At 32.5% G+C, this 72,089-nt stretch overlaps 1 protein-coding gene and 1 long non-coding RNA gene across 3 annotated transcripts; one reads left to right on the forward strand and one right to left on the reverse strand.

The window, feature by feature from the left end:
- Positions 1 to 12,521: 12,521 nt before the first annotated feature.
- LOC143076096 (solute carrier family 13 member 2-like) lies at positions 12,522 to 43,896 on the reverse strand. 2 transcript variants are annotated; one of them, XM_076251733.1, is made up of 15 exons: positions 43,216 to 43,896; positions 37,745 to 37,894; positions 37,058 to 37,173; positions 36,334 to 36,479; positions 30,283 to 30,303; positions 29,056 to 29,200; positions 27,942 to 28,094; positions 27,153 to 27,287; positions 26,083 to 26,166; positions 25,153 to 25,263; positions 22,654 to 22,760; positions 21,563 to 21,675; positions 19,765 to 19,926; positions 17,417 to 17,554; positions 12,522 to 16,659 (listed from the first exon to the last, which is right to left on the reverse strand). In XM_076251733.1, the coding sequence occupies exons 1-15, from the start codon at positions 43,327 to 43,329 to the stop codon at positions 16,519 to 16,521; spliced, it is 1,836 nt and encodes a 611-aa protein (XP_076107848.1). In that variant the 5' UTR covers positions 43,330 to 43,896; the 3' UTR covers positions 12,522 to 16,518. The 2 variants fall into 2 exon arrangements, with proteins under 2 accessions (XP_076107848.1, XP_076107850.1); XM_076251735.1 differs by lacking the exon at positions 30,283 to 30,303 and having other exon boundaries at positions 43,216 to 43,894.
- Positions 43,897 to 50,343: 6,447 nt separating this feature from the next.
- On the forward strand, positions 50,344 to 52,760 carry LOC143076098 (uncharacterized). The gene is made up of 3 exons (XR_012978527.1): positions 50,344 to 51,169; positions 51,732 to 51,860; positions 52,352 to 52,760. It is a non-coding gene; the product is annotated as an uncharacterized LOC143076098 (long non-coding RNA).
- Positions 52,761 to 72,089: the final 19,329 nt, after the last annotated feature.

A 72,089-nucleotide genomic window follows, 5' to 3' on the forward strand; every position in this document is an offset into this window, starting at 1 on the left:
AAATATTGATTTATCTAGTTTTTAAGCTATAGTCTGTTTCATATTTGTATTGTGTTTTACCTTAGAAACAAGGGTGGGCTCGACTTTTGACTTACTGTGGAACGAATATGCCATTTTCGGAAGTTCTGTCGATTTGTTCGAAAAGAGCAAGTACATGTCTAGAGTTTGTGAATATAAATCGATTTTTAAACATAACAATCTCGACCCAAGTGCTGTTATCGAAATTACCAAATTCAGCGAAAATGTACGGAAATGATCCCCTTCGAATATTGAAGAGTTCACACGAATAACAAACTAAAAGAATAAGAATAAGCATGCCATTTTATAGTTAACAAACAGTTATCGATGTTAAAACACAAATATTTACACATATTCCATATTTTGAAATGCTATAGTCTGTTTCAAAAATGTACTTTTAGACGAAAATGGTTTCATTTAAAACTTTTGTTCAAAATCCACCGTAGTAGTTACATATTGGATTGGTTTTGGCGTCAATATATTCAGTACTTGATGATATATAAAGAATCATTGGAGAAAGTGGGCATTATCTTAAGGCCCTTTTTAGCAGTACCGCATTTACTCAAAAAAACAGATTTTTTTTCTTCACATTTTTTGACTGGGGTCACCTCCGATAAAAAATTGTGAAAATTCAGAGAGTAATGCCAGAACGTTTTGAAGATGATTTATTTGTGGAATATATATTAGTGCATCTAACGCACTATGAATTGCACGATACAAGAAAGTATTTAATACCGTATAGGTTACAATACACCATTAGATTTTATGGGCGCAGCCATTTTATGAGCATAACATGGTATTCAGAATTAAGAGTATGGCTAATCCTGATTGGTCGATATGTGCGCCCGTTCTTTTTTATTTTTAGAGACTTTGTGCAGTCTGCTTTATACAAAAGGCAAAATAAAAATTATTCCGTAGCCCTGAAGGCACTGAGATGACTTTTCAACGCTAGGACAAGACACGTATTTTTAAGGGCAAAATTGATAGGCATGGGAGATAAGTACAAAATACGCTAAGAAAAGCAACGCGAACCTATATTTTTGGGACCAAAAAATACTGTCCTAATAACTTTTCTTTGATTCTAGCAAGGTTTCATTAATAAAATCAACTTTCTAAAGTCTGTATCTCGAAAAAGGCTACCATTGTCGCCTATGGGGAAATTAATTGTTTATTTCAATCTATACAGCATCGACATTTCTTTATGATAGTGCTCAAAAAGTGTCAAAAACAGTCATTTTACTTGACATTTGATGTGAAACCGGGTTTTTTGGTGAAAAATTAAATATTGATTTATCTAGTTTTTAAGCTATAGTCTGTTTCATATTTGTATTGTGTTTTACCTTAGAAACAAGGGTGGGCTCGACTTTTGACTTACTGTGGAACGAATATGCCATTTTCGGAAGTTCTGTCGATTTGTTCGAAAAGAGCAAGTACATGTCTAGAGTTTGTGAATATAAATCGATTTTTAAACATAACAATCTCGACCCAAGTGCTGTTATCGAAATTACCAAATTCAGCGAAAATGTACGGAAATGATCCCCTTCGAATATTGAAGAGTTCACACGAATAACAAACTAAAAGAATAAGAATAAGCATGCCATTTTATAGTTAACAAACAGTTATCGATGTTAAAACACAAATATTTACACATATTCCATATTTTGAAATGCTATAGTCTGTTTCAAAAATGTACTTTTAGACGAAAATGGTTTCATTTAAAACTTTTGTTCAAAATCCACCGTAGTAGTTACATATTGGATTGGTTTTGGCGTCAATATATTCAGTACTTGATGATATATAAAGAATCATTGGAGAAAGTGGGCATTATCTTAAGGCCCTTTTTAGCAGTACCGCATTTACTCAAAAAAACAGATTTTTTTTCTTCACATTTTTTGACTGGGGTCACCTCCGATAAAAAATTGTGAAAATTCAGAGAGTAATGCCAGAACGTTTTGAAGATGATTTATTTGTGGAATATATATTAGTGCATCTAACGCACTATGAATTGCACGATACAAGAAAGTATTTAATACCGTATAGGTTACAATACACCATTAGATTTTATGGGCGCAGCCATTTTATGAGCATAACATGGTATTCAGAATTAAGAGTATGGCTAATCCTGATTGGTCGATATGTGCGCCCGTTCTTTTTTATTTTTAGAGACTTTGTGCAGTCTGCTTTATACAAAAGGCAAAATAAAAATTATTCCGTAGCCCTGAAGGCACTGAGATGACTTTTCAACGCTAGGACAAGACACGTATTTTTAAGGGCAAAATTGATAGGCATGGGAGATAAGTACAAAATACGCTAAGAAAAGCAACGCGAACCTATATTTTTGGGACCAAAAAATACTGTCCTAATAACTTTTCTTTGATTCTAGCAAGGTTTCATTAATAAAATCAACTTTCTAAAGTCTGTATCTCGAAAAAGGCTACCATTGTCGCCTATGGGGAAATTAATTGTTTATTTCAATCTATACAGCATCGACATTTCTTTATGATAGTGCTCAAAAAGTGTCAAAAACAGTCATTTTACTTGACATTTGATGTGAAACCGGGTTTTTTGGTGAAAAATTAAATATTGATTTATCTAGTTTTTAAGCTATAGTCTGTTTCATATTTGTATTGTGTTTTACCTTAGAAACAAGGGTGGGCTCGACTTTTGACTTACTGTGGAACGAATATGCCATTTTCGGAAGTTCTGTCGATTTGTTCGAAAAGAGCAAGTACATGTCTAGAGTTTGTGAATATAAATCGATTTTTAAACATAACAATCTCGACCCAAGTGCTGTTATCGAAATTACCAAATTCAGCGAAAATGTACGGAAATGATCCCCTTCGAATATTGAAGAGTTCACACGAATAACAAACTAAAAGAATAAGAATAAGCATGCCATTTTATAGTTAACAAACAGTTATCGATGTTAAAACACAAATATTTACACATATTCCATATTTTGAAATGCTATAGTCTGTTTCAAAAATGTACTTTTAGACGAAAATGGTTTCATTTAAAACTTTTGTTCAAAATCCACCGTAGTAGTTACATATTGGATTGGTTTTGGCGTCAATATATTCAGTACTTGATGATATATAAAGAATCATTGGAGAAAGTGGGCATTATCTTAAGGCCCTTTTTAGCAGTACCGCATTTACTCAAAAAAACAGATTTTTTTTCTTCACATTTTTTGACTGGGGTCACCTCCGATAAAAAATTGTGAAAATTCAGAGAGTAATGCCAGAACGTTTTGAAGATGATTTATTTGTGGAATATATATTAGTGCATCTAACGCACTATGAATTGCACGATACAAGAAAGTATTTAATACCGTATAGGTTACAATACACCATTAGATTTTATGGGCGCAGCCATTTTATGAGCATAACATGGTATTCAGAATTAAGAGTATGGCTAATCCTGATTGGTCGATATGTGCGCCCGTTCTTTTTTATTTTTAGAGACTTTGTGCAGTCTGCTTTATACAAAAGGCAAAATAAAAATTATTCCGTAGCCCTGAAGGCACTGAGATGACTTTTCAACGCTAGGACAAGACACGTATTTTTAAGGGCAAAATTGATAGGCATGGGAGATAAGTACAAAATACGCTAAGAAAAGCAACGCGAACCTATATTTTTGGGACCAAAAAATACTGTCCTAATAACTTTTCTTTGATTCTAGCAAGGTTTCATTAATAAAATCAACTTTCTAAAGTCTGTATCTCGAAAAAGGCTACCATTGTCGCCTATGGGGAAATTAATTGTTTATTTCAATCTATACAGCATCGACATTTCTTTATGATAGTGCTCAAAAAGTGTCAAAAACAGTCATTTTACTTGACATTTGATGTGAAACCGGGTTTTTTGGTGAAAAATTAAATATTGATTTATCTAGTTTTTAAGCTATAGTCTGTTTCATATTTGTATTGTGTTTTACCTTAGAAACAAGGGTGGGCTCGACTTTTGACTTACTGTGGAACGAATATGCCATTTTCGGAAGTTCTGTCGATTTGTTCGAAAAGAGCAAGTACATGTCTAGAGTTTGTGAATATAAATCGATTTTTAAACATAACAATCTCGACCCAAGTGCTGTTATCGAAATTACCAAATTCAGCGAAAATGTACGGAAATGATCCCCTTCGAATATTGAAGAGTTCACACGAATAACAAACTAAAAGAATAAGAATAAGCATGCCATTTTATAGTTAACAAACAGTTATCGATGTTAAAACACAAATATTTACACATATTCCATATTTTGAAATGCTATAGTCTGTTTCAAAAATGTACTTTTAGACGAAAATGGTTTCATTTAAAACTTTTGTTCAAAATCCACCGTAGTAGTTACATATTGGATTGGTTTTGGCGTCAATATATTCAGTACTTGATGATATATAAAGAATCATTGGAGAAAGTGGGCATTATCTTAAGGCCCTTTTTAGCAGTACCGCATTTACTCAAAAAAACAGATTTTTTTTCTTCACATTTTTTGACTGGGGTCACCTCCGATAAAAAATTGTGAAAATTCAGAGAGTAATGCCAGAACGTTTTGAAGATGATTTATTTGTGGAATATATATTAGTGCATCTAACGCACTATGAATTGCACGATACAAGAAAGTATTTAATACCGTATAGGTTACAATACACCATTAGATTTTATGGGCGCAGCCATTTTATGAGCATAACATGGTATTCAGAATTAAGAGTATGGCTAATCCTGATTGGTCGATATGTGCGCCCGTTCTTTTTTATTTTTAGAGACTTTGTGCAGTCTGCTTTATACAAAAGGCAAAATAAAAATTATTCCGTAGCCCTGAAGGCACTGAGATGACTTTTCAACGCTAGGACAAGACACGTATTTTTAAGGGCAAAATTGATAGGCATGGGAGATAAGTACAAAATACGCTAAGAAAAGCAACGCGAACCTATATTTTTGGGACCAAAAAATACTGTCCTAATAACTTTTCTTTGATTCTAGCAAGGTTTCATTAATAAAATCAACTTTCTAAAGTCTGTATCTCGAAAAAGGCTACCATTGTCGCCTATGGGGAAATTAATTGTTTATTTCAATCTATACAGCATCGACATTTCTTTATGATAGTGCTCAAAAAGTGTCAAAAACAGTCATTTTACTTGACATTTGATGTGAAACCGGGTTTTTTGGTGAAAAATTAAATATTGATTTATCTAGTTTTTAAGCTATAGTCTGTTTCATATTTGTATTGTGTTTTACCTTAGAAACAAGGGTGGGCTCGACTTTTGACTTACTGTGGAACGAATATGCCATTTTCGGAAGTTCTGTCGATTTGTTCGAAAAGAGCAAGTACATGTCTAGAGTTTGTGAATATAAATCGATTTTTAAACATAACAATCTCGACCCAAGTGCTGTTATCGAAATTACCAAATTCAGCGAAAATGTACGGAAATGATCCCCTTCGAATATTGAAGAGTTCACACGAATAACAAACTAAAAGAATAAGAATAAGCATGCCATTTTATAGTTAACAAACAGTTATCGATGTTAAAACACAAATATTTACACATATTCCATATTTTGAAATGCTATAGTCTGTTTCAAAAATGTACTTTTAGACGAAAATGGTTTCATTTAAAACTTTTGTTCAAAATCCACCGTAGTAGTTACATATTGGATTGGTTTTGGCGTCAATATATTCAGTACTTGATGATATATAAAGAATCATTGGAGAAAGTGGGCATTATCTTAAGGCCCTTTTTAGCAGTACCGCATTTACTCAAAAAAACAGATTTTTTTTCTTCACATTTTTTGACTGGGGTCACCTCCGATAAAAAATTGTGAAAATTCAGAGAGTAATGCCAGAACGTTTTGAAGATGATTTATTTGTGGAATATATATTAGTGCATCTAACGCACTATGAATTGCACGATACAAGAAAGTATTTAATACCGTATAGGTTACAATACACCATTAGATTTTATGGGCGCAGCCATTTTATGAGCATAACATGGTATTCAGAATTAAGAGTATGGCTAATCCTGATTGGTCGATATGTGCGCCCGTTCTTTTTTATTTTTAGAGACTTTGTGCAGTCTGCTTTATACAAAAGGCAAAATAAAAATTATTCCGTAGCCCTGAAGGCACTGAGATGACTTTTCAACGCTAGGACAAGACACGTATTTTTAAGGGCAAAATTGATAGGCATGGGAGATAAGTACAAAATACGCTAAGAAAAGCAACGCGAACCTATATTTTTGGGACCAAAAAATACTGTCCTAATAACTTTTCTTTGATTCTAGCAAGGTTTCATTAATAAAATCAACTTTCTAAAGTCTGTATCTCGAAAAAGGCTACCATTGTCGCCTATGGGGAAATTAATTGTTTATTTCAATCTATACAGCATCGACATTTCTTTATGATAGTGCTCAAAAAGTGTCAAAAACAGTCATTTTACTTGACATTTGATGTGAAACCGGGTTTTTTGGTGAAAAATTAAATATTGATTTATCTAGTTTTTAAGCTATAGTCTGTTTCATATTTGTATTGTGTTTTACCTTAGAAACAAGGGTGGGCTCGACTTTTGACTTACTGTGGAACGAATATGCCATTTTCGGAAGTTCTGTCGATTTGTTCGAAAAGAGCAAGTACATGTCTAGAGTTTGTGAATATAAATCGATTTTTAAACATAACAATCTCGACCCAAGTGCTGTTATCGAAATTACCAAATTCAGCGAAAATGTACGGAAATGATCCCCTTCGAATATTGAAGAGTTCACACGAATAACAAACTAAAAGAATAAGAATAAGCATGCCATTTTATAGTTAACAAACAGTTATCGATGTTAAAACACAAATATTTACACATATTCCATATTTTGAAATGCTATAGTCTGTTTCAAAAATGTACTTTTAGACGAAAATGGTTTCATTTAAAACTTTTGTTCAAAATCCACCGTAGTAGTTACATATTGGATTGGTTTTGGCGTCAATATATTCAGTACTTGATGATATATAAAGAATCATTGGAGAAAGTGGGCATTATCTTAAGGCCCTTTTTAGCAGTACCGCATTTACTCAAAAAAACAGATTTTTTTTCTTCACATTTTTTGACTGGGGTCACCTCCGATAAAAAATTGTGAAAATTCAGAGAGTAATGCCAGAACGTTTTGAAGATGATTTATTTGTGGAATATATATTAGTGCATCTAACGCACTATGAATTGCACGATACAAGAAAGTATTTAATACCGTATAGGTTACAATACACCATTAGATTTTATGGGCGCAGCCATTTTATGAGCATAACATGGTATTCAGAATTAAGAGTATGGCTAATCCTGATTGGTCGATATGTGCGCCCGTTCTTTTTTATTTTTAGAGACTTTGTGCAGTCTGCTTTATACAAAAGGCAAAATAAAAATTATTCCGTAGCCCTGAAGGCACTGAGATGACTTTTCAACGCTAGGACAAGACACGTATTTTTAAGGGCAAAATTGATAGGCATGGGAGATAAGTACAAAATACGCTAAGAAAAGCAACGCGAACCTATATTTTTGGGACCAAAAAATACTGTCCTAATAACTTTTCTTTGATTCTAGCAAGGTTTCATTAATAAAATCAACTTTCTAAAGTCTGTATCTCGAAAAAGGCTACCATTGTCGCCTATGGGGAAATTAATTGTTTATTTCAATCTATACAGCATCGACATTTCTTTATGATAGTGCTCAAAAAGTGTCAAAAACAGTCATTTTACTTGACATTTGATGTGAAACCGGGTTTTTTGGTGAAAAATTAAATATTGATTTATCTAGTTTTTAAGCTATAGTCTGTTTCATATTTGTATTGTGTTTTACCTTAGAAACAAGGGTGGGCTCGACTTTTGACTTACTGTGGAACGAATATGCCATTTTCGGAAGTTCTGTCGATTTGTTCGAAAAGAGCAAGTACATGTCTAGAGTTTGTGAATATAAATCGATTTTTAAACATAACAATCTCGACCCAAGTGCTGTTATCGAAATTACCAAATTCAGCGAAAATGTACGGAAATGATCCCCTTCGAATATTGAAGAGTTCACACGAATAACAAACTAAAAGAATAAGAATAAGCATGCCATTTTATAGTTAACAAACAGTTATCGATGTTAAAACACAAATATTTACACATATTCCATATTTTGAAATGCTATAGTCTGTTTCAAAAATGTACTTTTAGACGAAAATGGTTTCATTTAAAACTTTTGTTCAAAATCCACCGTAGTAGTTACATATTGGATTGGTTTTGGCGTCAATATATTCAGTACTTGATGATATATAAAGAATCATTGGAGAAAGTGGGCATTATCTTAAGGCCCTTTTTAGCAGTACCGCATTTACTCAAAAAAACAGATTTTTTTTCTTCACATTTTTTGACTGGGGTCACCTCCGATAAAAAATTGTGAAAATTCAGAGAGTAATGCCAGAACGTTTTGAAGATGATTTATTTGTGGAATATATATTAGTGCATCTAACGCACTATGAATTGCACGATACAAGAAAGTATTTAATACCGTATAGGTTACAATACACCATTAGATTTTATGGGCGCAGCCATTTTATGAGCATAACATGGTATTCAGAATTAAGAGTATGGCTAATCCTGATTGGTCGATATGTGCGCCCGTTCTTTTTTATTTTTAGAGACTTTGTGCAGTCTGCTTTATACAAAAGGCAAAATAAAAATTATTCCGTAGCCCTGAAGGCACTGAGATGACTTTTCAACGCTAGGACAAGACACGTATTTTTAAGGGCAAAATTGATAGGCATGGGAGATAAGTACAAAATACGCTAAGAAAAGCAACGCGAACCTATATTTTTGGGACCAAAAAATACTGTCCTAATAACTTTTCTTTGATTCTAGCAAGGTTTCATTAATAAAATCAACTTTCTAAAGTCTGTATCTCGAAAAAGGCTACCATTGTCGCCTATGGGGAAATTAATTGTTTATTTCAATCTATACAGCATCGACATTTCTTTATGATAGTGCTCAAAAAGTGTCAAAAACAGTCATTTTACTTGACATTTGATGTGAAACCGGGTTTTTTGGTGAAAAATTAAATATTGATTTATCTAGTTTTTAAGCTATAGTCTGTTTCATATTTGTATTGTGTTTTACCTTAGAAACAAGGGTGGGCTCGACTTTTGACTTACTGTGGAACGAATATGCCATTTTCGGAAGTTCTGTCGATTTGTTCGAAAAGAGCAAGTACATGTCTAGAGTTTGTGAATATAAATCGATTTTTAAACATAACAATCTCGACCCAAGTGCTGTTATCGAAATTACCAAATTCAGCGAAAATGTACGGAAATGATCCCCTTCGAATATTGAAGAGTTCACACGAATAACAAACTAAAAGAATAAGAATAAGCATGCCATTTTATAGTTAACAAACAGTTATCGATGTTAAAACACAAATATTTACACATATTCCATATTTTGAAATGCTATAGTCTGTTTCAAAAATGTACTTTTAGACGAAAATGGTTTCATTTAAAACTTTTGTTCAAAATCCACCGTAGTAGTTACATATTGGATTGGTTTTGGCGTCAATATATTCAGTACTTGATGATATATAAAGAATCATTGGAGAAAGTGGGCATTATCTTAAGGCCCTTTTTAGCAGTACCGCATTTACTCAAAAAAACAGATTTTTTTTCTTCACATTTTTTGACTGGGGTCACCTCCGATAAAAAATTGTGAAAATTCAGAGAGTAATGCCAGAACGTTTTGAAGATGATTTATTTGTGGAATATATATTAGTGCATCTAACGCACTATGAATTGCACGATACAAGAAAGTATTTAATACCGTATAGGTTACAATACACCATTAGATTTTATGGGCGCAGCCATTTTATGAGCATAACATGGTATTCAGAATTAAGAGTATGGCTAATCCTGATTGGTCGATATGTGCGCCCGTTCTTTTTTATTTTTAGAGACTTTGTGCAGTCTGCTTTATACAAAAGGCAAAATAAAAATTATTCCGTAGCCCTGAAGGCACTGAGATGACTTTTCAACGCTAGGACAAGACACGTATTTTTAAGGGCAAAATTGATAGGCATGGGAGATAAGTACAAAATACGCTAAGAAAAGCAACGCGAACCTATATTTTTGGGACCAAAAAATACTGTCCTAATAACTTTTCTTTGATTCTAGCAAGGTTTCATTAATAAAATCAACTTTCTAAAGTCTGTATCTCGAAAAAGGCTACCATTGTCGCCTATGGGGAAATTAATTGTTTATTTCAATCTTAACTGATGCTTCTCTAATTTATAGGTTCAAATTCGTGATTTTGTTAATTTCACCAAATATATCCTTAAGTAATCAGTAAAAACAAACTCATCATAGATACCAGGATTAAATTGTATATTTACTCCAGACGCGCGTTTCCTCTACAACAAGATCTCAAAAAGATCAGCTAATTAGAATTCAACATACATGTAAGAACAAATAGAAATGAAATGTCGCGAAAACTAGCTTTGTTCTGAAATTTGTTGATTTGGTTTGAAGAAAATATGAACAAATTCTAATTTGACGTATATCAATTACTTGGTATTTACCTAACCATGTAACAAAAAAAAAGTTATAGCAAGTCCACTTTAAGAAATTAAATGCCTATACTTGGCTCTCACACTTTGTAATGCATTTTTATGTAACTATCATACAAATTTAATTATTTTTAAATGCATTTATCAGGTTTTCATAACATATACTCTGATTGGCTAATCACAGACGTTGACATGTACATATTTTGTCAGTATCATATAATTTCAAGGCCATTTCTTTATTCAGCATTTTTTCAACTTTAAAAGTAGTCTTAATCCATAAATTTTCCTGATCAAATAAAATACGTTTATACAAATAAATTTAAAGCATCAATTTGTTTCTCCTGCATTCCTTTATTTTACAAATAAAAGGAATTTTTCGTCAACCAAATTAAATAAAAGAAAACTGTAAAAATCATAAAAAGAAAAATCACAAAAATTGTTAACTCCGACAAAAATTCAAAACGGAAAGTCCCTTATTAAATGTCAAAATCAAAAGGTAAAATAATAGATTAGCATATAATCCCCTGAGCACGCGTATCAGACATTTATAAAAACTTGGGAATGTTGATTCAAAAGTAAACTTTATGTAATTGCTTTTTTTTTATTGAAAGCAAACAACAGTTTAGTTCATTACATTTACCTTAGCTGTATTTGGCAACACTTATAGGAATTTTAGATCTCAGTGCTCTTCAACTTCGTACTTTATTTGGCTTTTTTAAAGTTTTTTTTGGATTCGAGCGTCACTGATGAGTCTTTTGTAGACGTAACGCGCGTCTGGCGTATTATATAAAATTTAGTCCTGGTATCTATGATGAGTTTATTTACATGGTATATTGACTTGCTTGATTTATATCCGAATTGACCTTGACAATCTAAAACTACTACACACCTTTTCGAGAAATCTGATTGATTTAATCGTATTGTTCGTCATAATCTCTTTTACTAACGTTATCAATGCTATTGTAATTATAGATTTCTGAGTGACATGGGACCTCCTTGTCGTGATGCATATATTAATAAGTACCAATTAATTATTTTTATTTAACTTGTAGACCTTATTATAGGAAATCGGAAAATTGACCCGAATCACACAGATATCAAATTAATGATTGTGAGACAGAAAAACAAAACTAGTAAATTTTAATGATATTACTACTATGCCATTGTTTTCTCCTCACGACACAAGAATATGAAACAATTTGTTTAGTTGGATTTTGAAGAATATGACTATGTTGAAGAAAATTCAGCGAAGTATTCTTCAAATGGTTGGCAATAAAACCAATAGTATTATCAGCGCATACTTGCCTTATCCTTCGAGGTCTTTCTCTATAAGGTTTTAATATAGATTGCGTTTTAATCACGCATCGTTGTCATATAAAGGAATTTGATGCGACTGTCATACAAGTGGGAGGTTTCGCTAGCTATAACACCAGGTTCAATCCACCAATTTTACATAAGAAAATGCATGTACCAAGTAAGGAATATGCCAGTTGTTATCCATTCATTTGATGTTTTCAGGCTTGCAAAGTCCAGAATGAATTGTATGCAACTGTCACAAATGACAGGTTTAACTAGTTAGTTTTCTACATATTATGTATTTATCGTGTAATATCTGTACCACGTCAGGAATATAACAGTTATGATCCATTCGTTTCATGTGTTTCAGTTTTTGATTTAGATTTATGGTAAAGGGCTTTCCGTTTTGAATTTTCCTTGAAGTTTGGTATTTTTTGCAATCCCTTTCCGGATTGTGACAATTTTAATGAGTGTGAATTCTTACACTGGGCGATATATACCCAGTAGACGCACATGGTCGCTCTTCAGAGTTCATGCTGTTTCTTCGGTTTTTTTTTTGTAGTGATTCTTTGATATTTATATTCTTAATCTAATGATTATATTTGTACATCTGTAAACTATTGTTGCCTTATCAAAAACAATCATTTTGAAAAAAACACATTTATTGATACACATACATAATACATTGAAAAATATATTGATAATCCATAATCTTCAATAGTTATCATTGACTTTGTTGACACAAACTGAGATCATTGGTTAAAAGATCAGAACAAACAAGAATGTGTCCATAGTACACGGATGCCCCACTCGCACTATCATTTTATATGTTCAGTGGGCCGTAAAATTGGGGTCAAAACTGTAATTTGGCATTTAAATTAGAAAGATCATATAATGGGGAACATGTGTACTAAGTTTCAAATTGATTGGACTTCAACTTCTTCAAAAACTACCTTGACCAAAAACTTTAACCTGAAGCGAACGGACGGACGGACGGACGGACGGACGAACGAACGGAGGCACAGACGAGAAAACATAATGCCCCTCTACTATCGTAGGTGGGGCATAATAAAAAGACAACAATGTGTGTTACATTATCGATTTAAAGTATACAATAGTTAAACAGATAGTCATTGATATAGAATTTTAGATGATTTGAATATAATTGATAACACATCCTATATGGACTGTTCGTCCTTCTCAAAATGCCCTGTATCCATAAAAAACATAAATTTAAAGTTTGCTCGAAAAATTTCAAATTAAATTGCACGTTTCATATTTCACAATATATTACAAAGTATGCAACAGTATACATTTAAAGTAAGGTGCAAAATTACAGAATTGTTCATGGAAAAGATTCTTAATCAACCTTAATAGAGGGGGGCAAGGGGTTTAACTGTTATGCTGTTATGGGGCATTTTAATTCTTTGTTATCTGTTATTCTGAAAATATATTTACTGTAAGATGTTATTGTCTTATTCTTTGTTAGCTGTTATAGGACTATTATCTATTTTGTTATATGTTATTGTGAGAATCTATTTGCTGTTAACTGTTATTGAAAATTGGAATGTTAGCATTTTGACAGCCAATCTTCCGTAGAAATTGAAGCTAACTGAAAATTGTGATTTGAATGGATAATAGTCTCATTGGCACGCTTACCACATCTTCTTACAATGTATATCTATTGGGGTCTTTTTACTGGTAATATCGGGTGGCCCTATGCAGAAGAATTTCAGTAACATACATCACATAAACATATAAAATCAATTGGACCCAGGACCATTCCAGTATATATTATTATTATCCTTTGTAATAAATTCCTTTGTCTGTGAACATGTAGCATTTTACTTATTATTAGTACAATAACTTATAGTATGGATTTTGTTATAAAAAAAAGTATTGGTACACCCTTTAGATTTTTTTATTCAATGACCACATAATAATCTTTATGTTGTACATACTATTACACCACTGTCCCTGATTAGGGGAGGATTGGACACCAACTAGCATGCTAAAGTTGACGCAGTCACATTCTGTATGTGCCTATTTTCAAGTCAGGAGCCTGGATTCAGTGGTTGCAGTTTGTTACTGTGTTATTAAATGTGTTTTAACTGCTTCACATGGCGAAAATTGAAGCTCAGAAACCATTGATTCAAATACAGATGTGTCTTCAGTTTAATTTTTCGACAAATACCCTTTTTAAAATCCTACAGCTTCTCCAATGCTGTACCCAAATTTTCCATATTCTATAATTTTACATAAGATACATGATTGGTGTTTCACTTGGTGTCATCCAAATTTTCACTAGGTCCAATTTCTATTATACTATCAGAATTGTCACTTGAGTCAATGTCTATTATCAGAATAACCATAACTGGCATACGTGTTTCAGTTACATGTCCTGTCTCCACTGATCTGGGTATTTTTGTATTTTATAAGTAAGTTTTATCATGAGGTCATTAAATAAAAAAAATACATTGTGCATCAATGTTTTTTTTATTACTTGTAAAGTATATATATTGCTTTTCAGAAAAAAAATCTAAAAATCAAATTGATAATAAAGTGTCACTGGCTGCACTATTTTCAAAAATTAAATAAAAAAACCTAAATCATTAAAAATTGATCTCTCAAATGCCCTAGATTAAAAATATCCCTATATCAAAAACAGAAACTAGTAATTTCGTTCAGAAAAATTCAACATCCATACTATAACTTATTGTACAAGTTACGGAAAAAAATCAACCAAGGCAGAACTGCCTCAACGGCCAAAACGTCTTGTTTACACAAATTACAATTTTTTAGGTCCATACCACAAGTTATATACTAAGATCTACGAGTCATCTACTGGATTGGTCATTGTTATCTGTTATTATCCCTTTTCAATTCCTTGTTATCTGTTTTTCACCAAATCAATTCACTGTTATGCTGTTATGGGGACCCCCTTGCCCCCCTCTTAATATGCTATGAAATCACAAAAACACGCTTGAATGAACAGAAACAAATTGTAAAAATATGTAGTTATACTGACCTAAATGTTCTCAAAACCATTACAATTTCAGTTAATTGAACAAAGTAGACCTTTTGTTATCTTTCTCATTAAAATTAAAAGATGGGAGGTTTTAGTGCTAAAAAAAATACATCGGTTTATGTTTCGGTGTCTCATCAGTTATAATTTGGTGTTTGTCCGTTATCGAATTTAATGCTGATATCAAATATTTGTAGTCTCTATTAATATTGACAAGTTGTCTAATGATAGAGGTTGACCAACGATAGGTCTATGTAATTTTTAAAATTGTATGTTGAGAGCTAGCATGTCTTTTTACAGTGTGAATTTAAGCTTTTTTATGTTATTTAAATAATAACAAGAATGTGTCCAAAAGTAAACGGGTGCACCACTAGCACTATCATTTTTCATGTTCAGCGTATCGTGAAATTTTGGTCAAAAAATCTAATTTGGCATTTGAATTAGAAAGATCATATCATAGGGAACATGTGTACTAAATTTCATATTGATTGGATTTCAACTTCATCAATATCTACCTTGACCAAAAACTTTAACCTGAAACTCGCAATATCATTTCTTTGTTCAGTGGACCATGAAAATGGCCTCAAAAATCTTATTTGGCATTCACATTAGAAAGATCAGTTCATAGTTAACATGTGTACTTAGTTTCAGGTTGATTGGATTTCAACTTCATCAAAAACTACCTTGACCAAAAACTTTAACCTGAAGCGGGACAGACGGACAAACAAACGGACGAACGACAGACGAACGGATGCATAAACCAGAAAACATAACAACCCCTCTACTATTGTAGGTGGGGCATAAAAATCAAAGATAACACTTGGTGATTAAAGAAACTAAACAATAAGTTATAAATTTAATTTGCAACAAAACAATTTCGTGCATTGTATAAAAATATCTAATATATTTATTCTTTCTTCGTAAGAGTAGAAAAGTCCACCGAGTCTCGCCCGTTTACATGTTTCTTAAGTTTTTGCATATAAAATTATTTTTGTATATGATGTAATAGTGTAGTTTATTGAACTAAACAGAAAAAAAAAGAAAAAGTACATGAATAACATAGTCAAAGGAGCATATTAAAATGTGGTCATGTTAACAGACCCGTTGTGTAATGGAATAAAATACATATTTATTATATTTTGATCCTACTTATACATATGATAGAAAATAAAACAGATCAAACTCCATATATAAAAGCAAAGAGTCCACATTCTTTCAGCAAAATTATGTGTTACAATAACCAAGAGCAACATGTCTTGTACATTGTTCAGTGGGAAGCTTCAGGGTTGCAAAATATATTTTTTACTATGATAATAGATCATATTTATTTTCACATGCGTAAATACAATCATTATTTTTGTCTCTGTATCGTACAAATATCGGGTAATCACTTACAGAATATGATTTATCATAATAAGCATATAGTAAACGTATACCCATTATTGCATCTGTCTAGTCTTGGTGTTATATTTGTAGATTTTCATCCAATGACCAATTTGATTTAATCACAATCGCAATTACGTCTTGGAAATACACGGTAAGCATTTTTGAGCAAAAAAGGATTTGCATATACTTTGTTTTCAAAGGTGTGATTGATCTTAATGTCTTTGTTGATTTCATAAACACGTAGAGTTCACGCCTGTGTTGTTAAAAATACTAGGGACCACGTCCAAGTTGAAGATAGGGATAGCCCACGTATTCACAGCAAGAGTTAGTGCCAATATGGCGACGATATTCATCACGATACCGGCTGATGCCTGAAAGAGAAAAGAAAGTCGAAATCATAGGTAGAAATGATTCAAGATTCTTACTTTTTTTGCTCGAATATAAATTATATTGTAAAACGCTGCTCGGTTGAACAAGATCAAACAATAGAAAAATTTCAATACTGAGGAGCCAGAATCGCTTACCTAACCGAAGAGACCGCTTAACTGCTTAAATCAAGGTGTTAACCGTCATGTTTCTAAGCCTTAAACCTTTTCGGTTCAGGGAAAAACGATGTTCGAAAAATCCACAATCATCCTCGAAAACTAAATCTGACAACCGCTTTTTCCGAAATAAGAATAGAATAAGAATCGTTTAAAAATGGGAAATAACGTACATATAATGAATTAATCAGTAGAACATACTATTCAGTTTTTTTTTATTCTGATTCGAGCGTCGTTGCGGTAATAAGTTTTATATTATTTTGTATGATTAGATAAATATAAAAAAAAAAGTACATTAGAGGCAACGAAACATAAAATTGAGAATGGAAATGGGGAATGTGTCAAAGCGACAACAACCCGACCATATAGCAGACAACAGCCGAGGGCCACCAATGAGTCTTCAATGTAGCGAGAAACTCACGCACCCGGAGGCGTCCTTCAGCTGACCCCTTAACAAATATGTATACTGGTTCAGTAATAATGGACGCCATACTCCTAATTATACACAAGAAATTAAAATTAAAAAGAGTTTATTTAATGACTTATCATCAAAATAAAAGTCAATGCTATGGTATTAAAGTCTTACCATATCAGGAATACGTAAAATTCCAGTCGAAAACACAATGGCATTTGGTGGTGTTGCCACTGGCAACATAAAGGCAAATGAACAGGCAATGGCTGATGAGATCATCAAATATAAAGGATTCTTGCCAAGCGTCAAGGCCTGTAGGAAAAGTGATTTAATCATTGAAATAATTCACTGACTAAAACAAATAACAAATGAAATTGATAGAACACATTTAGTCCTTATCGAAGTCAAAAAAAGGCACTTTTATATTATTATCGTTTAATCAAACGCTTTTAAATACGCAAATCATATCAGAGATCAAACTTGTATTAATGCTGTTACATCACTGTCTATGCTAAGGCGAGGGTTTAGAAATAATTCTATTTTTTATATATGTACCTGTCTCGTGTGAGGAAACTGTAATTCACTAGTTACCATATGTCGCTGTCTATCGTATTTGTCTTTAATTAATGTATTTGTATAAAAATCGGGCTCTTGGTTTTTCCGTTTGAAATGTGTCATTTTATTTTCCATGACGGGATGCTTTGTAGCTTACAAAAGCTGTTTGGTGACCTACAAAATGCTTAGATCTTCCTCTTTGGTCTCCAGCTAACAGTTGTCTCAATTGCAATCATACCATATCTCCTTTTTTCTTAATTAAATGTTAACAAAAGAGATTCTTTAAGGTAGCACAATACAAAGATTTTTCATCCTCAATCAGACATCTTTAAACTGATGTAATTCCACTCATCCTTCTTTAAATTTTATAAATGAGGTACCAAAAGAAAGAAGAATGATTTATCTTTCAAATTGTGATAATTTCATGATAATTATTACATAATTAATTGTTATGTAATTAGTTGCTATATTGTGATGTTCATACTTGAATGAATTTAGCTTCTTTGTTTTTCATAGCATCCCAAAATATTTTATAGATTCTTGCACAACACAGTTTGACCTCCAAAACTGTGTCTCAGTTTTTTCCTATTGTATTTCATTCTCTCATAAATCTTCAATGAAGTTTGCAAAATCAATTCATAAGAGATCACTAAATTCAATGTGGCATAAAATTTGTTCTATTGATGTTTTTGGAAATCTGAGACACAGTTTTGGAGGTCAAGCTGTGTTGTACAAGAATCTATAAAATATTTCGGGATGCTATGAAGAACAAAGAAGCTAAATTCATTCAAGTGTGGACATCACAATATAGCAACTAATTACATAATGATTGATTATGTAATAATTATGTTATAATGAAATTATCACAATTTGAAAGATTAATCTTTCTTCTTTCTTTTGGTACTTTATTTATAAAATATAAAGAAGGATGAAATGAATTACATCAGTTTAAAGTTGTCTGATTGGGAGTGAACAAATCTTTGTATTGTGATACCTTAAATCCAAATATGCATTCTTGTATGTAGGAAAGTGTTCTGTTTTCAGGGAATACAGGGAGATGCTTATGAAATAAAAATTTAAAAAAAAAATGTTTTCCAGAAGTATTCGCCGAAATATCCGAAAGTAATATGTTCAGATACAATATCTGAATCTAAATAAATTAATATTTCTATTAGCTTTCCAAATTTCGAAAGAGAAGAAAGCTTTCTGAAATTCTAGTTGGAGTAAGATTGGAACTTCGGAATAGGAAGTTTCTTTAACGCTGTTTGAATTATTTTAGACCGAGGCTAACAAAACCTTCGAAATGTATCTTGAAAAAATACAGTCGTCAAAGTGTTGTTCATCAATTCTTCGACAAGGGAAAACAGAGGCAATGAATATTGATTTTTGTTCATGCTTAATCGACTTAAATAGATGATATAAGATAATTGATAGTTATATTTATTATACTTCACGTTAAAATGCCATATTTTGATTGGCTAATACGAGGGTGTCATTTTACTCTATCACATAGCTGAGAGGGTGACAATTTTTTTGAATGTTACCCTCTCGTCTAAACCAATCAAAAATCGACAATTTAAAGGACAATGGATTGAATTTACATCAAGTAGATGAATACAAAGTCAATGCTTAAGTTTTACGTTCTGGATCAAATTTTATTATTTAACTGTCAAAATGAAAAAAAAAAATAAACCATCTTGTTGTTTATTTCTAACACTCGTAACGTTGTTATGTACGTGACGTCATAGAAAATCCTTTTGAAATAAAATCAATCTGTAAAAGACAAAAATGGTAGGACGTTCAGTATAATAAATTAAATAACACATAGCTGAGAGGGTGATAGAGCAGATTGGTACCCCTTGAAAAAGCATTGTCAACCTTGGCTTCGCCGCGGTTGACAATGTTTTCTCGGGGTACCAATCTGCTCTATCACCCTCTCAGCTATGTGTTATTTATATAATATTTACCAGTTCGGCCATGATTGGCATCAGTAAAGTAGCTGTTGCACTGTTGCTTGTAATTTCTGTAGCTCCCGCCACAATCAAGCATATGATAAGATTCATTACCCATATATCCATGTGGCTAAATACCTTCAGACTACAACCAACCATCTTTGAAAGACCTGAACTCTAAAAAAAAATGAAAATAACTCTCCACAAAGTGAATGCGTTCGTAGCGCTTTTCTATATTTACTGTCATCAGGCACGATTAAAACAAAATATCTGAAAGCATAAGAGAAGAAATGTTTTCAAGCTTCAAAACTATTTTTTAAGGCCAGTGGTGTATAAAAAAAGAAACTTGTTTGAATTTAAAATTAGTAATATCAAATCGTTTTGATATATTTTTTATATCGTGCAGTCATTTCGAGAAATAGCAGTATGATAAGCCCGTGAAATTTTAAATGTCTGTATATATATATATAGTAATGAATCATTTTTTTTATACAAATATGAACATGTTGAATGCAATGCAAAGATGTTTCTGTGTTTCTATTTTCTGGTATAAGAATTCCTATTCTTTTTGTATTTCTGAATGCATTAAATAAAAACTGGGAAATTATTTGTATATTTTGTACATAATCAATTAATTATGAGTTAAAATGACCATAAATTAGTCTTTGCCTTACTTACATATACACGTAATTCCACTTATAACCTTGTTTGCATAATTTTACTTTGTTCCTATAAAACACTTCGAAAGATGTTTAAAAAAAGAAAAACATTATGATCCAGGCTTCTTTGTCATGGTACGGGTTTATTAAACATAAAGCTCTGTAACTTAGGTGCTTATGAATTTTCAGGAATGACATGGATATATTTAAAAAACAAATACCAAGGATAATTGAAAACCTTCAATGGGAAAAAAAACACACCACGAGGTCAGACAAAATAAATAAAAAATCATACCCAACCGAAAAATTGAAACCTCCAAAATTAGAATTGGAGAAACAAGAACGACGTGAAAAGGTAGAGATGTTGTTATGGCTCAAAAAAGGGTACCATCAGCCCTGTTCAATAAGGGTAAAACTACGTATTTTTCCGCAATAGTTATTCACGCAAACACAAAAAACTGGGAATTGGGTTGAGGTTTCCTCTTCGAATGTAGTCATCAATTCTGCGTTGTCACGCATTATTATCAGTATTCATAAATAACTGCTTACAAAAGTTAATAGTTTGAAATTCTAATGATGGTTTACCCCCAAGAAAAGAGGCCTGTAAGCTGTATATAGCAAGGTGTTCAAATTTGTATTTGAGACTTTTATCGAAACCTGCATCACACGTACAAAATTACTAGCTTGGTATCTTAAATGAGTTTTGTTTTACAATAAAGGAACGTCTTCTCAGTGATTGGAGAGAAACAAATCAATATATCGGTCGACGAATTTATCATAATGTTGTAGATTCAAGAGATGGCTTCAACTTAATGATTTACTAAGAAATTCTTTTTCAAGGACATTCTGATAGGAAACGACCGTCTAAAATATCACATTTTGTACGAGATATATATATATATACTGCATCTGCAGGTCTACTTGAATTTTGCTCTATGCCTTTCTAACGAAAAACAAAAACACCGGGAAAACTGATTGGCAAATGTATTTGTGTTCAGTTTATAGGTATCAGACTTGATATGTTTCATTATAGTTATTTTGATCACTTGTGTTAAAATAAATAAAGGTAGGAATGATCCATTGAAAAATCGGTTAATATAGAAATAACTCTTTGTTATCCATTGTGATTTGTTTTTAACCTTAATATAACTTACAGAACTGGCGTCTGCTAAAGCAAAGCCTCCTCCAAGAAGAACAATCACACCCCAAGGTAACTTATGTACAGCTGTATCCCATGTCAGAATGGGTGTGTAGGATGGTTTTACATCTGCAATGCAGTAGGAGATGTATATGATAAACAAACTTGTACAAACTATGATATATATAAATATACAAATAAAAAATAGCAATTAAAATGTAAAAAATATATATAAAAAGACACAACATAACGTTTCTGTTTTACTTGAGCAATCTTCAAGGTGTAAAAGTAAATGAAGTATGCGTTTTGCAAAATATTTATTCCTTGGTGAATTACATGCAGTCTAAGACACACACTACCCAGTATATATCGAAAAACTGTGTAGCGAATTCATTTTACCGACGATCTTAACATGTGGAATCAACACTAGTGGCCTATCAAAGTGACTAAGTCGTCAATATAAAAATCTACTTTCATTAATCTATTCCAAAAAAAGAAAATGCCAACTACATCAAGTTGTTAGTTTTTTTAAATGTGTTTTCGGTATTTTTTATTTCAATCATTCGTCATCAATTTCTTCATCTAGTGTCCGAGCGTTACGTTTCCGAGTTGGTGTTGGTTTTATAAAGGGACGTTACACTACTTTTAACCGTGCATTAGAATAAACCACGCCTACTAACCCCATATCAAATATACACGGTTTGAACGCGTTCGCTTAAAGCAATGAAATCCCTAGAAATGGATAAGGGGTAAGCTTTATACTAGTATTAACATAGTTGGTTTTCAATGCTTCTGTCTTAATCGTTCGTTTATCATAAAAATACAGCTGGCATTAAATAGTGGATCAAATGTAAAACTTTATGTCTGTAATATTGTTGCTAAATTATATAAGTAAGTATAATAGTTGCTTTCTTCTGATCATTACTTGATTTCTCTGTATTGGCATGTAGAATAGAGTAACGCCAAAGATTGCGACACGTTTGTATCAATTAAAGACTGCGGAAAATTTGAACCTGCAATTGATTGATTTGAATCCCCGTGATGTTAGTATAGACATACCATGAACATTACAGATAATTTAAAACAAAATCAGAATTTATTATTTACCTTCAGATTTTATGAAACAGAATATATTAGGCACTGATTTTGGTAATACAAAAAGACATATAGCAATCAACATCGCTGCTGTGGAATCTCTAGCAAAGGGTTTACCACTGTTGAAAGAAATGTTAACATAAAATCATATAGATATATATATATAGCTGTTTTCACCATAACTTACTTCTCATAAAGGTAAAATTGGAATCCTCAATGGACGATAAGATACATACTTATATCAAAATATTACATTGGTAATTTCACCTGTGAAATGAACGTGGTTATTTCACTCCCATGACGTCATACAACAATAGTGTGTTGTTCGTTCAGTCGTTGAATATTTTTCTCTATTTGAATTCTTCGATTAGTTTTAAATATTCCATCACTAAGATAAATATCAGGTTCAAGGGACGATAATATACAGAAAGATATTTGTAATATCAATTATGTTATCATTTTTTAAATTTCCTGATACAAAACTTTTGAATTTTTCGAAAAAACTAAGGATTTTCTTGTCCCAGGAATAGATTACCTAAGCCGTATTTGGCACAACTTTTTGGAATTTTGGATCCTCTATGCTCTTCAACTTTGTATTGTTTGGCTTTATAACTATTTTGATATGAGCGTCACTGATGAGTCTTATGTAGACGAAACGCGCGTCTGGCGTACTAAATTATAATCCTGGTATTTCTGATAACTATTTAGTTTCCTTTATAATCATAGCAAGTACAAAGACACATTTGGAAGATTTTTCTACTGAGATGAACTGTTCATGTTTTACGGAATTCGTTCTATTCAAAAAGTCAATGTATTCATCTATTTTTATTCCTTGTCAAGTGGATTGTTTTACACCATTATGTGTACATTAGCCTTATCAAAGGTACTATGGGATACTTTGAATTTATGCATTTAGCAAATTTACCTTCGAGGAAGTGTCTCATGGACGCAAACAACCAACAATTTTAATAAGTTAATACAAAGTCTTTAACACAACAGACAGACGTCTTTTTTTATATTAGAAGCTCTGAATCATGATGAGTTTTAAAAAAATGTGAATCACACCCATTTCCAAAGATTAGACATCAAATGTTCAAACAAAATGCTTAATGCATGACAAAACAGGCACATGCGCATGTGGCTAGGTTGGGAGATCTTTGATATAGAAATATATAGCATGTTCGAATTCTCTGTTATGACGGGTTTCCTCATTAAGTGAAAAAGTCGATCGGTGGATATAATGTCATCGTCCAATTAATTGATATTTTTACGATACTGCAAAATAGTGATTATCTTTTAAAAAGTCAGATATCAAAATACTCTATTACTATAAGAATTCAAATTCAACCGGCAATATTATTTATAATGAATGGCAAAGTGTTGTTTTTTTAGATTCACAGCCGGTCAAAGAACAATTTGGACGATTTGTTTAAAGTACATAAAATCAATACCTAATAGCAGAAAAAACACTTCCTTGAAACTAAAATAACTGTGTTATAGATATAAAAACAACTCATATGAATGACTGATAGGAAAACAATTATCCTTAAAAAGACAATTTCTTATCAGCTTGGTAACTGCTAAAACCTCAACTTAACGTAATATATAAATAAAGAATATTATTTTCGTTCTCTACCGCTGCTGATGTATCGTTATTTTACGAGAATATCACCAGCCTAACAGTCAGTGCTTCGGAACAACTTATAATATACCTATCTAAAATTCACTGCTGATTAATGTAATATATAAACATGATAATATGAGATTTTAATTCATTTAGTTTAGTTTTGCTGTTTTTTATTTTCCTTTTTGTAATACATAATTTCAAATATTTAAGGCAAGAATGGCTACGTTATATGCTTTCCATGTTTTGGTTGTGAGCTTTCCTGATAAACGTTAAACTAAAAAAGCGCGTCTGTATCATTACAATTTAACTAGAGACTGAGTGCTTAGCTCCCTTGTGGATTATGAATATATTTAAAATTAGAAAATCGTCAGTGACTGTCTTTTGTTATATCTAATGTTGTTTTTCTTATATATTTAGACAATGTGCTGTTTTTGAAGGATATACTTTTAACGTTTCGGTTGATTGGTGTGTTATGTCGTATCGGTTGTTGTCCAAATTTGGTTTGTTATCCGGATTTTTTTTCTCAACAGATTTATGAGTTTTGAACACCGGTATATTACTGTTGCCTTTATTTGACATTGTTCCTATTTATTGCTTAAAGCCGTCGCTTCTTCTAAAGACATGGGACTTGGAACGCTACAGGCATGACAAGTGTTTAAACATATTTATTTTTTATTTTTAAAGTTTGGTTTCTGTTTTATTGACGAACACCATACATTTACATGTATTTCAAATATATTGTTTCTTATAAAGAAAGACAAGTAATTACTTAATGTGTTCATCCACGATTCATTGAGATTATATTAAGGGAGTAGTTGAAGAAAATATCAACATTTTTATTAATTATTTTCTCTCGAGTAGATAAATACATAGTGTTAGCTTACTCTTTATCGAGATGAAATAGGTATGCCCATCCTCCCATTCCTGGAATATCTCTGAATATCCACAACATAGCTAAGCATATAAAACAAATCAAAACAACAACTTCCCCAAACCTGAAAAAATGTTAAAATAAATGAAAACTGTTTATAAGGATATATACTAAAATTAGCTGACATTGTCCATGATTGAGGGCTATTAACAACTTAGTCTTGAATGTTAGAGAATGATGTAAGATAGACAATTCAGATATATTTAAATAAAACACACCATATCTTATTTGTAATTTTCAATATCTATATATTATAAATATGGTACTTTAGTTGTTACACATCATCTACATGTTTTAAAACCTTCAAATTTACACAAGAAAAAAACCTTCACCAAAGGTTTTAATATCCTCAGCTGTTCACATAATACAAGCTAAATCTGAATTTAGATAGTAAAAACGAACTTAGTTGATGTTTTATGCTTAGGTTAGGACATCTTTCATCAGCAAAAAACTGAGGTGAACGAAAAGGATATTTTCTTGTAACTGCAAAACTTTGCACACGTTTTCAAGGTTTTTGTAATCTTTTGGCATATTAATCAATACCTTCTGTTAAAAGGTACCCAGTAGCGTGTGTCAATTTGCGTTTTTACACGTTTTATCATTAACACATTATTACAACCACTGGGTCAATACCATAGCAGTCTTAGACAACCTTTTATCACTGAGATTTCACAAAAGCCCAGCTGTTAGCACTACTTTGCTGACATGAATATATTTTTTCTGTAAATCCTATTGAAATTTGTTTTTCTACCCTCAGTTATATGTGACCACTTTCACATTTATCACAGCCTTTTGTATTTATGGGTTTTAATGCTAGATGTTAGAACGTTATTGTTTGACCTATGTAGTCGTTTATCGTGAGGTCTCCGGAAATGAAACTTACGTCACTCTTCCAAGTTTCTTGCGTTCATGTTTGATAGCCGACTTTATTGCTGCTGTCCTCACTGCATCTGTTTTTCGTATACACCTGAATAATAAAAGAGCACTGCTGACTATGTTTCTAAATAATAAGACTGTTACGAGTGATGAGTCTCTTTTCTAATCTTCTTTCCTTATTAAATCATTGATATAGATAAGGACAATAATTTTCATTGTGTTTTATATTGAAAACGTAAGTAAGAATCAACATCTAAAGATGCAACGGATTTTCAACATAAGTAACAAAATGTATAGATTTTTATAGAAGGACACATCATGAAACGCAGTTGAAGATTTGTTTCTGATTAAAAACAGATATACCCTGTTCGACTGTGTTTAACTTAAATTGCATATGATTTAGAAAGGTAAAGGGGTTAATTTGTGCTCACGTAAAACTTATTTAAGGAAGCACAATACAAAGATTTTTCATCCCAAATCAGACATCTTTAAACTGATGAAATGAATTACATCAGTTTAAAGTTGTCTGATTGGGAGTGAACAAATCTTTGTATTGTGCTACCGTAAATCTTTCCAAAAGTGTTCATGGTTGTTGTTGACCTCCTTTATATATTGTATTATATTATTTGAAAGGTCGCAAATGTAACTAAGATAGATATATTTTAACCTGAACGCTAAGGAGGTAGAACATAGTCAAGGGAAATAAGTCTTTCATGTACAAACCACTGGTCCGTATTTTCAACCCTATTTATAGTATAGGTTTTAAGCCTCTAATAAACAGAGATTATTTTAATTGTGGTTCATCATTAGCCTGATAAAACGTGTCATTAAAAACTTCCTTTTGAATTTGTCGATCACCTCCCTTAACGATGTATACACCCATAAAAACGAAAATCTTAAATATCATACTAAATATATGCATTGTTCTGCAACCTACATGCCATGGGGTGTGTAAGTTCTCAAAATTCATGTAAAGCAACGTAAATATGGTTTCTTCATTGAGTTTAAACCTTGTAATGTCCATCCTATAACATGCTTCGCTTGTCTTGCAACTGTATACTACAACATTATACTCACAATGATCGCAGGAAAATTAACTGTAACCATATCCAGCTCAGCAGCAATATAACGATCGACAGCGGAAATGCAAATCCCATCCAATTTGCAAATGTAATACCAGAGTCTGACCCGGGTGATCTTTTATCAAATATTCTAAAATGAAAAGAATCAACGTGCCAGAATCGCTCGCCATAAAAATTTTATGTTAAAAAAAAACAAAAACAAAAAACAACCAAAAATAGAAGTTTAAAACACAATTTCACATACGTTTCAGAACTTCACCATACACATTATTGTCACTAAAGGTCATAATATTCGTATGATCAGGAAAAAAATGAACAGTGTGTAGCGGTCCTTCTTTTCGCCATTTTGCCGATTTTATTTTACATTGACTGAGTTGGTTCATAGAAATATATGAGCGTGTTACTTCTTAACCTGCCCGCTGTTGTGCTTTTAATGTACCGATATCAGGTACGTATTTGTATCCATTTTTGGGAAAGTTCGGACTACAAGTTCAAAAATAAAATCACAGCAGCACTCGTTCTTTTTAGTGCTTATCACACCTCTTTTCGTGCTTTTCTGCTCTGGCGTAATTCACATAAAATTTATCAGTTGGTAAATCCATAACAAAATTAAGGTTTATCGCGATCAATCGTAAAACTGTATTCATTTGAAGGCGTTTTCAAGCATTTTGTTTAGGTTTTAAGCATCCAATTAACGTGTTTCTTATCATCAATACTTTTGCCATCGATCATATTAAAGACTTTTGCATCATACAAAATGAAAATGCATAAACATTTAACTTACTCATTAGCTTGTCCCTGCAATATCAGGTTTGGTGGAGTACCAGTCAGTGTAGCAATGCCTCCTGCATTTGCACCATAAGCAACGCCAAGTGCCAGTCCTTTTCCAAACAGTCTCAGTTCACTATTTTCTGTACTTTTCTCGTCTTCTAACACACTAAAAATAGATTCCTTATAAAACCAAAGTGTTCAAAGTTGCTTGCTGTATATGTTGTCTATTTGTGATAGACAGGCAATTGCCAAGCGTTGCCACTGATGCATCTGTATTTATTTCATTGTTTTCATGTTGTATCATTGACGTATAGTCCATATTTCCTTTTATTTATAACATTCATTGTCATAGATTTTTTTTTATCATTTTAAGTTCTGCTGAAGCTCATTGCTGAATTCGTATTTATTAAGAAGTCTAATATTGATTGCTGGGATTGATCAAAACGGACTATTTGTCTTGAATATCTAACTCATGAGTCTTACAGTCCTGTTATAGGTTTCATATAATATCTTATGACTATAGTTGATCGTAAGTATACTAAACTGTTTATGACAACCAATCAACTTTATACGTAAAATTTGATGTAAAACTGAATACATATCTCTTTTTTTTTTTTTTTTAAATTGTTTGGCTGCTGTCTGTCATACATTTACATAAGCGGATCCGGGGAGCCTCGGGACCGGGCCGCCACTTTGATGGGGGAATTTGGTTGCTTTTATAGGGAATCACTGAATCATGACGGGATCGCCCCTATTTTAGGTCAGTTAGCCCCCACCTTATGAAAAGTTCTGAATCCGCCACTGAATTTCATAAGTGTCATCAATGCTGCGTACTATTTTTTCTTTGTATTACAATTAAAATACTTACGGTTGCTGTAAATCTATTTTATCATTTGATTCAAATTATATTGTGTCCCAACAGATCAGATAGAAATTTATGAATCTTTTACCAGATAAAAACCAAACTTATAATGGAAGACTGCAAAAGTATGTAAAGCTCATTTACCCATTGCTTTAATAAATAAAGGAAATTATTTTACTTTACCAATATTTTGTTTTCGTCATAGATACACATTGCCATAAAAGAAGTACTACTAATTTCATATTTGATTTTACATAATTATTACCATGCTGCAGAGTCGTTGCCGAGAGAAACTTGTGTGTCTGTTGGTACAGACATCATCGCGCCATTTTTGATTTTCCCCTCGATCGGATTCACCGATATCGAATCACTGGTTTGTATCGTTGGATTGTCTGACTCGTCTGAAACATCTATAAAAAGGATCAGAATCTGTCTGACAAATTTCACAATATATATTTAGTTTACTGCAGAAAAATTGACCAAATACAGTTTGACTAGTTTGCGTTCTAAAGATAATGAGTCATTTTATTTTCTATTGAGCAAAAACTTTAACAGTGTTTTATTTTATTCGCGAGTGACGGGAAATTTACGATTGACAAAATAAATTTTATAAAAAGAAAATAAATTTATAAGACAAGTTCTCGGAGCCCACATATACATGTGTATTCACATTAGAAGTTTGCTTGTAATGAGTGAAGGAAAATATATAGTGATATAAAAGTTAAAACAAACAGAAAGAATGGGTATAATTTGAACTTATCTACCAAACCATAAGTGTTCGAACCCACCAGATATAGGTACCCAAAAGCGTTGGAAAAAAAAACAAACAAATGCGAAGTCAGGTAAGGTATATTCTTCATTTTGCTGATAAGTGTTGTGATATTGATTTATAATAATGGAGCTAAATTATTCAATTGGCTTTCTCTCTTTTCAGTTTGTCAGAATTGGACCGGATGGTACCTGTTCAAAGAAGCATATGACAAGTTCAAAATGGTTCAAAATCACATTAATACTGCAACTATTCAATTGAAGCTTTTTACTGTACGGGGAAAAGATGCGTTCAGCTTTTTCCAGTTTTTTTTTTTGGTACGCAACAAAAACTAATGCAAAATGACAAGGTAAACAACGTAGGACATAAAAAAAACTCGACATCTAAGATCCAATAAAAACCAAAGTGTAAAAACGTAACCAAGAAGGTTTATTCAGTCTATCATGTTCCTATATTGATTAAGACAGTATATTCAGAAAAAAAGGTTAGCCAAAGCAAAACAAGGATCATGAACACGAAAACATAACAAATATTAGTATGTATTAGTTATACAGTTATATATACAGAAAAATGATATACTTTTTGTTCTAGGAGAAAGATGAAGAGGTTTTAAAATACAGTGTAGACATTTATATATATATATTAGAGAAATAAAAAAAGAAATAATAAAGTGGTTAAATAATAACAGATAAAAGTTTTAACACCCATCCACCATTTTCTTACCTTCCAGTAACAGTTTGTGTTCTAAAAATTGAAATGAGCACATCAGAACTTTATATGCACCTCAGATTTATTGTAAATCATAATGTATCAAACTAAAACATGCTGAGTCTTTGCGTGATTTGCAGAACTATTTTTTTAATTCTAGTAACATTTTGTATGATAATTTTGTATACGATAAGTGTTTTTCCGGTTTTAGATAGAACTTGTTATTTGTATGATCCATTTGGAGACTGTATTTAATGAATGGCTATTATCTATTTTGATGTTATTGAACCATAAAACTAATTTTTGACTCTTCACATTGAACAGGTCGAGAACTCTAGATTTTCTGACGTCAGAATATATTTGCATAGAAATTTCCAAAACACATTCCAATATGGCCTTGAAAAACTGACCAATCGACTCAATGAACAACAATGCATTGTGGGCTACTACGAGTAAACTACTACTTAAAACACGTGGAATTAGTGGGAAAACAGTCAATTAATATATTGTCTGGGACTCTCATTACCAAAGTTTTTATTCTGCAAATATATTTAATGTAAAAAATATAACGTAATCTTCAATTTGCATGCTCAGATTAAAAAAAATATTGTTTATTGGCTTCACGATTCGACTTTCTTTTTCGCCTTGCAAAAGAAGTTGAACCGGTTTTGTGCATTGTTATAAATTGAACCTGCATTAATTTCACGACATGACACAGTGAAATATCCAATGAAGTGACCACTGTCCAGTAAGAAAATCATTTGAGCACTTTTAAACCTGTATAATGTCATTGCAAAATCATTTCTGCCTAGAAAAATACGAAACTTTCATTGAAACACTTCTTTCTGTACTGAATGTGTATTTTTTTTTATCAGGACCTGAACTAATAGTAAGAACATCATAATATTCAGTGTGCTAAAAAGAAGTGTTATGAAAGCGGCAGGGGCGGGTCCAGCCATTTTAAAAAGGGGGGTCCTAACCCTGGACAAAATGGGAGGGGTTCCAACTACATGTCCCCATCCAAATGCAATAATCGTCCAAAAACAGGGGGTCCATCCCCCGGAAACCCCCCCCCCCCCCCCCCCTGGATCCGCCACTGAGCGGGTACGGTATATAGATCAATACATTTTTTTATAGTTTAAATTCATCCATCGATAATATCCGTTTGTTGCTAATTTTATCACAAAATATACCTCAGAGGTTTTTTTATCGTTCGGCTGCTGTCCTGTTGACATAGGTATAATGGGCGTATGACATTTGCGCCGATTTTGAAAATATTCATTCTTTCATTTGCGCCGATTTCATTTTTTCATTTGCGCCGATTTTATATTTGCTCCTAATTAGATTTACAGGTAAGTTAATAATTGTACATGTACTGTACTATACCATTGGTAAAATCTGGTTATAAATTTTGTTCATTTATGTGTTAATTTTGATTCATATTGTTCTGGAACTTTGTTGTAACATGATGGACATATTGCGAGCCGGGGAGTCAATTCTTTAATCATCGAGGGCCATACATATCAGAAGGCGAAACATAAAAAACATATCTTACTAATGTACCATAAAATCATGTTAAACCAGAGTCACCACGGATTCTATTGTCAAAACACAGAACGAGCATAACCGTGTGGCAGATGTCCGAAAGACAGAGGCTAAAGAACTACGGGTACGGTCAAGGAAAAAGTCTGGTAGGCCTCATTCCACTTCCCCGTGGTGAGCAGGGGACAACAGTTATATACATGTTATGATTGATAATTCATTAAATTTGTACAAGTGGCTAACGGAAGAGGTCTATAATTACAAATGAAAAATAACATGACTTGGATGGAGAGTTCTCTCATTGGCACTCATACCACATCTTCTTATACATATTCACCTGTAATTTACCTGTAAAAATCGGCGAAAATGAAAAAAAAAATCGGCGCAAATGAAATGCAGATCGGCGCAAATGCAAAACGCCGAGGTAAAATATCTCCAATATTAAAAGTCTCTGGATCATAGTGGGTGCCATATTACCTATTATTTTTCTTCTTCTAAAACGTGCTTTGTATATAGAAATAAGAAGATGAGGTATGAGTGCCAAATGAGACATCTTTCCAACAAAGACATAATTTAGTAAAGTAAGCAGTCATAGGTCCAATGCTGAAAAGTAAGCTATTAATGACCCAAAAATTACTTGTGTAAAACAATTCAAACAAAAACAAAAACAAAAAACAAAAAACAAAAACAAAAAAAAACGGCCCAATTAAATATATAAAAGGACAAGAAATCTATCCCATAAAAAAAATATATTGTATAGGAGCCTGTATTTCAGTGGTTGTCGTTTGTTTATGTGTTACATATTTGTTTTTCCTTTTTTTTTTTTTTTTATATATAATTAAGGCCGTTAGTTTTCTCGTTTGAATTGTTTTACATTGTCATATCGGGGACTTTTATAGCTGACTATGCGGTATGGGCTTTGCTCATTGTTGAAGGCCGTACGGTGATCTATAAATGTTAATTTCTGTGTTATTTTGGTCTCTTGTGGACAGCTGTCTCATTGACAATCATACCACATCTTCTTTTTTATTATAGATCCAACGCTGCAATTTTCACAAAACATATCAAATTTTCCACCTTGTCGCACATACATATTGATAAAATCATTACAGCTTATTTCTTATGCACGTGGAGCAAAACTTTGGTTAGCTTGCTTGCTTGTTTGTATATTGTACAAAATATAAAATATACAAGTTAAACTATGCCTATATATATATATATATATTGTTTAAAGATGTCAATCTTATTTTCAAAGCTTGTATAAACAACTACAAGTACACACCCGTGATATCGCGGGTCCGTGACTGAATTAAAGTATATATATTTAAGCCTTGTTTTAGTAATTGATATTGTCATCTGATAAAGTTATGTCGATTATAAGATACACAGTTTTCTCTGCTTTCAAATCTTTGTTTGAACCCGTCGACCCGGAACTTATCAATTATTGGTAACATTAATTATTTGGAAAACAGAAGGTCCTCGCTATCCAGGAATGGAGTATTTTTTAATCAACAACATTGTCCTATATTAGTTATCTTAGAAAGTATTGCTGATTGCTGAATAAAACTACAATAGGGAACAGTTTGACAATGATTGAATTTAGTAGTGTCAGCCCTTTGATTATGACCCGTGTATAAATCAAAATCCTAAATACACCGTTTGGTGGTGCGCCTGTCAAATGCGGAACGTACAGATAAGTTTATAGGTAACAGGTGAATATACTATTGGTATCGGTATCGGATTTGACCCGGAACTTGTCAATTATTGGCAATATTAATTATGTGGAAAACAAAAGGGTCTGGAGTGGTGTAATTTTTAATCTACACCATTGTCCTATATTAGCTATATATAGAGTTGAATTCTTTGATTTTTCGTTTTAACCGATGACGGCTGACAAATTGGACCTCGTAATTTTAGTATTATAGATACAAACAAAGCAAGCAAGCCAACCAAAGTTTTACTTTGCAGGTTTAAGAAATCAGCTGTAATGATTTTATTCAGTTTGGCAAATGTCCGAGCCCGTTAAAAAACGAACAAACTGAAACTACAGTTGCTGACTTCACTACCTTAAAAACAAGAATGTGTCCATAGTACACGGATGCCCCACACGCACTATCATTTTACATGTTCACTGGACCGTGAAATTGGGGTCAATACTTTAATTTGGCATTAAAATTAGAAAGATCATATCATAGTTAACATGTGTACTAAGTTTCAAGTTGATTGGACTTCAACTTCATCAAAAACTACCTTGACCAAAAACTTTAACCTGAGCTTCACACTATCTTCTTCTTTGTTCAGTGGACCATGAAATTGGGGTCAATACTTTAATTTGACATTAAAATTAGAAAGATCATATCATAGGGAACATGTGTACTAAGTTTCAAATTGATTGGACTTCAACTTCATCAAAAACTATCTCGACCAAAAACTTTAACCTGAAACGGGACGAACGAACGGACGAACGGAGGCACAGACCAGAAAACATAATGCCCCTCTACTATCGTAGGTGGGGCATAAAAAGGGAACAGTTTGGAAGTTTAATATACTGAAATATGACCAACAAAAATACTTATAAATTTTGTTAACACTGCCATGCATGTAAATATTTCTTCGCCTTTTTTACGAACACAAAATTCAAGGATCCCACATTTGCCTTTAATTATCTATACGAACATTGCTGTACTCTTGAATATCAGCACCGGCTGTTATCGACGGCTTACTTTACACCAGTAAGTTGGTCTCATGTGTAATTGTGTTTTTTCGCTGTTGTTTCGTTGCTTCTGGTGGACAAATACATGAAATCTCTGTGCAATCATCAAACATGTTAATGGCTATATATCGGGTAATTCAAACCCTTTTTTCTTCACATAGAAACAACTCTTCGTTAATCTGAGCATGGAAGTAATACTTTATATCACGAACTATAAATGAGGATACACAAAATGAAAAACTAAGCGAAATTGTGAATCCCGCATTGCACGAAAAAATGTGTTGTACATGTATTTCAGTAAATAACACGTGTTCTTGGTTGATTGTAAACACGTAGTAGTCCATCATGCATTGTGACTCATTTGGTGGATTGGTCAAAAACCTAGGTAAAACTAAATTGCGTAACATGTAAATAAACAATTACATGTGCGAGAAAATAAGTATGCTAATTTATGCATTTCCATATAAGGTAGTGGTCCCGACCTGTTGAATAACCGCGAAGCGGATTATATAAAATGTGAAGAGTCAAAAATTAGTTTTATGGTTCAATAAAATCAAAATAAATTATTGCCATTCATTATAAATAAATTTGTATCAAAAATAAGGCTCAAGGAACATTTTATATTATTTATATTAACAATAACAACGTACACACATGTTGGCGTATGAATACACAACGTCAAAGTGGGCGTGTCGCCATCAAAATTGACAACATTGAAAATAAAACTAATAATTTTAACCAATCAGAAGACAGTAAATACACCAAATTTATTTATTGTAACTTATCAAAGATGTCAAATCAAGTCTGCTCTTTGGTTGATTTTTTCGTTGTTGTTTTTTATAATTTTTTGAAAAATGTATTTGAAAGGCAAATAATATACAACACATCCAAAGCCATGTCATGATAATAGTGGATATGTGAGAAAGCATAAAGTTTCAGCTCGAAAATGCAAAAATTAATTTTAACCAACGTATTTTTTAAATCCTAATATGATATAAAGGTTATAAATAGACCATAGTAGTGCATTGACTTGATATATCAACGATATAAGGATGAGGCTTAGGAACGGGGAAAGCGAGGCTATGCCGAGCATTTTCGCCGTTTCGTGCCGAATCCTTATATCGTTGATATGTCAAGTCAATGCACTAGTATTGTCTTTATAATGCAATCTAAAAAAAAAACATTTTCGATTGTTGTTTAATGTGTTAATTTTATTATTTGATTTAAATATTGGGAAACGCCCCCTTTAATAAAAGGCCTCAAATCATGCAGGTGGAGAAACATACAACACAATGAAATGTACATTTCCTAATGAAACCCTGAATCGATGGTGAAGGAACTGTTTGAGATGAACTAAAATATCAACAATAAGCATAAAACATAATGATTTAAGTGAAATATTTTTTTTCCTAAAAATTGTAAAAGAAATGAGTTTGAGTGGTTGTATACATTGGAAACAAGAACAGGTTGAATAGGTCGTATGAATAATTAATTACAATTTCGGCAATTTCTATTTAAATATTTTTGAGGAAAAGTGATATCAGGTCAGTGACTGTGTATGACATAGAAATATACAGTCAACGCATTTGACAGCTCAAATAGAACGAGTGCAGTATATATCTTTATTTTTACACCTAAACTTTATCTACTTATTATTATCTATAATGTGCTAACAAATACAAGACACCCGATTTCGACGCAGATAGCTGCAGTACAATGCGCTTCATCCTGCAAACGCAAACCGTCTCGTTAGTTTTCATAATCAAACTTTAAGAATGATTGTGTATTAAGGCGCATGACTACGTGCATACCTTTTGCTCCTTCTAGCCTTATTCTGTTAGCCTCTCTAATCTGAGTCATAACTGCCTGGATGATCGGAATCATCATAGATGTCGCTGCTGTATTACTGATCCACATCGACAGAAACCATGTTGGTAACATAAGTCCTAACATTAACCTTACACCAAAATAAAAGATAAAAGTCAATAAAACACAGGTTAATAATCAAGCATAGCTAAACACCTCGAGGTTCGCATATTGAACGAATTGCTGCATGACTGTAATGCACAATGATGAAAGGGATAAATGTAATTTTTTTCAAAGTAAACATTTTCTAGAAACCTTTTTAAATTCACTGATAAGATTTAGTACAGAACTATATTACCAATTCCTGTATAGGGTATCATTAAACATGAAGGAAGTGAGCTTGAGCTTAAATTAATTGGAAGTGACCAAATACAACCAATACTCTAAGAAAAAAATCCACAAATTATACAGCATCTCTCATACAGTTAAATCTAGAGCTCAGTATGTCTGATTTTTATTTTTACAATCCCCCTCGTTTTGTACATTTTTACAAAGTATCTTGTATTTCATTCAATGTTTTCTACTTACCCAAAAACCATCATACCATGTATGCCACATTACTAATTCGTCAACTGCTTATTTTTGACATTAAAGAGGACTATAAAGAATGCTTTCTTTTTAGTCGTATGAAAATCGTATGTTGTAAAAACAAGAAATATGGTTACTTACATATTTGGATTCGATCCCAATACAGATATTATACCCATGGCTATCCTCGTGTGTAATCCTACTTCCTCTACAGCAACAGCAACTACTAGACCACCTAAGAACAATACGGTCGTGTCCTAAAACATTGAAATTTCTTATTTATTTTATGTTTTTATGCTTCTTTTTTTTCAAATTTCAAGTTGCCAATCATATTTGTTATTGACAAGTAAAACCGTAACTTCCACCACAAAAAGTAAAAACAGTTTTTTTAATGGGTTAAATAATGATAAAGGCAAGATATGCTCATATGATTTTTGCAAAGTTCAACTCCTTTCAAGATTACCTAAATAGGTTTTCTTGTGTTTTTTTTTTGTTTTTTTGTTTTTTTGTAAGTACCTTGTGGCATTTCAGTGGCACTCGTAGTATATATAAATCTCTGGATTCATTACAGTGGTGTTGAGGTACCATGTTAAGATAAAATTGTTTCAATACGGAAGAGTGTTTCGAATGCACCAAATATATTCAGTTATTTTCATATTGATTAACCTGTGTAATAGCTGTTTTATTCGTGGTAGTTATTCAGTAAAAATACTAAAAAATACACATGTATGTATATTATTAAAATTATTTGCATTACATTATTCTTTGCGATATTGGAAAATAAAACTAACCAATTTGTAAAATAAAGTATAAATAGTTTCAACTTACATTAATATATTTTGAACATATAGCTCTTGCTGTGGATACACCCAACAAAGGAAAGATAACCGTTGGAAGCAACGCCGTTACCGGTATTGGAAAGGCCTCTGTTAGCCATAGGATTGCCATAACTATCAAACCGTAGGTACATTTTGTCTCCTGTTTAAAAGATTAAAAGAATCACATTAAAGTGTAGAAAGAGAAAAGATTTTTTTTAATAGCTTTCTCAATCCTCAATCTTAGATATGATTTCGGCTCTTGGAATCATTTAACAATGACTATTTGTTTTTTTGTTACATTTTTTTAACAAGATGTATCTTACTTGAGGCTCACGTCCATTAAATTTAAAGCTCATTATATTTCAATTCATTGGTCTTTTGATTGAGGACTTCAATCGTCGTTTTTTGTTTTATTTATAGGGTGATAGGTAGCTGTTTCGTCGATGTCAACCAGACGTCTCTTTTTATTTATAGGTGCAATATGTACATGTATATATGTTCTAGAAACTTTTTCACTTTTTTTTTCTTTGTTGTACTTGTTTATTCATAGACAGGGTTAAGAACTATGTTCATCTTCGCAATTTATTTGTAAAATTCAGAAACACTATGGTACTTCTATAATACAAAGATTTTACAAAGTCATCTTTTATATCATTTATCGACAAATAACAATCTATATTGGAGAAAGTATACATTTATTCTGCTGGTTTCTGTTCTATAAACCGTTCGCAGCATAGTGATAATACAACCTAAAAAAGTTTTCTTTTCAAAATACCTTTTCCAGCTAGCCTAGAGGCATTAGTTTTGAGACTTGTTCTAGCGATGATGTTTGCAAGATAGAGGAATTTTTTAAAAAGTTACGAATCAAGCAAGTATCTATTTCTGATAACTCGATGCGACAAATGTGCATGTTTGTGAAAATTGCATGAATTCTGTGTTGACGCTTAATTAATGTAGAACAAAAGATAAAGATTAGTGATTTAGATGTATGATAAGATACATTGACCTAAGCACCATTTGTAACTGTTGTTTTTTGCGGTTCTTATTATATCAACGTAATTAATTACATGCTTATACTTGAGAAGTCGTTGATCAGAACCTCAGTTGCGCACATAATTGTCGCTGTTATATCGTAAACAGTATAAGTCAACGATACAAAGTTCTTGTTATTCTTTTGCATTAACACAGGTTCAAATTTTATAAAATGCGCAAAAAAAGCACAAAACATTTTTAACCCCGCCACATTTTTGCGCCTTTCCCGTTTCCGTTTTCAAAATGAATTCAAATGAAATAGCAATCAGTTAACTATTCAGGTTTTTATATATGACTATTGGAGTAATCTCATGTATCTGTAGCTAGTTCTGAAGGATCTCCCCTTGATGACCTTTGCATTGTTGTGATGTAAAAGTCCCTCACTGCTGTGCACTGGTCATGAGGAGAACTACTACAGAATGAGATACTATATTCCTGGCTCTATTTTTACTTTTTGTTTCCGTATTAATAAACTTTATATCATATTCTTTTAATATTAAATCGACCTCATTGCACTCAATGCCTCTTACCTTAATTATATCCTACATTGCTCATATTATCAATTTATTATTTGTGTATTACTTATAATATTGTGTATTTCACTAATGTTTATATAATCATTGTATGATGTTTTTGTATCTTACCCGACAAGGGCCCATGATTGGTTTAATAAAATAATGTCTAATTTCTAATGTCTATATGCATTTTCTACTGCGTGCTTTCTTCTTAATTTTTTAGTGAACTGTTATAAATCTCTCAAAGTGAAATAAGCACTTAACAACACCATTTGGCTAGCAAATAAAAACATTCTCAACATTATAAAATCCCGTGACTTCTCAAAAATTTGATTTGCGCATTCATACTGAAAAGTTACGGTAATACTATATGGTATTAAAAAACAACAAAAGACAGACAAAAAAAGAACGAACAAACTACAGTCATCAAAACATTATACACAAACTTAAGATAAGACAACATGATCAAATCTTCGAAAAACTGGGTATGATCTCAACTGCTCCGGAACTGATCAGATTTCTGCTCCACTAGTTGCGTTGTTGTGTTGAGTCTTTTGAATTTCATTCGTTTAAGGTCAAATTAAAGTAAAGGTCATCTCACACTCGCAGATCTTTTTGAAATTGTGCATTTCTTCGGCTGTTGTCTGCTCTATGGTCGGGTTGTTGTCGCTTTGACACATTCCCCATTTCCATTCTAAATTTTATTTAACTTTTTTCGGAAATATAATAGAATGTTTTTTTTTAAGACAGATGCGCATTCGTATAGAATGCACGGTAAAATCGGTGTAATTTGTTCCTGCATTTATCTTCAAATTGTGATATCCATAAATTTGCAGTAGAAAAAAGTTCAAAAGGTGCTGCTGTATATATTTTCGCTAGATTAATACATGTATCAAATAATTACGGAGTCATCGACTTCGTTTTTGATGCAATTAACCCCAAGACGTTTTGTTGACACGACATCAAAAAAAAAAAAAAGGCGCAATTCAACGTCATTCTTGGACAATCGCTTGACGGAGTTATTCACAAATGAAGAGCATACTGTACCAAACAGGTGCAAGTAAATCGGCGAAGGTTATAAACCTGACATGCATCGCTGACATACAATTACATGTAGATGCATATAAAAGATGACACAAATATATCATACATAACAATAACGCAGAAAAGATCTTGACATTAATTGTAATGAAGCTGGTGATAAGACAACTATCTGCGTTATCCTTGTGTAAGGGGTTAAAAATCTAAGGGTTATACGTAATCTCCAAAGAGGGTAGCATTGGGTACTTTTAATGCATTTTTATTGCACGTGTATTTTGGGCACGGACGCAGTTATTCACCATCCATCATGTGCAAATTTATAATATTGTTGAATCCGATTTAATTGTTCATACAATGTTAAATCGCTTTTATTTGTTATTCCTTCATACATTAAGTTTAAGTATAGACAGCAGAGGAAAAAGAAAATTGCGCCAAAAGGACAAGTTCATAAGCCTACAAAAAAAACCTTTTTGTCAACAAATTATTCGTTTGAAGTAAGATGAATCGCAAAGATAACAATAAAAAAACTACAGTCAATCATTATGTATAATTATACTATGTATATAGCAATTTAAGAGACAATGATCCGAAACTATTAGATTGAAGTCATTGCCATTTACAGCATAGGTGTTCTATTTTTAGATAGTGTCCTTGAAATGTGTTTGCACCTTCATATCTACCCTTTTACAGTAATGGTTAGGCATATACTTTAAATCTTTTGTGAGGAAGTTTGATCTGAAATTTCAGAAAAACTGGCAAACTTGTTTGAGGTGGGATGTAGAGAAACTGGGTTGTTTTAGTTTTTTAACATATGTATTTATAGTGGATTGGGAAACAAGTTTTGCAACTTATATTAATCCCTTTCCAGTTTGCGGGTGAGAGTGCTGCCTTGTAGCGGCATTATCCTGCTCTTTTTCGAAATCTACAAAGGTGTCTTTAACGTGCAAGATATATGGCTCTCTCTTAACACGCGTCAGCCTTTTATCGTCCCCTTCCGACGGACTATCATCGTTTCCTCAAGACCATACTCGCAAATGGTATCAAGGGAGAGCCGAAAATTCAGTCTTGAAATTTTCAACCCGGAACGGTAATCGAAACAGGAACAGTATATTAAGGTTCAAACAAATACTATCTTGTTTCTGTATTTTATTGAAAATGTTCGTATTTATATAAAGTTCGAAAACAAGTATAATCTTGACACACCCGTCAACGGGGCATATAGAAGATGAATGCATGGTTGATGTCCCAAATATATTTGAAATGTTATGATTTTTTCAAGAAAGTGTGTACACTTGATTGATTGTTGTGTGTTTGACTTTTTATACGTTGTTACTTGGATGGAGAGGTGTCTCATTGGCACTCATTACACATCTTCTTATTTATGTTAACATCAAGTTGCGAGTTTTTAAAGCATGAGTTGTAGATCGTCGTCTTTTAAATACGTTCGAGTCTTTTTGGAAAACGAAATTTGAATTTGTGTAGCTCAATATAATACATGTTGTTTTATACTGTGTAGTATTTCGTGGACTGCTGTTCGTCTGTTCGTCCATTTTCTACATTAGAGAAAGCCTGTACCAAGTCAGGAATATGACAGTTGTTATCCATTCGTTTGATGTGTTTGGACTTTTGATTTTGCCTTTTGATTTTGTTTTGAATTTTCCTCGGAGTTCAGTATTTTTGTGTTTTTACTTTTTTCTTGGGGCTTCGATTTTGTCAGACTTCGGATTGTCCGTCCTTTGTTTTATATAAGTTTAATATCAAACAAGATATCGACAGTTACCTCGCTTACTACATTGACATGATTGATAAACATTGATTCTACCAGAATACCCTCTTGATTACGGTGTTTGCTCACACGAGATAGTTAGAGTTTGCAAACAAATCTATGAAGAAAGGGACACTATCATACACACTAGAGAAAAGAATGTGTAATGACCTCGTGTGCATCTAAATTTGGCACGGCTGTGTATAAATAAAAGGCTTATAAAATACTTTATAAATCACGTAAATACTGATGTCCATTAAATGGATCTTTGGCTATGTTTAAGAAATGTAAATGGCATTACTTGTGTTATATAAATATCTCATATCATAAGATCATTGTTTCATAAAGAACAAATGTTACAGGCCATTCAATCATTATGTTTGGCAACACATGCTGTATGACCTTCTACGTTTACATACAATCAATTGTATACAAAGTTTCTAGTATAAACAAACAATATTTATGTTTTGTTATTGATTGGTGGCAAATTTGCATCCAGAGACAAAGATTTCATAAAAAGTTAGGATTGCATATAAGAAAAAGATACCGTAACGTGTCCATAATATCTATAGTTAATTTATGTTTAAAATTCCCTCTTTTATCATGAAAAAAACCTGAGAGTGACTGTCTTTTCAACAATAAGTCCGAGTAAACAAATAAAATACAGGGGCTGAAAGAAGTAAACAAACAGTTCATCAAAAAAAAATTACTAAACTGGACGTTACCGTGTAAACAAACTCGAACAACCCGACTGCAAATGTGTACGGTCTCTGATATTCAATCCTTTCACGACAGTTTTTGATTATAACAACTAATTGAATTGAAGATAAATGAAAATTTAAATTTACGGATACTGCGAAATGAAAAAATTTTCCAATGATGATAAAACATTATCTTTTATATTTACCAAATAACTTTGCTGGACACGAAATATATAAGTTACAACACTAAACAGTACAAAGTATACATGGTATACTGATAACTAATCTCACATTTTGTTTAACATGTTTAAGTTCATATCCGTTTTAAAATATGAATGTACAGACAACACATACAAAATTAACTGCAGTGAGCGCTTAAACAAACTGACAAGGGTATCAAAGCATATACAACAATGAAAATACTTACCTTGCTGTCTCCGATTGCTAGATTGATAGGTGCAACGAATGCAATAAAAACGATGATAATATTCCTTACTGCCCATAAATTTCGCAAGAACCACGCAACTTTTTCTCGTATCATTTTTAACAAAACACGTGTATTGAATTAAATTAACTGGAACAACTGAGGTCAAAAGTTCAGCTCTTTGTGCTTATCAATATCGCATGTTGATAGTGTATTGACATTTGTATTTTAAATCATGACAAATCGGATAAGCTGTTGTTGATTTTTATTACATAATTATTGCCGAACAAGCACCGTTAGCATGGTTAGTTAGCTCATTTTTACAGCCCTGCAAATACAGGACGTACACTGTCTGTTGCTGTCTCGTCCGCGGACAGATTGTTGTGTGTCTGCTCTCCACGAAAGATAACTAAAGATCCGAATAGCTTTCAAATTCCAAAATTAAACATAAAAAAGAATCTACCACTGTTACATTGACTTTTAAAGCTTAAATTAAAAGTTAATTCACTGAAGGACTTCTAGCTTCTAGCCAATGAATCTTAATATGCGATCATCGTGTAGCCGTTTTAAAAGCGAAGTAAATGTCGTAAGTACTGTCACAATCTGACCAAAAACTGTAGTGTTACAACTGTACTTGCATACATAACATGATAAGAGTTCTACAAATGCTAAAAAAATATCCACTTAATCAAAAGTCCATTTATCTCAGTAGGTGCTAAATAAATGTAAGTAACTTGGGATTACTGTGTTAAATACTCTATGATGTTTTTTTATACACCCATAATATTATGCATTACAGGAGCCACGTGGTATAGCTTTTTTATGCAGCGTGTGAATAACCGTCCACCGTACATGTTTATGCAAAGTCACAGTTTCATATGACCTTTGACATACATTGTATGTTGAAAACTAAAAAGTACACATATCTTTAAGTATTGATTGATGTATGTATTTCGTGTATTTTTTATTATTTTTTAATTTAATGAACACATAAAATTAATATTCTTTTATTGAAACTTGGAACTTTTCAGAATTTTTATCAACCTAACATGCCTAATAAACGTATGGGGTTATAATGTTTTCACCACTTTTCTGTGCCTTAGCTGGTAATGATGAAACTAACTTATTCCATAAACTTATCGAAATATCAATTCTTAATAAAATCATCGAATTAGTATGCATACCCTTATTTTCAGTAATGAGGCAAATAAAAACAACAAAAAACGACAGAATTCTGAGAAAATCTGGAAGGGAAGGCAGATCCTGTCATGTTTCTTATGCAAGTACATTGTTTTTTGTTTGTTTGTTATTTTGTATTTGTTAGTTAGGTTTTTTTGTTTTTTGTTGTTTTGTAATTTGTTTTTAATTTTTTTTTTTTTTTTTTTGGGGGGGGGGGGGGTATTTCGGAATAATAGAAAGACATGTAAATATAAAATATGTTGCTATTGTAAAAACTATGGTAGGAAAAAAACGATTTCACAAAATTGGCTTCGGACAAACAGTTCAAAAAGTATTTTAGATGTTACTTTCATTAAAACTGATTGTCATGAAATATTTCAACTGTTAAAAGTTCCATTTTTTGCATAGGTATTCGTGAAAATTTATGGTAGCAAATTTGGCAATATTCTATTAAGTTTATGCAATTGGAGTATAAAAAGATGTGTGTCGTCGTTTTAACTAAATAATGATTGATTTCCGTTCTTCCTCCAACACAAGAATATGTAAAAAAAATAGTTATAACCGTTTATATTCATGATTACCAAATATTGCATGCAACTTTGACCGAGCGTGCAAGGACTGTATAGCAGGTCAATGTCGTTAAAAACTGCCATCAGTTTCAACTTTGCATAGAGCTGATTTAGCAACTGAAACACTAAGCGGTATCAGTCAGGATTCTACTTCGTCAAAATTATCTCCCCATTACGCCAGTTATTTTTTACAATCGTAGAAACGAAAGCCATTGTAAGGATGACGCGCTGTCAATATTGCTCTTAAAAACGATAAATTTATCCGCATAGCATCATTATTTTATTTAAATTTAAAGTTTCCGTTATATCGTGTGATAACTTTTTTTTCTGTACATATTTGATTAACTATTTTTTACTAAGGTTTTGAAAAACTAATATCCTGATATAAACAAAAGAAACAACAAAAACAAATATGATATACAGCAACAAATGACAACCACTGTCTTTGCCGAGAAAGGAAGAAAGACCATTCACAATTTGTCTTACATTTGTTTTTCTCTTTTTTAATTAAATAAAAAAATAAACCTTTCAAATATGCATGTAGAGTTCATAAGATACAAACATTCCCTGTGGACACCCCCCCCCCTCTTTTATTTGTACTCTCTATTTTCAACCCTCGAATTAAGCTTAGGAATCTAATTTAAATTAAAACCTTGCTTTCTAACCAATTTATACATTTACCGGACCGGCAACTTTCTTTATTTAATACGAGAATCTACAGTGCCGTTATACTAATGCATGTTGTTTGCTTGGAGTCCCCGCCCGAAAAGAAAGAATTAGCCCAACTCCAAGATACTATATTCCTGCATCACGTGATTTTTACCACGTGGAGCTTACATTTGAATAAATACCGAATATGGAAAGTGAAACTACAATTCAAAACATAAAGTCCGAAGCACAAATAAGAAAAAGAAAGGGGTTTTTTTTGGCAAAAGGTGCTGGTAAATTCTCTCTGTGTTCAAAATATACATGAAATATTTGCCGCTGCCCCTTTTCTGTTCTGTGAATTCTAACCCTGAGTTTTCTATCTGTTACTCCCATGCCAAGAAATCATCGCTAAAAATTCCGGTCGACCTCCTACGGCAGTGATTAGTAGCTAAAGATTTGATTTCATTCAAGAAATTAATTTATGACCTTCATGTACGTGTCGCATAGAACACGGCCATATACCGAATGGTCAATATTAATCATCCATGTAATTTGCTCCGTGGGGTGTTTGCAGAATTTCAACGGAGGCAATTTCTTGGCATGGTATATATCTGAAATCGTATTCGTTTTCAAGTTTCTCTGTCCATGCATGCTTTAAATTTGTTCCGTCTCTCCATTTCTTATTTTGTTTACAAGTGGATATCAGTAATCTTACTTTTACTAACACAAGTCAAGCTGTTAGTATCCTTGACATAAGTACCTTTAATCACGTGACATAATTTATTGAGATAAGTACCACTTATAAAGACAACGGGTTCTTGCCAGTTCATTGAAGATCAATGACCTTCGTGATACAGGTGTACATGGCCTCGGTTAAAGTAGGGTAACTGCAAATAGTGTTTTTTATTTGCACAAGCTATGCACTTTTTTTGTGAAAGATAAGATTGATATTGTGATGAAATAAACAAAACAAAATAAAAATCACAGAACAAAAGATTTGTTTCTTTGACCTGCATTCAATTACGTAGGAATTCAACAATGCTACAGTTATATTTTGGTAAAATATCAGACAGCTAAACTGTTCGCAAATTTTGAAGGAATGGGTCAAAATTGAAAGTCCCAATTTTAACAAAGTTTTGCACTTGGTATTACTAAAAATGCATACATCGCACACAATTGACGAAGTAGTAAATTTGATGGCACAATTGTTTGAAAAGAATTGACAGTATTTACGGCTTTTTTTTTTTGAAAAAATTTCATTTTAAAATTTCTTCTTATATCAATTCAACATCCTTTAGATAAAGAGTTATATAATTTCATATTCCTTTGAACTTTTTCTACAAAGATATAAGACCTCAAAGTTTGACCCCTATTAATTTCAATGGAAGTAATTCTAATTTTTAATCAAGTAGTGTACGTTAAATATAAATTAAAAAAAAAACTTATTCAATTCTAACCGTTGTACACAGCCCTTCAGTGCCTAAGAGGAAATGTATCAAGTATTATTTTGCGCACGATTTTAAATCTTGTGAATACAACTTTAAATTTTGTGCCAACAAATCTTAATCTTGTGCCCACATGATTTAAAGTTGCGCGCACAAGATTAAAAGTTGCAGGCTGGCTCAAATATTATGCATTTCATCATTGGCACTATAGCTGCTCCGAACCATTGTGTTTGACACGAGAGTATAAAATTTGAAATTCCTATGTCATTCTATTTGTAATAATTAATCAAATAGCTCTTGCTTCATATTAGATAGAGGGGAAAATGCCAAATATAGAATGGTATTTAGGGTTATGCTCTTATAATATACTAGATTCCCAATTTCCATTCTCTATTTTTAGTAAGTACCTTTTAACGATATGTAATTTTCAGTCCTCTCAGTTGTATATTTCTACGATGAAACCCTTTACAGCATTAGAAAACAAAGAAGAATAGCTCAAAGTAAATTTCAAAACGGAAAGTTCTTCGTCGAATAGCAATAATAAAATTTAAAGCTTAAACACAACAAGAAAATGGAAAACAACTGTAATATTGCCGACTTTTAAAATACAGTTAATTTCTTAATTTCTTAAATGAAAATGGTTGATTAAACCCGGTTTTATAGGTAGCCAATCCTCTCACTTATATGCTAACAAGGTATAATTTAGTGCCATTTATATTGGATTTATACATATATACTATAATACTAGTATAATAGTCCCAGGCTTTACTTGTTAATTAAAAATAACAAAAAATAAAAATAAACAAGAATGTCTCCATAGTACACGAATGCCCCACTCGCACTATCATTTTCTATGTTCAGTGGACAGTGAAATTGGGGTCAAAACTTTAATTTGGTATTAAAATTAGAAAGATCATATCATAGGGAACATGTGTACTAAGTTTCAAGTTGATGTAACTTTAACTTCATCAAAAACTACCTTGACCAAAAACTTTAACCTGAACTTCGCACTATCATTTTCTATGTTCATTGGACCATGAAATTGGGGCCAAAACTATAATTTGGCATTAAAATTAGAAAGATCATATCATGGGGAACAAGTGTACTAAGTTTCAAGTTGATTGGACTTCAACTTCTTCAAAAACTACCTTGACCAAAAACTTTAACCTGAAGCGGACGGACGAACGGAGGCACAGACGGACGGACGGACGGACGAACGGAGGCACAGACCAGAAAACATAATGCCCCTCTACTATCGTAGGTGGGGCATAAAAAAAAGATTAGAGGACGTCCACCGATTTGTTTTACAGGTTTACATGTAGGAATAGGTTAACAGTGACCATTAGAGCGGTGATCGGAAAGTTGTCGCATTGGCAAATGTACCACATCATCTTATTTTAATATAAAACTTGGAATATTACCGGTATAATAACTGCTTATATAGTTATCTATGCAGAGATTTTCAAAATACTTTACTGTAAAGCTGAAATGAAGTTATGTAGATAATACTCATTTTGAAGTGTGGTCGTGTCATATTTAATAGTAAGTTTTGTTAATTTGTCTAGAATAAGCAGTCCAATGCTTTGCTTTCAGAAACTGTTTGTTTTTTCTGTCGTTGGATTATTGTCTTATTGTTCCCTTTTTCATTGCATTGTCATTTTTTTTTGTTAGTTTGTGCACATTTACACTGATATCTCGTTCCCTATTATAACTGTTTGATACGACTTAACCTGGAATACCGATATACTGACATGCACTTGTTTTATGACAATATGCAACTATATGTCCTGACCTGAATGTCTTGCATATAAATACAAAGACAACCTCTTTGATAATATAATCAGAACTATGCCACAGCTTGTGTCAATCTGACAGCTTTGGCATGACCGAATAAATGTTGCATACCAATTGGATGTTGAAAGCGTATACAAGTGAAAATTAGCGCTAACATTGCTTCTCTTTTTACATGTTCTATATGCTTAATTCAATAAAACCGACTTTTGCAGTGATAATAAACACATGATACTGTAAATTGTTGGTGATTGTGTTTGGTCGTGTCTTCTCTTTCTATTTATATACACCAGTTGACATGGATATGCAAGACATATATGCCGGTGGACATTTATCAAACAAAATTAAATTTATATAACAATATATATTTATTGTGAGTTTATTGTGATATATTTTGATTGACAGCTGTTTGCTGGACGTCCAACGGCAAATATTTCAAACATTGAAAAGTTGTATAGGTAGGTTCTGCAAATAAATACGACAGCCATTAAGTTTTAAAAGTGGACTGTCTCTGGAAATTATACACACCGCATTGCACACCGACCGGTTCTGAGCCTAATTTTTTTATGCCAGTAGGGAGAAGTTCCGTTAGCCACATCCGTATACCTAAGTCAACCTTTGGCTGCATCGATATCAATGATACAACTTGGCAGACAAGCAGACTTTCTTTCATTCCTGGATCAAACATTGATTGTTCATAGAAATATGATCATATAAACCAGTCCCAGCAATATAGAGCTTGTACAGGAGATCACTCAGTATGATTTCAATAACAAACAACAAGACTAAGTCAGGAATCTGATATACAGTAGTTGTCGTTTATTTATGTAATTTATACGTGTTTCTCGTTTCTCGGTTTTTATATAGATTAGACCGATGGTTTTCCCGTTTGAATGGTTTTACACTAGTAATTGTGGGGCCTTTTACACTTGTTGTTCGGTGTGAGCCATGGCTCCGTGTTGAAGGCCGTAAATTGACCTATAATGGTTTACGTTTTTTAAATTGTTATTTGGATGGAGAGTTGTCTCATTGGCACTCACACCACATCTTCCTATATCTATTTACTATAATTATACATTGCATCTTAGTCTAAGAAGGAAAAACGTAAACGCATATATCAAGACATTTATGGAAAAGATTACTACTTGTTCAACAGAACAACACTTCCATTTTGATTTATTTTCTTCTTAATGAAAAGTTTTAAAAAGGAAAACCAACAGATCTGTCAGTACAAAAGTTATGTTACAACTTTCAGAACAAAGTCAATGATAATCTTATTTTATAATTATGCACACACAAACACAAAAACAAATGAATTTAAATTCACACACTCACACAAGTTTTAAGAATAGAGAATAAGTGGTCTCAATCTTACGAAGTATATTTATCACAGTGACTGTTATGCAGGCGAATACAACATATACAAAAATTAGATCAAGTGTCGTATACATATAGGGAGTGTGAATAGTTCAGTTTGGCATAACTGGAACATGTCACGAAAGATTAAAAACTAGACCAATCAAAAGAAGTTGTGCTTCTTGTGAATTTGCTGCAGTTTCCTTGTTTGATAAGGATTGATTCTATAAGTTATACCACAAGTGAAACTTAATTTTATACGGGCATTGATTTTTTTTTTTTGTACAAACATTTAATCTATACGTTATGGCCTCAAAAAGTGTTATAGCATTGCTCATTCTAGCATGTTTTTCATTTTTAAATGGAGATTTGTCAACGCATTCAATCAAGTTAAAGCGTTCGGATGATTTTTCGATAACGGATATTATTTCCGAAGAAAATAAAACAAGGATTCATCTGGAAAGATATTTACTAAATCTTGAAAAGGAATTTGCCGTCTTGAAAAACGAAATACAGATTACAAAGAGTATGGATATCAAACGCGACCAAGAGATGCAGAACCTAAGAAGTGAATCCGCCGTTTTTAAACAGATTTTGATGACACTTAAAGAAGAAATTTATGATATTCGCGGAGAAAATAGACAGCTTCGATCTGACCTTGGTGCATGCAAAAATGCAACTCAAAAAGTAAACGACGACTTGATCGTTTTAAAACATTCAGACAGTATGATGAACTTAGTCACCGTCGAAATCTTCAGAACGAGGTTACCGTAGTAGCCTCAAAAATTGTACCTTTAGTAGAACATATCAAAACAAGTAGGATTTATGTGACGAATTTACAGGATCAGATAAAAACGGCGTTTACACGTATAAATGAGCTGAATACGAGTTGCAATGATGACCATCAAGTATTTCAAAACTCAACGTACCATGAGTTTGAAGATCAGATTAAAAAATTAAACCTTACAGGTATGTATTGTTTGAATAAACTTTACTCACAGTGGTCGTTTAGTTTTCATGGCAACTATTCGTTCTTTGAAAATATTGAAAAAAAATCTACCAGGTTGTACTACTGTAATTTGTTTTGTGTATTAAGTTTTAATTTGTAAAATATTAACAAGAAAAACATAAAATGTCGATGTCAGTGAAAACATGTCAGATAGTTAGTTAATATGCAGTTTAAAATTCTGCAATCAGAGGCGGATTTAGGGGGGGCCAGGGGGCCCGGGCCCCCCCTTTTTGGGAAAAAAAATTGGTTGCTTATATAGGGAATCACTGAAGCGTGACTAAAGCGGGCCCCCTCTTAGGTCAGTCAGTGGGCCCCACTTATGAAAATTTCTGGATCCGCCACTGGCAATTCCTCTGTCAAAATTGGCTTGTTATGAGTTTTAATTAAATTCTTTGAGAATTTTGTTATATATTATAGTCTGAATGTCCGTCAAATTATTCCGTCCATTCAAATAAATCCATTTTTTTATCCATGTATGTAAAATCTATTAAATAAACTGTTTAAGTACCTATTTATTTTTAGTCCAAGGCAACAGTAACATCATAAAATCTACAATACCAGGTATTGAATCAAGACTAGAGAACCTCACCAAACTCCAAAACGAGACTACAGATCATATTGAAAACGAGATTGCAGAGTTAAATCATACAGGTTTGTTGTGATCATAATTGCAGAAAAGCTTGGCCCTGTATCCGGGCAAATAAAAGCGAGAAAAAAAACGTATACGGGTACGTTTCTCGACTTTGTTTGGCTATAAAGCCTTTGCTCGGTAGAAAACCAAAAACAAAGGAAATAATAATATGTTACTCTATTTTGACTCGCTCGTTTTGAAAATTAAAGTATCGTATAGTTAAAGTAATGTAAATTGTACCCAATGAAAACAAAATAAAAAGCATTTAGAAAATTTAAAAGATGATAATAAATAAAAGCACATTAAAATCAAAATCTAATTGCTTAATCACCCAATGTAGCAACACTGAATTAATACATCACTTTAATCTGGTCAGTTTCTATTTCTTTTAATGTGTTTTTACAATATATGATTATAATATATTATAAATAGGCAAACAATATAACATATAATTTTGTAAACATTTTCTAGAAACCAGACCAATCAAAAGTAAATATGTGTATTTTTTCAGTTGCATTAAGCTCGTGTGCAGCTAATGGTAGTTACTCACAAGGAGACGTAATTCACTTCCCACATACTATTAGTTCAGCAGGAATTTCCAGCTTGAGTACGTTCTCAAGTAGTGGAGTTTACACCTGTGAGTTTCCGGGATTATATTTTGTTTCCGTCTACATTATGTCTTATTCCCAGTTTGCATCATTCTACATTCTTAAAAATGAAAATCAACTCACGCATGTCTACATAAAAGGAAGTGACACATTTGGCGCCAGAAGTCATTACGCAACCGGAACTTCTGTACTAGCTGCACATCTGGAGGCCGGAGATACTATCGTCATCAAGGCTGCAAATCAGATGTACGTGTACGGAAATCCTCATTCCTGTGTCACAGTTTTCAAATTGAAATAAAATGTTACTTCTTATGTGTTTTATTTTAAATTTGCCAGTCAAGGGCAAAAAACTGAACATTTGGTCGTTGCATGCTCCATTTTACTGAAGCACTGACTGTTTCCTTGGCTAAAGTTTGAAAGTTGCTGTGATGTGATATTTTTGTCATATTAATTTATAGACAATTGCTTACTCACAATGTTAAGACAACCGTTTTCTAGGCTTAATTTTTAGACTTGAGTGACGAGTCAAATGCTTGATATCTTGAAAGAAAATGTGGAAAAAAGAAAAAAATATAGCTTGGCTTTTGAGTTTTCTTAACTCTATAGATTACGTTTAAACAAATGCCTTATCATATATTCTATTTTTTTTTTTTTTTTTTTAGTTTGGGTACGGGAAAACTTTGCGTAAATATAATAGTGTTGGTCATTTATGTTTCTTGGCATAGTTTGAATAAACCACAAGACTTTACAATTATAGCTGGCACGTTTTGTATTGCCGATGCAAGAAACCAAACAAGATCATATATTGGTATTTTGATTTTGTATTTCTTCTTGCGTTTCATTCGTATTTACTGAAAAAAAAGGAGACGGACGATAATAGACTAACACTCAAAACTCATTTAATACAAAATTGACAACGCCATGACAAAAACAAAAAACGACGAAATAACAAATAGGTTCTGATAACAGTTTTTAGAAACTGTAATGTTTCTGAGTTATCATTGATGTTCATGATCATAATAATAAATTAACTGTTAACAAAACTTTGAATTCTTAAAATACTAAGGCTTTTCTAACTTAGGAATAAATTACCTAAACCGTATTTGGTAAAAAAAAATTTGGAATTTTTCGTCCTCAATGCTCTTCAACTTTGAACTTTATTTGACCTTTTAAATTTTTGTTGATTCGAGCGTCCCTGATGAATCTTTTGTAGACGAAACGCGTGTCTGGTTTATATATCAAATTTTAATCCTGGTATCTATGATGTGTTTATTTCCTTCTAATTTACCCCTTTTCCACTGCCATATCAATATTAATCTTTTCTGGTCATGAATAATAGTAAATATGTTCTTCAACATATATTAGAGGAGTTACGGAGGACAGAAATGTCGAAATACACGTGATCATTAGGAAATAGCTCATTTTGAAGAAAGGAATGAGGTAAAAGGTATATCTATAATTATAAGGCGCTAAAGGGTCGCAGCAGTCCACATCATTATTCAAAATTGGCTATTTCATTATTCATCACTTAACGTTGAATAATGAACTATTATACACCTATTGACTGGGTGTGAGGGTAATAGCAAGTTTGTTGTCCCTGAGATACCAACTATTGCTCGAGGCGAAGCCGAGGGCAATAGTTGGTATGCGAAGGGACAACAAACTTGTCTTTGAAACTATTAACTGGCAAATTGTCTTTAGAATGAAATAGCACAACTATTTCATTTATTTTATATAGGAAAAAAACTCTTGGAGTATAATAATTCATTATAATTCATTAATATTCATCACTTAACGTTACGTAGTGAATGGTGAACTATTTCATTATTCATTATTGATAAACGGTCACAAGATGCATATTTTGACAACTAAAGTCCCTTGTAAGACCAAATTACACAGGAATAAACAGCTATAGACATCTTGTGACATTCAACAATGAGCCAAACACATACCACATTGTCAGTCCCCGAAATGACACGTGCAAAACAATCGAAACGAGAAAAATAACGGCCCGAGTTATGTACAAATTCATGAACGAAAAGCAAATATTGTGCACAGCAACAAACGACCACCACTGAATTACAGTTTCCTGACTTGGGACAGGCACATACAGAATGTGGCGGGGTTAAATTGATTTGGTTGTGCACTAACCCTCCCCTAACCTGGGACATGTACAGTGGCGTTACAATACAACATAATAACAAATTATAAACATCATTTGTAAAGGCTTAACTCCTTAGATCCATACAAAGCAGAAATACATCTTACAAAACCACAGTGAACGTGACATGGTACCTATATACACAAACAACAAAAAGACAATATTTTCAGATCTGATAGTACTCGTAGTTACTGGTAGCTAGTTCAAAGACAATATAACAACTAAAACGATATAACAACAAAAATATCATTCACCTAAGACTAACACTGCTCAAATAGTTTCAAGTTTGCTTGAATATATATGGATCGTACGAAAAGACTAATAATTAAGAAATAATTGATGCAAGCTATACTTTACTGTAGTTTGAACATGGGTAGGCATTATATTCGTGATTATTTTTGCCCGAGCGATAGTGAGGGCTAAAATAACACGAATATAATGCTTGCCCATGTTAAAAATACAATAAAGTATAGCTTGCATCAATTATTTCGATTCTGATTAGGACAATTAAGGTAATTTCTATATCCGATGTGGATAAGGGTAAAGAGATTGTGTTGGCTCTTTCATGAACCTCCCTTTTTTGTTGTAAAGAGCAAACGTCGTATCTACGTCAAATATGTCAATTTCGGAATGCAACACATTACAGTCATAAATAAATGAATAAGTAACAACATGTGCACCATATAAGAGGTTGGCAGTGTTTTAAGTTAAAGAAATATATTAAATGCATACCAATTTGATAAACTTTATTATTCTGCAGTATTCAATACACGCATGTGCCAAAAAGTTTAGATTTAGAGCATGGGTTTATTCATAAAGCGAAAGAAGCACGTCATATTGGAATGAATAATTTGTTGAGTGTGGTATACTGCCTGGAGTGTATGTATGTTATATATATGAATGTTAAGCCTCTATAAAACTCAATTTCAAACAGTATATCATTAACACGAGTGTCATTCGGTTTAACGAGAGAAATGATCGTGAAAGAATATCTAACGGTGGTCAAGTATTGCGAGACGATCGTGAAAGCTCTGATACCGGATCGTGAAAGATATTTAATCAAGGAGACATATGAAAGGTCGATAAATAATCTAAAATAATTAATTACGGGGCGCCGAATGGGACTCTTGTGATTTTGTACTCGAAATTCAATTTTGTACGGACAAATGTGAGTTTTGTTCAACCAAAATGAGTTCAGTTTAACAAAATGTGTAGCATACTACAAATCTAAAATTTTGTCATACAAAATTATCTTTCAGTGGACAAAAGTTACTTTTGTCATGACAAAATTCATTTTTGTAACACAGACTTTACTTTTGTTACCTAATTTGAAAATTGGACGACAAAAGTCAATTTTGTATGCAAATTTGTTTAGTTTGGATTCTGTGAACTAATTTGCATACAAAATCGACTGTTGTGAGACAAAATTGACTTTTGTGAGACAAAATTGACTTTTGTAAGACAAAATTGACATTTGTGAGACAAATATGACTTTTGTGAGACAAAATTGACAAAATTGAGTTTTGTCTCACAAAAGTCAATTTTGTATGCAAATTTGTTTAGTTTGAATTCTGTGAACTAATTTGCATACAAAATCGACTTTTGTCATGACAAAAATGAATTTTGTCTACAAAAATGAATTTTGTCATGACAAAACTGAATTTTGTCATAACAAATTTGAAGTTCTCATAAAACAAGTCTGTATCACATAGTTTTGTAAGACAAAAATGATTTTGTTATGACAATTGAATTTTGTACAAAACCACAAGAGTCCCATTCGGCGCCCCGTATTAATTACACAAACAAATTTACAACAAAATAAAACTGTCTGTCAAAATGGTTCAACATTATGATCAGTATGTTAGAACATCCAGTTTTAAAAGTACATACTATTAGTTTTTACAAAACAACAAAAGGCAGATTTCTTCTCGACATTTCAATGACATAAAGAATGTAAACAAACATGACTTTTTCACAAATTCGAATAAAATAAACTACATGTACTTTTATCTGGATAAGGGCATTCTTTTGAATGAATCATTGTTATTTTTGTATAAACATAATCTGAAACTTGATAAAAAAAGAAATATTTACACAAAATTGATTTTTCGATCGCGAAAGATCACGTATCGCTTTTTTGAAGATCGTGAAAAGGATATCGTGAAAGATCTTATGCTACGAAGACGTTCAAATTATTCTTCAATTAAATGATAATTATGTCACCCCATCGACAATGTCGCGTGACATATTGCTTTTCCTCTGTTTCTTTTTCCCTATTAATATTATTTTTCTTCCACCTAATTTTGTCCGCCCGCTTTCTCAGAGCCAAAGGAACCAATCTGAAAAATAATTAACTATAACAAGGAGCCTTGACTTTCGAGTTGCAGTTCAACTTTGGAACTAAAAAATGGTTGCCATCACCATGGAAACTGAAAAAGGTGAAACAATATAATTTTGGAGTTTGGTGAATCATATATTTTAATACAATGTAGGTGCCCACTTCATACTGGATTTAGATGATTTTGGCAATCAGTGGAACTACTATGTTGCCATGGAAACTACAGCAAAAATTTCAAAAATATGGAAATGCTCCAAAGTTAATGAAACTTCACAGTAACGATGAGCAACATTGGTAGATGTGGAATTTGGCGTTGTAATTTTGAAAATGTCTGCTGTTACCATGGAAACAATGCAAAAATGGTCAAAATGCTTAAAAAACCTAAAAGTGGCATTTACTTTCTTAAAATGGTAGGTCAAATCCATTGAAACTTTAATGGTATGTTCCCTCCCATGTACCAATGTGGCATCTGTCATTAAAATTTTGAAATGGTCTCTGTTACCAGCAAAAATGTAAAAAATTTCAAAATGTTCCAAAATTAATGAAACTTAATATGATTGTGGACTGTCAAGTCTGCATGAGACTTTTGAAGTTGGAATTTCCAAAATGGCCACCGTTGCCATGGAAACTGCAAAAATGTCAAATATTTTCAAAATGCTCCAAACTTAATTATTGTTAACTGGCATGCATAGATGAGACTTTTGACTTTAGAATTTTCAAAATGGCTGCCGTTGCCATGGAAACAGCAGAAATGTGAAAATTTAAACAATGCTGTAAATGTAATCAAAATTTACAGAAAGATCTATCGCAATTCAAAGATCACTGTTAAATTCTTTTCAAATAGCTGCCGCTTAGTGGCAATGGGGGAAGGGTGTATTGCTTGCAATGGCAATTCTAGTTAATATTTGTTATTGGTATTGAGAAAAACTAGATTTGCCAAGATCCTCAATATATTTAAGTATTTCAAAGTATTAATATTTTCAAAGAATGAAAAGAAAAAGAAATAACTACGGCAATAAGAAAAGGCAATAGTCAACAAAACTCCGAAAAAAAACCAGTCCGGCACTTGAAACTTTCGTTTAAACATGGACCTCGAAGAGGAGCTAAAAATGAACTGCTACACATTACGACAATACATATTATCGCTTGCTCAAGATATAAACGGGGTAACAGAAGATTTTATTGGTACAAGTACAATTATACAAACAAATTATTATGTGTGCATTTGTGAACATGTTATTTGTATAATAATTGGCTGGATGTAGGATGAAGGTTTTATTGTCATGTGAAGTACTCACTTATCACGAGTTACAGGATAACTACATTTTGTATATTGGATCCTATAATCTACATGTTCGTCAGACAGGATTCATATGACCTCAACTGTGCCTCATTTCATGGATGAAGGATTAGTTTTGTGGTCAAGTCTGTATCGCGGATTCGTTAATCTATAGGATAACTGACGTTGTTATGATTGTAAGGTCTACACTTTCGACTTCTGCAAAAGAGGGACGAGATATACCAAAGGGACAGTCAAACTCATAAATTAACTGACAACGCCTGGCTAAAAATGAAAGCAGACAAACAGACAAACAATAAAACACATGACACAACATAGAAAACTAAAGAATCAGCAACACGAACCCCACCAAAAACTAGGTGTGATCTCAGGTGCTCCGGAAGGGTAAGCAGATTCTGCTCCACATGTGCTACCCGTCGTGTTGCTTATGTTATAACAAATCCGGTAAATTATAGTCTAATTCGGTAGGTCACATTCATGAAAGGGAAGGGGATTGTAGTTACGACGTTAAGCTAGGTTCACACTGCCGATCAGATCAACTCCATCAAGCCCGATCAAGACAAATTACGTGATCGGTAGACTGGTCTGACTCAATCGACAAGGATGTTCAGGATAGTCTACCCTACTAGTCATTGATCTGACCATCTACCCGAGAGTTTTTGACATTTCAAAAACCGAGTAAGGACCGAGAAGCAATTCACTCGAGAATAGATCGCGAATTCGTCGAGTAGCGGTCGAATTGATCGGGAAAAGATCGCGTAGAGATCGAGATTGGTCAGAATACAACAACTGATCGGAAATTTTGTTGTAGTCACCAATCTCGATCTCTAAATGATCTTTTCCCGATCAATTCGACCGCTACTCGACGAATTCTCGATATCTCTTCTCGAGTGACTTGCTTCTCGGTCCTTACTCGATTGTTTTTGACATATATAAAACAATCGAGTAAGAGTAAGGACCGAGAAGCAAGTCACTCGAGAAGAGATAGAGAATTCTTGAAGTAGCGGTCGAATTGATCGGGAAAGGATCGTGTAGAGATCGAGATTGGTCGGAATACAACAACTGATCGGAAATTTTCTTGTATTCCGACCATGTCAAAAACTCTCGGGTAGATGGTCAGATCGATGACGAGTAGGGTAGAATATCCCGAACATCCTTGTCGATTGAGTCAGACCAGTCTACCGATCACGTAATTTGTCTTGATCGAGTTGATCTGATCTGATGTGAACCTAGCTTAAGGAACATATCCAATATTAGGCGAGTGTAATATTTGAAAAAGACGTCTAGTTAAGGACTTTAATGCACCCACCTAACACACGGCTAATATTTTTTAATGAAAGAATAATGATTAAACTTTGATTTTTGCCCGGTCGTCACAAAATCGTACGGTGCAGTTTTTGTAAAATTGACGTTTATTTCAGAAATTAGTTGAAAATTATATAATTACGACATGTTTTTCAAGCAAAGGAAATTAGTCGTATATCTTCTTTTAGACAAAATAATTAAGTGAATTAGATTCTTATAATAATGAAAAACAATATTTACAACTGTAAGTCCGCATGCTTTTGCATTCCTTCTAAATATTTGACATTTTGTACGAAAATTTTCATAATCCCGACCTTTTCGGATCTACAATTAAATTTTTATTAAATGTTTTTGCAATCTATCCGTTTTAGATCACACCAAATTACTCATCAGTTATCGTTTTTTCATTCAAGATCAAGACTTTATCTCAACATTTCTTAAAATCACGAATTTCTGTAATTTTATGATGTTGGGTAAAATCACTATAATTTCCCGAATCCCTTATCTATTTCGTTATCGTTTTTTACTGAATATATTAGTCGATTTCCGTGTACTTAATAGTGCTATTAGAGTACGATAAATCATATTTAAACGGTTCTATTTCTTTCTTTAACTTCAGTGTAGCTTAAAAAGATATAAAATCGTCCAAAATAAAGATCAAATCAAAGTAAAACATAGTTTTTGAGTTCTGTAGAATTCACCCCTTTCTAAATAAGGAATCGTATCGGAAAATTGTAGAAAATCTTCCGAGCCGTGTCAAATTTTCACAGTCCAGTTCACAATGAAACCCTTCCTTTGCTAAAAAGCAAAAAACTATCCATTTATTGACTTAGATGCATAGTCTGTCATATATTTACTACATAGAAACTATGTAGTTAACATTTAAATGAAGATACAGTTGTATTGCCGCAGTGGGAAAACGAAAAGATGAAGTTTACAGAAGACTGGTCGATGAATATGAAAAAAATGAAAACATCCCATTTGAAAATACAAAATATCATAAGAGTTGCTATAAATATTTCAAAAGTAAGCACAACCTATCAACTTCTGTTTTGTCTGTACAAAGACTTTGTACTACATGTACCAATTCTACCGACCAGTAGATCTTCTCATATATCAACGAGGACAGTAGATCTACATCTCATTCTGATTTGTCTGTTTGTATATTTTGCAAATGTATAAAGCCTATAAGCAAGTTACACAACTTCATAAGGTATCCTCTGAGGAGCAAACTCAAGCTGTATTGAGTGTTCCTACATATATCTCCTACAATGATCTGATTTACAAAATAACTCATGATAATTTTACTATTAAATCTTTATACCATCGAGCTTGCATCGCTAAATATTTGCTACAAAATTTGAAATCAGAAATTAAAGAGCTATTTAGTTCTTAACATAAAACAGCTTTTACTAATATTTCGACGATTAAAGATGACGTGCCTGTACACAAGGAAGTATTCTGGTTAACAACTTTAATTACTTGATCAGTTAACCGGGCTTAATTTCTGCCCGAGGATCGCCGCCGAGAAAACTACACAACATATTATCAGCTTCAACAAAAACTAAAAAACCATGGTCAATTTATAGTTACATGTATACAGCTTCAACAAGGCCAAGGTACATCCAATATTGTATACAGTAGCTCTATAATTTTGTCTTATGCCGTAATGACGGAAAAATTACCCGTTTAAAATGACTGTGATATTCGGTCTGTAAAATTTAAAGATCTGAGCAGTGACTGCGAAACTGGTTGCAAGCACTTATTTAATTGACAATTTTCTGAAATTCTGAAGCAGATATAGGGTAAAGTTGTAATCCAATCAGATGAATATCCATTATCTAAAACATTTCACTGGATTATTCAATTGAAATTATGCCACCTGCTTTAAAAACATTTCTGGGTTGTCTTTTGGATGATGGCACATCTGCGGCAGTTAATAAAGCGTACGATATTCCTATTGACAAAGTTCTTAGATGTATGGCTTTAGTAGAATGTATATTATCTATAAATATTTTTTTTACTCTTTTTCATTTATGTTTATCACTACCAATGCACCGTATTTATGGACACACCTTTGATAACTATTAACAAGTTTGACTGATCAGGAGATTAGAAACAATGAAAATGGGGCATACATTCTACATGGCATTATTTTTCTTCTGGGGGTTAAAACTTTATCCAAGACAATGTCGACCCAACTACAGAAACAATAAAAGATCTCAATATGACTTTGGTTGGCTAAAAGGCAACATCGGTCCGGTATGATGTCATCCAACATTCTACAAGATTTGATCTGTTCACGCATTGGTATAGGTATAGGGGGAGGGTTGAGATTTCCAAAAACATGTTTAACACCGCCGCAATTTTGCGCCTGTCCCAAGTCAGGAGCATCGTGCCATTCTTAGTTTTGTATGATTTTTTATTTTAACTTCTTGAGTATATTTCGAAGCTTAGTATGACGTCCATTATCATTTCAAAGTAGTACATTTTTGTTTAGGGGCCAGCTGAAGAACGCCTCCGGGTTTGGGAGTTTCTTGCTGCATTGACGACCCATTGGTGGTTTTTGGCCGTTGCCTGCTTTTTAGCGGGTTGGTGTCTCTTTGACAAATCCGTCATGTCTAATCCAAATTTTTAATTCAATCTGTATATAGTAGATCTTGTGTCCGCTTTGAGCAAAACCTCTGCTGTACTGATATATGCCCATGCCAGGGAAGTTGTCTTTGTATGGATATGTTGACCGATAAGAATGATGAGATTACAAGTTAAAATGAAGCTATAATATTCCGATATCGCAATATTCCGACACCTAAATGGTCCAACATCCCATTGGTCCGACGTTTCGATCACGGGATTTTAACATTAGAAAGCCAAATAAAAGGTTCAATATTAGGATAGCCTTGTCCTCCGTTTGAACCGGTGAAACAAGATAAAAAAAAAAACGTTATACTTAGTGCCAAAGTAGCCGAATGTCATCACTAGTTTAATATTTAAAAAGAGTACAAACTACTTTGTCAAGTGTTGTTTGATTAATTATATATATCTCAAGATACACGGCGGCCGACTGAAGTAAAATCAAAAACATTTTGACGTACAATGAGTGATCATATTTTCCTTGTGATGTTTTATATTAAAATTGTCAATTTGTTGATATAAATATACCAGTAGCACTTTTCTCATTTTAGTTATGTTTGTTAGTACTCTCATCATATCTGATTTAGTGATGTATGAGTTGTTAATGTCTGTGTCATTTTGGTCTTTTGTGGATAGTTGTCTCATTGGCAATCATACCACATCTGCATTTTTATATATCAACATATTGCAACATATATAAAAGAAAATCTGCTCCATGGTTTTCAGGCTTTCAAACTAACAGATGACCATACGCTTCCTCAATTTTAATAAACAGCTCATCATGGGACTTTTCTAAACAATTAAAAATACGTCATATGTTATATTTTCCCCTTGCTTCAAATATTTTGTTTCGGATTATTTATATCAAATTTGCAGATATATATGTTTGTAAATACGTGCAATCAAATGATATGGAGGTATTATATGATTTAGATAATGCAAGGGCGACTACAGATACATTTGTGTGACTTAAATGTTGATTTTCAAAGACTCCGAGAGAAAACGTTATGTAACATGCGTTACCGTTAAAATCAACCAAAATTAATTAATATTATGATAGAAATATATTTTCCCAACAGTAATACAGCATTCCTATAAAATTGTTTCGTTTTTGCATTTGTTTTGACTCGATTTTACAACTGGAAGTATCCGTGAATTGAAATTGCACCCATGACCTTTGACCTCGATTAAAAAAAAATGCACCATAATTTCTTTTGACGACCGGGATATTTAGAAAGTACACATTCTTAGCTTTCTAGTGATATATAATTTAGCCGTGTGTTAGGTAGGTGCATTAAAAATGTAAATTTGGCTCTCATATCACTCGCCTATATCATTCCAATCGTGAAACGGTTTTTCCATAACGGTCAACCAACTCGTGATGGCGTCCGTAAAATTTACGAAGGGATGATTTCAACTTCACCATTTGGAACTCTTGGTTTCAAATAACATTTACCTCATTATCATGCAACATTTGGCAATGTTCGTTTTATGTTGGTTGGCCTTTTGCTTATATATCTGTATGCTATAACGCCACGGTATTTAATGTATGGTGTACATGTCTGTCTTTAGGTGGCTAAACATAACTTTTACATAAATTTGTCAGTTTCTAAGGTACTGTAAGGATCGGAACACCTATATTTGGTGTTAGGGATGTTTGTAGAGATCTGTTTGGTATGGTTCATCTGTACTTGATTCCTTTTATGTAACATTGACAATTTTGAGCCTATTTGACACTTCTAGTAAAACCCTTAATATTACAGACTTTCAACAAATACACTATCATAAGTAAAGCAGAAGAGACATTTCGGCATTTGCGCTCTGGTATTCTTTAGTCTGTAGTATATAGTTATCTCATTGGAAATCAATCCACATCTGCAACGTTGTATATAAAGATACACAGAACTTAATAAAGAACTGTTGCACAAAATGGTGGTAATCGTTCAATCTCAAATTGTTTATAATAGATGCTGTTTTTGCTTTAAGCTTTTGGTTGATGGTTAACATTTTGATTTAAACGTTGCATACCCATATTATTGGCTAAATAGTCGCGGTGTGCCTGAATTGTACCAGATCAATTCTCAGAGCTGAGTTTTTCACAATGTTTTAAACACGTTTTTAGTTGTGTTTATTTTCAACTCTCGAGGTAAAGTGTTCAATTTAAAAAAATAAATAAAATGATAACTTTAATGTCCATTCTCATCAAAATACATTTGTAGTTACAGTCTTCAACCAGTTGCAGGTATATTACGTCGTAAAAGAAATATTGATATCTGATTACTAGTATTAAGTCTGGTCACGCATTATCTTTCACGATCAAAATAATGCGGTGCCTGATCTTTCACGATCAAGTTTGATGAAAACTCAATAAAATTCAAGGTTTTCATAAACAAATTAGCTATTTTAAGGGAACAGCATACTTTTATTTTACTGTACTATCAGATACACCAAAAATTAAATTTCAAATATATCATGATATATTGAAATATGACCATTATGGGTACAAATAACGTGTTTTTTTAAGTTAATTTCATAGACATGCATTGCGCCTTTTGTGTTTATTCAAAAAGTACTGCATATTTTCTTTAACGATTTTTTTCACAGATTCTGAACTAGAATTTACATTAAATATCTTTCACGATCCGGTACTAGAGCCGAATGACACCATTTTAAAAAGTTGTTTTTGTTTATAGTGCGCATAAAAATTATAATACGATCCATGTAAATGTATTGGTACTTGAAGAATTATGTTTTTGTTCATTGTATTTTAAAAGACCTTTGAATAAGACCCTCTTTGTCATGTAGATTCTCATGTTTATAAGTATGTATATTTGGTCGGTTTTTTGCTCTGTGATCGGGTTGCTGTCTCTTTGACATATTCGTGATTTCCATTTTCAATTTCAAATCCTTTGCTTTGATATTTTAGTTGGAAAAATAAATGGTATTTTATTTTAAACAAAGACTACAACTTTGTCAAACAAAGCCAAATATTTGTTTGAAACTAAGGCCGCAATCAGAAATGTATGCAGGTACCTAACGAATAAGATGATAAAATCACAACCCTGCAGTGGCGCCAGACTATCGTCCTTTGAAGTCGAATGTCAAAAACGAACATGAAAAGGTTTTAATACTAAATACATATATTGAATTTGATATAATGATAAACGAATTTTTATCATATTCAAAATGACAAAAATAATTTATCAATTAATGACAATTATTGTTCACTGGAATAACTACTGTAACAGATTGTTTGACACATAAATGCAATAAACTTGAATATGTTTTAAATTTATTTATTCAAACGTAAACCAAACATGCAGAATAATAATACTAATTTTAATAAAACCTAAATATAACAAAATCGCAATTAATCACGCACATGTAAGTAAGAAGCAACTTTGAAATCCAAACTTAAGCCTTTATAATTCAAACACGGCTTTGCAGCGTTATGTTATATTGCCTTTCCACTGTTTAGACCGTGGGTGTTCCTGTTGAAGGGTATCCAAGAAGCGAATTCCTATGCAAGGGAAGCAGTTACTTCGAGTGTCTTTCAAATCACTCTTATCAGTATGTAGATCTATGATTTGTTTTGCTCATATGAGTTTTGACGAGTGAGCTAGTTACAAATTATCTGAATTAAGCGAACTGTTTCAAAGTTGACTTTGCAGTATTGGTCATACCAATTTTTCATGTCCAAATACAGACCTTCCGATGTGTACCACTTCACGCCATATATTTTTAAATATGAACTTTCTGCCCTTATCAAAGGCACTTATTTTGCAGACCCCTTTGTTATGTGGAAAATGATGGATTAATTATAAAAAAAAGAAGATATGGTATGATTTCCAATGAGACAACTGTCCACAAGAGACCAAAATGACCCAGAAATTAACAACTATAGGTCACCGTACGGCCTTCAACCTCTCACTTATAAGCTGTATGTTAGACATTTCTTTTACTAATATTGATCTATATCTTTTTGTAAAGCATTTCAACTACATATAATTACATTAGATGTATGTTTCATTATAAAACTTTATTCTGATTGGCTTACAGCACATCACATGTTATTCCGTAAGCAGTTGCATTGCTCAATACAACTTTTCATTCATGATAACACGTGGTCCAACAATAAAGTGCACAGGTGAATTAAATAAAAAATATATAAAATTCGTGTTTTCATGATCATAGCTAAAAAATGTAATTATAAGTATTGAATGCTTCTTTTTGTAACTTTATAGGGTTGTAAAAGCGTTGACCGTGCGCACATTTTTAGAATGAAGCGCTTCCGCGCTTCATACAAAATGTACTTCGGTCAACGCTTTTACACCCCAATAAATTTACAAAAAGAAGCATTCAATTCTTAAGTAAAACAAACTTATCGCACATACCAGGATTGATATGTAAATTGTTTGTTAAGATAACATTGAAGTGTCACGTTATATTATAAAATTCAATATACAATAATCTACATTATGATAGATTTTTAACGGGGTTTTCGGAATGCTGTATATGTTGTTTTGATTATTAGTGACGAAAATTTAGTGAACATTAAAGCCTTTCAATAAAATTATGTTGTTAAGATAAAAATCAGTCAATTTTGAAAGTGTTTATGGTGTAAAATAATATATTACAAAGTTACTTATTTACTAGTATATTAAGTCCATTTTAATTTATTGAATGGAATAATAAAATTGAGAATGGAAATGGGGAATGTGTCAAAGGAACAAGAACCCGATCATATAGCAGAATATAGCCGAAGGGCAAACAAAACTAACAGGGTAAAACATGTAAAATGAGATCTCAACCTCAACCTAAACCTCTAGCCAATGTAAAAAAAAAACCAACCAAACACACAGCAATACACACAGTAAAACTCAGTTCAAAAGAAGTCCGAGTACGATGTCAGAATAGGTTACAAAACCAACTAAGAAAAGTTACAATAATACATAAATTAATAAAGGACTACTAGCAGTTACTAGCATACCAGCTCTAGACCTCAATTAAACTTATTGAAAGATTATGTATTCATCCTATAAACATCAAGCACAATCCCATCCGTTAGGGATTAAGTATGATACCATGATACTAATTTTAGGAATCTTACACGATACTACAGACACTGATTCGGATTCGTTCCTCCCAACAATGTCTGTTAAAGGGAAACTTCGCAAAAAAATCAAAAATTGATATTATGTTCATTCTGTATAAAAATGCTCAAATTCATAGATATTAAAGTTTTATTCCGCTAGATAAGCGATCACCATCGATTTTAAATTTAGAGTATCAATTCTCTGCGATCAGCCATTTTGTCTTCTTTCCCGATTAATAAAAACGATATGTCTATAAACCACAAAGAAACAAAACTACAGTAACCGATGTAGTCGTAATTGCGTGTCGATATCTTGTCAATCGTACGGTTGTTTTATCCGACTAACTAACTTGATACGAAAAATATTCTTACTTTTTTTAAATTACCATGGTCTGTTGTTTTTAAACTGTTGATATTGGAATTAGGTGAAAAGTCAAAGTTGAAATCATAAATAAGTGTTCCGTGAAAATTGTTTTCGAAAATCTAATTTGTTCATAATTCTTTAAAGTAATAAACAAATATATTTTGATCTTCCCTCATCTGATCACCAGCATGGCTAAAGGTATTACTTCCAAAGGTATTGTGAGGGGTGTGAGGTGACACGTCCAGGTATTCAAGCGATTTCCTGTCGGGCTTGCAAGTTCATGCATCGTTTCACTTCTGCAGGTATTGATCAGTGTACACGGCTGATAACTTATAACTTATAACTTTCCATTTTGAACTATCAGATGAATAATATACAACTCTGTCTTACTTGTCATTACTAAACTCATACGCTTGTTTATAAATAACATTTCTGGTGTAAAGAATATAATTCATAAACATATAAATAATACCCAAAAAATAAGATTTGATGAAATTAAAATCTATTTAAATATTTTTTCCAAGGGTGAATTTGGGAAAATGTAATATATAGTCATTGTCAATAGTGAAGGACAGATTGGAACAGACCAGAAATATTGATTTAAAAAAATGTACGCACTTGCCGACGATTCGTTTATACGACTGGATAGAAAGTTACGGAACTATAGCGCAATTTAAAATATATACATGTATACATTGAACATAAGAAAAAAACATATATTTTGAATAAATAGGGGTAAAAGTGTTGTAAATAGACTAGTCCACGTATGCCAACAGTATGTAATCATCGAATGTCGATAGACTATTGTATACCAGAAGAAGAAGAGAACCAATTTGATTTAAATACAGGTCGATGTATAACTTTTGCTTTGGTTCATTGAAGCTGTGGACCTAGTAAAATCACAGATTTATATTTCAATAAGATTGTTCTCGAACAAAGGAAGTAATTCGTCATCACAATTGTTATATATGCCACTGGACGAACACTAATTATCCCCAGGGAATGTGAATATTTTGCTGGGAAACTTTTGAGTATCAAAGTTTCAAATTAATTTCGGGATTTATTTTCTTTCTTGGTATTCAATAACAGAAAAAAGAATAAATTACTTGTTCGCTAAATAGGGGTATTCTTGTCAGATAAAAGACTTTTAGTTATATTTAAAAAATAGGGAAATATGACATTAAATTGGTTCTGTCTTTTTTTTAAACATCGTTAAAAAGATGTGTGTCTAAGGTGATCGCCACAAGAACCCTGTAATACTAGTACGAGAGTATAGCATGTAAACATTCCTTCTCAATAATATGGTTGTATTGGAAATCTTTTCATACAGATTGACAACTCATTGTCCGATATGCATGTAATATTTGCCACATGACGCCCATAGTTCTTTCTACCATCATCATCTTATTCTGTGATATTGCTGTAAACATCGATGGTTCACACCCAAACAAAATGGGAGTAATGGACCTTCAGAGCTTCTCCGTGTTATACACTTGTGAAATATATAGACGAAATTTCTGTATTGAAATGAATCTACATCTCACAAACAGGATTTTCAAATAACGATTGTGAGTAATCACCTTACAAACCAATATAAACGTATGGCAAGATATAACCATGAAGGAATTTAGTTTTTGTCAGACGCAAGAACTCATCACTATATATATCATAAACGTATACGTATATATATGCATACAGTTTCAAATATTAAGAACAAGCGGTCGATGTCGATAGTCTGTTTTCTAACTGTTCAGAGTTAGACATGTCACTTGTTCATTCTTGGAAGCCTTCATATTCCCCGTCTAACGATGGGAACTCTTTCTGATTGTGTTGACTATAAATGCTTGTATGGTAATTCTGTCGTTTATCTGTACAAGCGGTTGCATTTCCTCTCCTTTCCCAACAAACAAACGAACGAAACGCCACTAGTCTGATTTCTCTGGAGCTCATCCTCAATGGCTCTTATACGTCAGGAAACTTACATGTATACTAATAATGATTGTTTCAAGAACAACGATGTATGGACGAACTATTATAAATTCGTCAATATCAGTTATGCATGACTAAAATATAACTTTTATTACAACTACTATATTACTTATTTGGATTAATGACGGCTATCATGTTCAACATTGCACAAATATTATCATAGAATTTAAAAAAAAATCCTCAAAAATCCTCAAAAGAAATAATGCCTTAGCTTAGATAATTGATATTCTTTTCACAAAAAGTTCGTGTAAATGATTGTCAAATGAATTTAATTATGTAAGAATAAAATGTTAAAAAGAAACTAAAAAAAAAAATCATGCATGTTGTATGTTGTATTTTTTTGTCAATTAAAAACTTTAAAATTGCAATAGTTTTATTAGCATTTAAACACAGCCAGATTTGAATACAAGTTAAGAAATTCCGGTAAAGTCAATGATATCAAACAGATGTACAATGGTATATCAAATTGGGTAATATTGCATTTAGTTTTTATAAAAGATTAAAACTACTATATTTTGCTTCATATTTGAATCTTTACGCCAATTGCCGCTAAGAAAGTAATCAAAAATTGTTTCCTTTTATTTTTATACACTTTCGGAATTACGAATCTGAATTTTATTTTCAATTAATTTACACAATTTAATTATTGTATCTTTATTCTCATCGTGTATTAAATCTTAGTGTATTAACATCGTGACAGCATACTCTTTCTAATCCTTTCTGTTTATCCTTTCCAAATAACAACATTTATACCTGTGTACGCTTGAACTCACACCTGCGGCTAAATAGCTACAAGGTAAACGAATTGACCTCAAGCCGAGAAATATACAGTGACCTTTACAAAATAATATACACACTCTGCTCACACATTAGTTGCATTGAAATGATTAGCAAAACAATAACGGTAAATAGAACTGAAATATTTTCAGTTCAATATCAGTAAAATTCATATGATTAATAGAAATATTCCAATCCGTCAGTAAATTGTGGTCTAATAGAAGAGTATTTAGTTTAAATTGAACAGAAAATTCTGAAATAAAATCGATATTCGATTCGACGACATGTTAAGAAACTTCAAATTTGTTTGATTTTCAAAAATGAAAACAGAACTGCAATCCTGGAAAATGTTGGAATACCCCAAAAGATTGTTGTCGATTCCTAGGTATTGGAGGTTTACTAGGGAACCAAAAATATAGCTTGATATATCAACAGCTCTGTTATTTGACAAATCAAGATATTGTAGCTGTGTCAAATTGCATATTGGGCCTGAGAAAGAGTAAAGCTGATTGTTCCGCAATGATATATACTTCACTGTTGGTGTACTGAAATACATTGATGGTATACTGTCTCCTATTTTTGCACTTTCCATAATGATTTTTTCTGTATTTGGAGGAATTATTGTAAGTTGGAATTTTGTAGGATCGTATGGAATGCACGCTGTAACCAAATGGCTGTTTTTGTTTTTGTTTGTAAAATATGACATTTCTTCATTTTGATTCCAGTCAAATATATTGTCATTTTCCCGAATAGGAAGTCTATCACATATACAGTGTGAAGTTTCATGAAAATATTCATTACAATACCAGGAATGTTTTGACTGCGACATCTGATGTTTATTTTGAAAACTCAAATCAACAGCTTTTATACCAGTCAATCTTGCAATGTCAAAATAAGCATATCTAGAAACAACCCATCTATTATCTCTAGCGCTGAAATAGCGCAGAGACTGCGGGAGATGCCGTGGTATAAGGATATCAGTTTCTTCCAGATTATTTCCAGAAAGAAATAATACCTCAAGCTTTGTAGAATTCAAAGGTTTGATATCATCGACAAATAACACGGTACTTACTGATCTTTCGCATTTAAGATAACTTGCTTTTAGTATGCGAATTGAAGTATATGGTAGATCATTCGTCACATTTCGAAACCCACACATGTGAAGTCTTCGATGATATGATATATCAAAAACAGTAAGAGCAAAGTGATCAATTCTGCGCCATTCTGTTGTAGCTGATATATCGAGATGCTCCAGATTGGGAAAGTTGTCAAAGTATTCTCTGCTTACGATACATTTTGCAGCGATTCCCATTATTTTCAGGGAAATGAGATTTTTTAGAGTAGAAAATCCCTTGCCAAACGTTATATTTTTAACTCCATCGATCAATAAACTTTGAAGTGAAGAAAGATCCTGAAATACTTGGTCTGGACAATAACAGCTTTTATATTCGTTTGAATTTCAGATTTTGAAACACACCAGGGTGATACGTTTCATCATCTAATGACGATAAATTGCTCGTTAAATTCAAATTGATGATATTGTGTGAAGTAGAAAACGGAACCAGTTTGGCATTCTCTAATTTTGAAATCTTCTTTTTTGCTAAGTCCAAATATTTCAGCGTTACCGTTAAATATCCATCGTCTCGAAGATATGTTAGCAAATTCAAACTTAAATTAT

This window comes from Mytilus galloprovincialis, chromosome 5 (assembly GCF_965363235.1).
Source record: "Mytilus galloprovincialis chromosome 5, xbMytGall1.hap1.1, whole genome shotgun sequence".
In the NCBI taxonomy this organism is placed as follows: Eukaryota; Metazoa; Mollusca; class Bivalvia; order Mytilida; family Mytilidae; genus Mytilus; species Mytilus galloprovincialis.

Bases quoted from the DNA above. Each gene is read 5' to 3' on its own strand.
- LOC143076096 (XM_076251733.1), bottom strand. From the start codon at position 43,329: ATGATACGAGAAAAAGTTGCGTGGTTCTTGCGAAATTTATGGGCAGTA. The intron at 21,676-22,653 runs GTAAATAATAAA...ACTGCATTGCAG, and splicing joins CTGTTTCATAAAATCTGAAG to ATGTAAAACCATCCTACACA. The intron at 16,660-17,416 runs GTAAGACTTTAA...TTTCTCTTTCAG, and splicing joins TTTTACGTATTCCTGATATG to GCATCAGCCGGTATCGTGAT.